Here is a 72,089-nt window from a genome sequence, read left to right as displayed (position 1 = left end):
AGTGTGGAGATGTGAATACATGCAAAGTGTATGCTCTGAATTGCAATTCCTTCTTTATATTATTTACTCTGCCTGGTGCTTTCAAGTTCCCATTTTGTTTTTCTTCCTGGAGAAGACAGAAGCAAAATAGGAGTTGAGTGATTCTGCTCTCTGTCATTTGTTAAAGTGTATTCAACATTCCTCAACCCTCTGTGTGTTTATCTGTTTCTTCTTACTTTTCACAGTTTAAAAAAAATCCCTTTCTGTTGTTCTGACATTGTTTTCAAGTTTCAGCTCATTCTGGAATGTTGCGTGTCTGACATCATTTTACAGGTCTGAGCCACTTACTCAACCAGTTTATGGAGCACACATTCCAATGGAGGAAGATAGACAATAAACACCATAAAAAGGTGAGTTATATTATATATTATAAGGCAAGCGCAGTGGAAAAAATAGAGGATCACAGAGATTTGGAGTTCCGAGTTAGGGGCTGAGTTGCAGGTTTAAACAGGTGGTCAAGGTCTCCTGGATGGCCCAGCAGTGGGCTAATCCTTTGTGACCGATATTAATTACGTGTCTCTTTCTCCTTTTTATGCATAGGCACTTATGTTCTGAATCAATTGTAGAAAACAAGAGGCTGTCACGTTTATTACCCCTTCAATTTTCCACTAACAACCCTCTCTCTTTCCCATCTTCTTTCAGTTAGGGACTAAGATCCACAGACTAAACCTGTGTCCAGTTCTTAATTTCAGCTGTCAAATAATCTTCTCTTAGCACACTGTAGGCACTTAGCAAATAGTTATTAAATGAATAGAAAAATGAATAAAGGCCACTAGCTATTATTGACTCTCACTAGCTAATAATAAAAGATAAATAATAATTGATATTAAAGCTTCTGGGAATATAATCCCTTGATTGGGATTCTTTGGAGAAATACAATGCAAGACAGAAAGTAGACAAAGAGGCTGGGCTCAGTGGCTCATGCCTGTAATCCCGGCACTTTGGGAGGCCGAGGCAGGAGGATCACGAGGTCAGGAGTTTGAGACTAGCCTGGCCAACATAGTGGAACTCCGTCTCTACTAAAAATACGAAAAATTAGCTTGGTGTGGTGGTGGGCGCCTGTAATCCCAACTGCTTGGGAGGCTGAGGCAGGAGAATCACTTGAAGCCAGGAGGCAGAGGTTGCAGTGAGTTGAGATTGTGCCACTGCACTCCAGCCTGGGAGACAGTGCGAGACTCCATCTCAAAAAAAAAAAAAGAAAGTAGACAAAGAAACAGTAGGTGAGGGGTTTACGGTTTGGGGCTGAACCCCACCCTTCATGCAGTGCTTTGAGGAATGCCTTGAGATAGGTGGGCATCGAAGTTCACTGCCTGAAGGTGCCCCTGAACTTGGGAACTGTACACTCAGACAAGGATTCTGTGAGACTAGGGAATGGAAAAATCACCCGTGAGGTATTTTCCATGTAGCTTTTAATTTTTCAAGCGAGCTTTGCTGTCAGTCACCACAAAACAAACAGCAAGCAGTTTTTCCCAGGGTCCCACATCTTGGGCGGGCTGGACGCAAAAGGCCCTTGCCAAAAATTCCTGAACTGACTATGCTGTTAGTAGGGAAACAAAACAGCAATTCACAAATCATGGGGTTCTGACGTACTGTGTAAAAAAACTATCTGGAACACACTTTTTTCCTTGGCTTGAAATAGGCAAATGGTGGGAATCTAATGCATTCTGTATTCTGTGGACACAGATAAGGAGAAAAAGTAACTTAGAAGATAAGTGACCATATCATTTTTTGATAGTGAAAGGGTCTCTACGATTAATCAGAATGGGAAACAGGCATAAGCCAAGACTTTCTCAGGCAAATTAGAATATATGGTGATCCTATGTAGAAGAAAATACTGTAGGCAAAAGTGTACAGAGAAGTGTAGGTAAAATTTAGTATTTTTTTTCCCTACAGCCCATTTTATATGCCTTTGACACTGCCATCTCCAATCATAGAATCACCACATCGCAGAGTTGTAAAGCTCAAAGTGGGCTTAGAGATCATCTGTGCCCATCTACTCAAAAGAAAATCCAGGCACTCAGTAGTGTAGGCAAGCAACTGAAAGCTGGTTAGAAATGCAGAACCTCAGCTGGGTGCAGTGACTCACGCCTGTAATCCCAGCACTTTGGGAGGCAGAGGCAGGCAGATCACCTGAGGTTGGGAGTTCGAGACCAGCCTGACCAACATGGAGAAACCCCATCTCTACTAATAATACAAAAATTAGCCGGGCGAGTTGACACATGCCTGTAATCCCAGCTACTCGGGAGGCTGAGGTACGATAATTGCTTAAATCTGGGAGGCAGAGGTTGCGGTGAGCCGAGATTGCGCCATTGCACTCTAGCCTGGGCAATAAGAGCGAAACTCCATCTCAAAAAAAAAAAAAAAAAAAAAAGAAATGCAGAACCTCAGGCCTCAACCCATACCTGTTGAAATAGAGTCTGTTTTGACAAGATCCCAGGCGATCCATATGCCTATCTATGTTTGAGAAGCACTGATTTAAGCCATTTAACAAATTAAGAAACTGGCATTCCAGGAGATTAAAAATCTTGGTCAAGGTCTACTAGTTATATCCAGGGCAGAATCTCATCTATTCCATCAGGATAGTTTTATTTCCAATATGCAATGGTTCTCCCCTGCCTACCCTATCTATAAAAGCCTGAGGCTAGCAGAGAATAGACCTGAATTCTAGGCCTGCTTTCACCTCAAATTCAGGAGAGTCACTGCCTCCAGTTTCCTTAGAGGTAAAAAGAGGAAATTTGACTATGTTGGCTACTAAGTATCCTCCCTTCAAATTCTAAAGTTCTATAGCTCTATGAGTTGTGGAGCATCTAGGAAGCCTGCAGCTAGACGAGAGGCATCATGGAAAATGTAGTGGAGGACAAGTGTCTTGATTAATGCCTTTCATGAGGAAGAGGAAGGGCATTCCAGAAGGTGAAATGGCAGATGCAATCATTTGTTCAGAGAAGGGAGTATTTGGGTACAAAGGAGGGAGGTGGTATGGGTTATTTGCAAATTAGAAGACAAAATTTAAAAAGGCATATTTAAGCGCATTCTTCGTAAATTTAGACAGTGCATTAAAAAATAGCCTCTAAGTTAACAACATTTTTCCTCAGTTGGAGATAACATTTGTATTCACAGCTTCTAAAATGTTTCCTCCCCAACTTTGTGCACCTGTGGCTAATGGGCAGTGTGATGGTTGATTTTATGTGTCAAGTTGGCTAGACTAGGATGCCCAGTTGTTTGGTCAAACACTAGTCTAGATGTTGTTATAAGGGTAGTTTTTAGATGTGACTAACATTTATAATCAGTGCACCTTAAGTAAATCAGATTACCCTCCATAATGTGGGTGGACCTTGGTTGAAGGTCTTAATAGCAAAGACCAAGGTTTCCCAAGGAAGGAAGAATTTTGCCTCAAGTTTCCTGAAGAAGAAGGAATTTTGCATTACAATCTTTCCTAAATTTTCAGCCTGCTGGCCTGCCCTGTGGATTTGGGACTCAAGGCTGCAACATTAACTCTTAGCCGAGTTTCTAGCCTGCCAGCCTTCCCTACAAATTTCAAACCTGCCAGCCCCCACAATTGTGGGAGCCAGTTCTATAAAATATTCCTTCCCCTTCCTACCCACCCCACTCTCTCTCCTATCCTATTGGTTCCGTTTCTCTAGAGAACCCTGACTAATACAGGCAGCATCACAGATTTATCTCAACTCTTGTTTAATCAGAAGTTAATTGGCAGACAGACTTTGGGGCAACTATTGACAAGTATATGTAGGAAGTAGAAAACGTCTTTATTCCCAAGTTCTGCCTCAAAAGGACAGGTTCATTTCTGGATCACCAGTCTATCTTCAATGCCCACGACTGTGCGTGGTGCATATGAGGTGCTCAATAAATGTTTTCAAATGAATTCACAGTAATGCTTATCTGTGTAGAAAGTTTGGCTTAGGCAATACAATCGATTGACTAACACTTTGACAAATATTAGTCAAACTGTGAACAATGACCCTGAAAACAAACTATGAACAATGACCCTGAAAAAATCATTTCCTATGGCCAGAGTCAAAGAGAAAGTCTATTGTATTCATTTGGCCATACTGGAATTTTGAGGGCTTGGAAGAGGAAAATGGAATATCCAAGTCTCTCAATGTCAATATACCATAATGGTTGAGAACACAGACTTTGTGGCCACAATGTTTGGGTTCTAATTCTATCTCTACCATTTGGTATGTATGTGATCTTTAAAAAGTTACTTAAATTTTTTTTTTTTAAATCTCAGTTTCTCCATTCAAATTGGCATGATAACATTCCTGCCTTTAAGGGTTTATGTGGTGGTTGAGTGAGTTAATACAAATAAAAAACTCAAAACAGTGCCTGGTATTCAGTAAACACAAGAAAAGTATTAGCTGTTATTACTATTTTCCTCTCCCATTCAATAATGAACACTCATTGTCTACAACTGTATTAAGCACTGGATATTTTAAAAAACAAGGCAAGTCCAGGCACGGTGGCTCGTGCCTGTAATCCCAGTGCTTTTAGAGGCCAAGACAGGAAGATTGTTTGAGCCCCAGGAGTTAGAGGCTGCTATGATCACACCACTGCACTCCAGCCTGGGCAGCAGAGTAAGACTCTATCTCTAAAAAAGAAAATTAAATTAAACTTAAAAGGAAAGATAAGATGGCAGCCTCCAGACAAAATAATTAAATGCTATGTGATTAATATGCAAAAAAATATATGTACAGTACTTGGGAACATAGAAGGCAGACAGGTAATTATCTAAACCAAGTAGATCATGAGGGCTTTAGGAAGAAGGTTGGAGGAATATGCTCAAAAGTCATAGTGTCAGCAAATTTGTCACAGTGGTTGTGAGTTCTGTAAGAAGGAGCATGTGGAATGAGAGAAGATGAGGGCCACCAAGGACCATGGTGCTGAAAGAGCACATGGAGGAGGACACACCTGAAGCAGAACTCATCAGAAAGCTAGTAAGGAGACCCAGAAGAGACTCACTGCAGAAGCCCAGGAAGGAGAGTGATATGGTCTGTCCCTGTGTCCCCACCCAAATCTCATCTCAAATAGTAATCCCCACATGTTGAGGCAGGGACCTGGTGGGAGGTGATTAGATCATGAGGGCGGTTTCCCCCATGCTGTTCTCATGAGAATGAGTGAATTCTCATGAGGTCTGATGGTTTAAAAGTGTGTGGTAGTTCCCTTCTCACTCTCTCTTTCTCTCTCCTGCCACCCTATAAGACATGCCTTGCTTCCCCTTCACCTTCCACCATGATTCTGTTTCCTGAGGCCTCCCCAGCCATGCGGAACTGTGAGTCAATTAAACCTCTTTTCTTCATAAATTACCCAGCCTCAGGTAGTTCTTTATAGTCGTGTGAAAATGGACTAACACAGAGAGCATTTCAAGAATGAAGGAATGCAAGTCCACTTTCTGTCTCTATGGATTTGCATTTCATATAAATGGATCATAAAATATGTGGCTTTCTGTGTCCAGCTTCTTTTGCTTAGCATAGGTTCATTCATGTTGCGGTATGTATCAGTGCAGATAATCCTTGATTTATGACAGGGTTATGTCCCAAGGAAACCATCATAAATTGAAAATATTATTGAGTCAAAAATGCTTTAAAACACCTAGCCTACTGAACATCATAGCTTAGCCTAGCCTACCTTAAATGTGCTCAGAACACTTACATTGGTCTACAGTTGGGCAAAACCATCTAACGCAAAGCCTGTTTTTATAATAAAGTGTGGAATATCTCATGTAAGTCAAGCCACTGAATACTGTACTGACAGTGAAAAGCAGAGTAGTTGTATGGGTACTTGAAGTATGGTTCCCACTGAATGCATATCATTTTTGCACCTCCGTAGAGTCAAAAAATCTTAAGTCAAATCATCATGAGTCAGGGACCGTTCGTACTTCATTTCTTTTTATTGGCAAACAATACTGCATCGTATAGACATACCACATTTTACTTATCCATTCATCAGTTGATGGTTATTAGTGTTGTTTCTGCTGTTCGGCTCTTATGAATAATGCTGTCATGAATATTCATATATGAGTTTTTGTGTGAACATATGTTTTTAATTCTCTTACAATTAGAGATTAGCTAAATAATGTAATAAAACACTATGGAACCATCAAAAAGAATAATAGAGAGTTGTATATGCTCATATGGTCAGAATGTTAAGTGAAAATGTGAGGTACATTAAAATGTGTATTGAACAAGCTCCATTTATAATTGAAAACAAACAAATAAGTGGATAAATATGGAAAAAAGAATGAAGGAACGACTGGGAGGAAAGTGGTTGTTCCATTTTTTCTCCCCAAATGCAAGCTCTAATTTGCAGATACCCGTAGAACATTCAAAAGGGGACCTACTAGTGTGCTTGTATTATAACAAAAAGAAAACAACAGCCAAAAAACCACACAAAACCCACCAATTACGTCCCTTAAAGGTAATCTTATTTCACCTCTGGTGAGTTTTTCATGAATGTACAATTAAGGTAATTGCCAGTAACTAGGTGAGTTTAGTCAAATTAGGAAGTATTTGCTGTTCTAGAACTTGTGTAGGCACAATTAAAAAATAAAAAAGGAAAAATCATTAATGTTCTTGAAAAGCTTCCAGTGCTTTCAGTCCTACGGTGCGACTCAAAAAATTACCATAAATCTTAGTTTTGTCCCTGTGAAGCCATCTATTCATTCCCTGGGGGATCTCTCTTCTTGCCATGTCTTCCTTTCGTTTTCTGGAAATCCTTCCCAGACAAACCCCTCTCTAGTCTGTTACATTGGAGCCTTGCCTCTCAGTGTTTGTACCTGTGGGGTCATGTCCGCTGGAATCTGGATTGGCCAACCAGTTTAAGCCCCAGAAGTGTTACTGTGCCAGTTCTGTCCCTAAATCTTAAAAAGGCCTGTCAGCTTCTGCTTTTGTGCATCTGGGAACCCTAAACCATTATGTAAAAAGTCTGGCTGTCCTGTTGGAAAGACACGTGGAGAGGCCCCATAATGAGGGGGAGGCCCTGAGATCCCAGATATGCAAGCATCCCTCCTAACCCAGTGGCTAAATGTAGCCACACCAATGGCCTCTGACAAGAGCAGCAGGGCTGCTACCCAGGTGAACCCAGTCCAGCTACAGAATCCTGAACAACAACAACAACAACAACAAACAGTTATTGTGTCTTAAGCCACAAAGTTTGCAATAGTTTGATATGTAGCAATAGATAACCCAAACAAATAACTGGCTCCTTTGCCTAAGAGAGAGAAGTTAATAAAGTTTGAATGAAAACACCCTTACCCCAAAGGGTTAAGAACTAACTTCTTCATTTTCAACCTAGTACTTTCATAAGCAACTCTTTCAAGTCCCACTTAGAGGGAGTGAGGTGGTTAAAAGCCAAGTGAACTTGAGTAGTGAACTTCAATGGAATTTGTTGTTTTTCAGCCCACATATTTTAATCAAAGAAGTGTCTCCTTCCCATTAAAGCTCCAAATCTTTCATTTTCCTCTCTGTCTGCTGTTTGTATGTGCATGTTTGCTGAGAAGTACACTCAAACACATGTTTATTCCCTTGAACATTTCTTTACCTACCTTTCCAGCTTTACTATTCCTCAGAAATCCCTTCCCCTCAGTGTCTTCTCTCATTTTCCTTTTGCTCTCTCTGTCCAGTGGGTTATCACAGTTCCTGGCTCTCTTGAACACTGGTTCGCAAAGTGGGGCCACTGGACCAGCAGCATCCACATCACCTGGGAATTTATTAGTAATGCAGATTTCAGACTCTACTTCAGACCTACTGAAGCAGAAACTCAGAATGGGGCTTGCAATCTGTTTTAACAATCCCTGCAGGTGACTGCAGATGCACACTGAAGTTTGAACACCACTGCCTTAGAACAGGGGTCAGCAAACCCTTTCTTTAGAGGGCCACGTAGTAACTATTTTAGGCTGTGTGAGCTACATGGCCTCTGTTGCAACTCTTCAACTCTGTTGTATGAGAACAGCCACAGAGAGCTGTGTTCTAATAAAAATGTTACTTATGAGCATTAATATTTGAATTTCATATAATTTTCATGTGTTACAAAATATTGTCATTCTTTTGCTTTTTTCTCCCTAACCATTAAAAAAATGTGAAAACTAATCTTAGCTCACCAGCTGCATAAAAGCTGGCAGTGGGTTGTATGTGAACCACAGGCCTCAGTTTGCAGACCCCTGCTCTAGAACATCTCTGGTTTGCTCTTACTGAGGACACATTTTGCTGAAGAATCCATCTTTAATTCAGCAGCCTTTTCTTTCTGAGGCCCCCACATGATCTCCTACACTCCTCAGGCCATTGGTTTCCCTTAAAGCTTTATCTTGAGGAAATGGCTCAGCTGGGACATTGGATCTGACCTAAGGAGGCCTGTATGTGTCCCTTCAGCCAGGGCCTACCTTCCCCAGCAGGACAACTGACTACGGCTCAGATCAACCTTGATGGGAGGAGATTCTGGCTACTCTACTCCCAAGACCAGTAGTGTAGTCCATGCTGAGCCAGACTGCTGGTGCTGACCCCAAATAAATCAAAAGTGTGGAGTTGAGGTGGCCCCTCCGGAGTCATCCCAGGGAGGGATGATATCGGACTAGATTACATCCCCAAAGCCACTGCCACCTGGAGTCATTCTCCCAGGGCTGGTGCTCCCAGGAGTCTGGATGAGGTGTCATTTGTTTAGTGCCATTCCAAATCAGACCTTCTGGGTGGTCCAAGGGAACAAGGATTATGTGTCTTGGCACAGTTGGGAGAGATTGCACAGGGAGCGGTGGGCGGGAATGCAGCAAGCGTTAGTCTTATAATTTTAAAAGAAGAAAACAACATGAGTCCTGCCACTCTCTGAGATGCTGACATCATTTCTCCCTCTTCCCTTCTCCTCCCAGGGGAACATGCAGACACCTTAATGGCGGCTGGTGTTTATTTTCCCAGGCTGTATACAGTCAAAAACCCTTAAAGCCATTAAGCTGCTCTCTCTGCCGCTGCTCTGAGAATTGCTGTGCTTCCAGGCTCCGGAGGTAAATGGCAAGCAGATGGATTTTTTTTTTGTACTATTAAAAGAAGCAAAACATTTTGGGGCTTCTTGTTTCTGGCAGAGCTGAAGATTTTGTTATTGTTGTCGTTAAATAAGTAAAGGAGAAAGGTGTTGAACTGGCGAACTTCTTTTCCTGCTTCAGAATCAGAACATATCCCTCTCCTGAAAAAGATCAAGAGCACAGTACATCTATCACTGTACTTCAGCTTCCCCATATGGATCTTAGCAATAGCTCTTCAGTGTGGTCCAGGGGTAGAGCTCAGCCTGAGCAAAGAGGTGGCTTCCTAACCAGCAACTGCATCACACTGTGCAGGAAAAAAAAAAAAGATAGAATGATTAGGACAATACTTATCATCAGCAATTACCAGGAACCAGGCATTTGACATAAAAGATAATGAAATAGAGGCACAGAGAGATCAGGTAACTTGCTCAAGGTCACCCAGTTAAGTGGCCAACACTGATTGCAGTTCCAGATGTACTTGGCTCCCTGTTTCCTCAGCCACTTTATCCTGCCTCCCAGCATTAACTAGTAGGGCCCTTTTACTGATAATAGCCCTTCAGGTACTACATACCATATGCTGTTCTAAGCACCTTACATAATTAACTAATTTAATTCTCATTGTTACATGAAAAACACCATTATTTTCCAAATTTACAAAAGAAGCAATTGAAGTACCAAGAGGAAAGAACTCCTCATAGCTAGCAAGTGACTCAGTCAGAATCTGAGCCCAAGCCCGCTTGCTACAGGGCCCTTGCTCTCAACCACCGCTCTATAGGCTCTGGAATCAGATGATAGGGCTGGAGTCCCAGCTCTGCCACTTATGAACTGTGCCACCTTTGACAAGTTGTATAATGTCATGGAGCCCTCAGCTTTCTTATTTGTGACATAGGCCTAAAATTGTTGATAGTGAGAAGTACATAAATTTTCCCCTAAAAGCTTACTGGCCAGGCAAGTAGCAAATGTGTAGTAAATGGAGGCTACTATTATGGGTCTGGAGTCCATCCAGGCTAAAGGGTGGGAATGTGGGTGGAGGGGTAGACGTGGATTTTCAAGACTTTTAAATCTTTTTAAAAATTTTTATATTTTAGAGACAGGGTTTCATCCTGTCACCCAGGCTGGAGTGCTCACAGCAGCCTCGAACTCCTGGGCTAACGTGATCCTCCAACCTTGGCCTCCTAAAGTGCTGGGATTTTAGGCTTGAGCCCCTGGGTCTGGCCCTAAATCATGTTTAGTAATTTACTTTCCTTACAGAAAATATGCATATGTTATACAAAATGCAGAAAATGCAGATAAGGATGAAGACAGCAGAGAGTCTCATAACTCCAGAAGTAAGAGATGAACACTATTAACTTTTTGATGCCTATTCTTCTGGTCTTTTTCCTATGCATATGTATACCAATATTTTTATAAAGTTGAGATTATATTGTACATTCTGTTGTATGACCTTGTCTTTTTACTTATCTATTATGAACATATTTCTATGTCATTAAATATTCTTCTACAATATCATTTAAAAATAATATATGTTCTTTTTTGTATATATATATCTGTATAGTTACACTATAATTTAAAAAATCAACTCACTATTATTGGATATTCAGGTTGTTTTCAATATTCCCTATTAGATAAGTAAATCATTGATAATTCTTGCAGTAAGTATAAGAACACAGACGTAGGCATCATTTGAGATTTTAGTCTCACATTTGAGATCTGTATTTGGGTCCCTTTCTGGCCATATATTTACTGTGTAACCTGGAACAAATTACCCTTTCTGAGTTTCGGTTTTCTTATTAGTAAGTGAGTACCAATAATATAGTAACTACTTCATGAAATTATTGCGAGAGTTAAATTGAGAGACTTAGCAAACACCCTCAATGTGTAAATGCTGGGTCAAAGGACATGTATTATTTTCAAGACAATAGGTAATAGAGCAATAGGATAAAATTGCTCTATTACCTTCCAGAAGGGTTGAGCTATTTATATCCTTGACAAGAGTGTAAGACAGTACCCATTTTCTTGGCAACTTGACAACATTAAGTATTAACATTTTTAAAACTTTGCCAACTTGATTGGCAAAAAAATACAGTGTCATTTTAATTTGCATTTCTAATCATGTGAATTTTTAATAAATGTTTACTTATGTGGGTCACATGGTCCTGCTGACCATGGAAAGAGAAGACTGATAAGTGAACAAAAATACCCAGAATGAAGGATGGCAGAGTTATAAAATATGCAGCTGATGGGGGAGACAGGGCTTGGAAGAATGACACTTTATAAGCATATAAACTGTCCCTCTAGAGACCTGAACTCAAAATTATAGGCAGTATTGTATATTGGGTTGTCTGGGAATTTGAGGCAGCCAAGATTCAATGCTTGGAAAGGAAGTTTAAGTTGGAGGACAAACAAGGGAAATGAGCCTCTTCTTTACAGGATGGTCTGCCACACGCCTCCGAACACTTTCAAGCCTGGCCCCACTCCCTACGTGGTGGGAGATCAGTTCCAACAGCCCACGTCTGAGGTGCTGTGCCCCCTACTCTCATGGTCATGGAAGGAATAGAGCAGCAGGGCAAGACTGCCATCAACCTGATGATGCAATTCCTCTGGCAGCTGACAACAACAAAGGGCAAAACAACCTCTGCCAATGAAGGAGCATAAAAACCCTGGGTGTTAGTCGTTGGCACTTCTTCATGGCTTTATTCCATGTCAGAGGAAAATAAGTTAGCAAGATGTGGAAACGGGGCTAAAATTAGCCTTCAAGATTCTATTTTACAAGACCTCTAGAGTGTCGCCCCCACACACCCACACACAAACAGTAATGAAATATATTTTCAATTTTGCCAAGCTCATCTGTTGATTGATTCCTTGCCTGAGGTCTTCTGAAATGCACTTGTTACTCTAACCTGGAAGCAGGACTGCATTTATTCATTCAGTCATGCTCGACACTCTGAATGCAGTGGTATAGAAAATATGCTCTTGTCCTGAAGATGCTCTTAGTGACCTGGGGAAACCCTCAGCCACTTGCAAGTTTTTCCAACTTAGTGCTTTAGAAAACTTACAAATACAACTCTCTCTGTATATATATATATTTTTTTTAATTATCACTGCTAGCAGGTATCAAGGAGCATTCAGTGACTCCTCCCCACTTGAAGAACCAAAGCTGATGAAAAGAAGGCCTGGTAAGGTACAGACCCTGGGTAGAAAAAGGCACTTTTCTGTTCTGAGAGGCACATACCAGCCTGGGACCTTCCTCTGCCTTGTGCTGTCTTCACTGAGTGTTTCCAGTGAACAACTCTTAGATGCCCAGGAGCTGCTCTGCTGGGTGCCACACCACTCCTCAGAACTTCCAAACAGCTCTCTCTGCTCCCACTAGGGGACATGCCCAGATATTCTCACTGCTAGGCTCTTTTTTGGGCTCCCAGGTAGCACTTCCTAAGCACCCACCTCTTGGCAGAAGAAGCCAATACATTCCCTTTAGATCTGGAGCCCATGAGAAGGAGATATTCACACTATAAAAGGAGAATCTTTAGAGGGTAACCCCAGGCATGTAATTATTATCACAAGATGTTTGAAAGCTCTGGCAGAGATTTTGACTTGCAATCGTCTGGAATCATTGCTTGGTAGACTGGGCAATTCTCCTGCAACTTTTAGGACTAATGAGCTTGGAAACAAGAGGGACACTGCCCTTGCTTTGGCATATGGGATGGTAAACAGCAGCAGGATGGACATGCTGATGGTCTAGCTTCTACAGGGCATGTAGCTATTAACTGATAGAATCAACAGCCTAACCTTGCACAACAGCCTAACCTTGCAAGGGAGAGCCCCCACCACCCGGCCTTGCTTATCTCTGCTGACCCAAGGAAGCATCTTGGGTCCCCTGTTTCCTCAAGATTTCCTCTGACTGTCCAGCCTCTCAGATCACTGATCTTGCCTGTCCTAGTTTTCTATCTTGGTACCTTCTTGTGCACCTCCAAATAACCAATCTGTCCCCATGTCTCTCTGATTTCAAATCCTAACTATCTCTCAAGTCTATTCACTTCTGATTATGTTCAGCATCATCACCCTCTTTGTAGCCAGCATCATCACTCCCCACGACTCTTGACATTTTGGTCTTCACATTTTCAGTCTTGTTCCTCTTCCATTTATTCTCCCCAGCAAGTCTGGGAGACCTTAAAATACTTCAATGGGCTTCCTATTGCTCTTAAAAAAGTCCCAAATTTCTAACATAGCCTTATGGTCCAGGTCCTTGCACATACTTTCAGCTTTTTTCTGCCTCTGTTCACTGGGCTTCCGTTAAGTTGGTGCAAAAGCAATTGCAGTTTTTGCATTGAAAGTAATGACAAAAACCACAATTGCTTTTGCGTCAACCTAATAACACCTTAGCCATAGCCATCTTTTAGTTTCTCAGACCACACTTGCTCCCTTCTCTCTCAGGCCACTCATGTTTCCCTGAGTCTAAACCACTTTCCCCATCCCCCATTTAATTCCCTGAATTGTTCAGATCTCTGCCCACAAGATGTTCATCCTCATTTCCTTGACCAGATCAGATCCCATGCATATTCTTAGCTCTCTATGTAACATGTCCATCATGGCCCTTTTCACAATTCATAAATTCATATTTACATTATCATTTAATTGATGTCTGCAGCCAGTTGGGCTCTAAAATACACAAGGGAAGAGACCAGAGTTTGCTTCTCACTATTCAGTTTCTGGCACATGTTTGTTATATAGTAGATAATCCATAAAGTACTTATTAAAAGAATGAATAAAGAAATGATTTAACAAGACCAGTTAGCTTTCTCAAGAAAACTTAAGATTTTTTTTCCCCAGAAATAAAACACAATCTATGTATGATTCTTCCTGATTTTGTCATATTGGATACTTCAGGTAACAAGATGAAAGAGGCCAGTTATCTCTGGGGTTCCATGGATTGGGAAAACAACCTGAGTTTTTACCCTTTAATGTCAATTTCATAGGTTACTGTGCTGATTTAAGGTGCATAGAGTAGGGTAACATAGTGAATGTGTTTTATTATTGACCTTTTTTTCCCCAACACCTCCTAACCTTGACCTTACTCATGAGTCCTTGTCGAAAGTTTACTCAAGGATTCCTTCAGCATCACAGGCTCATGGTCTCCTTCTTGCTGCCTCCAATCATTGGTCATTAGAAAGGTGTTTCTTGAGTGTACACACGTGTAAGAATGAACACATGTATGTGCAAAAACTGTGTATTATACTTTCATTTCCAGCGTGGAATATGACCCTCTTCACCATCCATCTACCCTAATCTTAGATTTCTAGGTCCAGCCAAAATTCTGTAAGAGTAATCGTTCCCTTTGTTGAGTAATTACAATGTGCTAAACACTGCTGAGTGCATTACATAAGTTATTTCCTTTCATACTTAGGAGTGGTGGGATGGGTATTATATTTTCTATTTGAAAAAAAAATGGGTAAGAGCATCAAAGCTCAGAGACACTGATGAACTCATTGAGGGTCATCTGGCTGGCTCTGAAAGCCACACACATACTCACTATGCCATGCTGCCTCCATTTAATCCACAAAGCATTTCTTGGTCATTTTCATTCTTATCGACTTCCTCTTCCTTTGAATTGTTATATCTCCTTCTGGCTGCAACACTCTGGATTTCATTATGCTCTGTGCAAATTTAGGGAGTCCCATGTAGATTCCCTCTGTCTCCCCAGCTGTCCTTGTGCTGCAGGAGGGTAAGGGCTGCCATATCTGCCCTTCCTCACATGGAGCCAAAGTTGGACTAAAGAACATGGGGTCTGCATAGGCCTATTTTGTAGTTGCTTACACCTACACTGTGGCATGAAGTAGTGGGAAGGAGGGGGCAGGAGTTCACCAGGAGAGCCATCTCCATGGGAGGGGTGGTGCAGGGAACGTCCTGCAACAAGTAGGCTGCCCAGTGAGTCAGCCACGCCTTTGGAAGTGTTGTGGTAGTTTTGTTTACATTTGCACATGTCCCAAACAGCTAAGTAATCATAGAAGAAGTATTGCTTCCATGGAAAGGGCAAGGACAGACCTCTGTGAAAACAAACTATATACATCTTGTCAATGGAATGGCATTCTGCAAAATAGAAAAGCATGTGCTATGTGGTGGTGAGTGTTAGAACAACAAACCGTAGCCTAGTGACGCCTCCTGAGCAGCTTGTTTTTGCTTAATTACAAGTTGCTATAGCTCTTTCCCTTACTCAATTGTGAGCCTCTCTCCTAATTGTGTCTCACAGATGCATAGTGAGGAGGTTATTCAGCTTGTATTTACATCATTACCCATCTACCATCAGAGTGTATTGCTAACTGGTTCTCCTTACAAATGCTTGTTGTGTTTGTTTTGTGTTTTTAATTTTATGTTCCACTGCTTGTCTACTTTTTCATTGTTTTTAATCCAAACTTCTACTTCAGCCTCTGCTCATGAAGTCTCCCTCTCCCGAGTCCTTTGGGCTGCAATAATCAGGTAGGTTACTTTCTCTTCCAGGCATTTAAATGAGACTCACTCCTTTGAGTCCATTTTTAGAAAAGTAGGCCAAAGTCATAAAGAACATCCTTCCTGAGTGGTGACTTTCAGGCTCATCATTAATCACCTCCTTGTGAACAACTGGGAAAGTGAATCCCATGTGACTCCAGGCAGGTATCAGGCAAAATCCTCTGCTGAGTCCTGCGAGAATATAAGTAATTTTATGGAATGTGAGCAAAATAAGTTTTCCATTTTTCTAAAGTGAGATTTCTTTTTTCCTTTTAAAATCTCAATAACTTTTGATTTTATCTTCTCAATCAATCACAGGAAATGATTCTGAGGGGTTTATATAGTCAATAGAGTAAGAGTGCTCTAGTGAGTAGGGGGCATAAAGAGGTGTCCCTAGTCCAGTGGGAAGTGTTCACAGTCTTTTCTCAGAAATAAGACCTACCTGATGAGTTGGATTTATTAAACCAGCAGTCAACGGCACAGGGGAAGGCAGTGAGCCGTGTGGACTCTTCAGTTCTAAACTGCTCTTACTTAGTTGTGACCTAGCTCCATATGATGAATTTATTATCGGTTCCAGCCCATAATAAAGAGATATTCACACTACAAAAGGAGAATCTTTAGAGGGTAACCCCGGAGTTGACATGTAATTATTATTGCAGGATGTTTGAAGGTTCTGGCGGAGATTTTGACTTGCAATCATCTGAAATCATTGCTTGGTAGACTGGGCAATTATCCTGCATCTTTTAGGAATAATGAGCTTGGAAACAAGATGGACACTGCCCTTGCTTTGGCATATGGGATTTCAAACAGCAGCAGGATGGACATGCTGAGGGTGCAGCTTCTACAGGGCACGTAGCTATTAACTGATGAGCTCAACAGCCTAACCTTGCACATTGCCATCAGGAACCAGGCCTCTCATACTGAGCCACCAACAGGAGCAGCCCCCAAAGCAGCCAACACAGTTACTGAGCACAGGAGCCTGCAGGAGTTCTCACTGTGGAGATGCCTCCCTTCACAACCTGGCCTTTCCCATCCCAATCTTTTAGGCAGAAAATAGCATCTCCCAGTCCTGTATGAACAACCATGGAGCTGCTGAATGCAAGGACGGGGCACTGTAGACAAAGTCTGCCTATTTTATTGTACTTGAGAAGTCACCCCTGGAAGAAATCTTTAACTTAATTATGACCTAGGCCAAAAACTAAAAATAAGGGGAAAGAAAGGAGCTATGCCAATATGTTTTCAGCATCTAATTTGAAAATATTGCCTTACTTTCCAGCTGTGTACAGCTTAGAGCATTCATTCATTCATTCATTTGCCATGAATCAGAGCCTGTGCTAGGCTTTAGAGATAGAGATACTCACAGGCTGAAGAGGTGGGTGGGAGTAGGCTCATGCTTGATTCTACTTCCTCTTTAGGATTTTTTTTTTTTTTTTTTTTTTTTTTTTGTCGGAATCTTGTTCTCTCGCCCAGGCTAGAGCGCAATGGCGCGATCTCGGCTCACTGCAATCTCTGCCTCCCAGGTTCAAGTGATTCTCCTGCCTCAGCCTTCCGAGTAGCTGGGACTACAGGTGCCTGCCATCGCGCCCAGCGAATTTTTTGGATTTTTAGTAGCGACAAGGTTTCATCATGTTGGCCAGGATGATCTCGATCTCCTGACCTCGTGATCCGCCCGCCTCGGCCTCCCAAAGTGTTGGGATTACAGGAATGAGCCACAGCACCCGGCCCAGGAATTTCTTTAAATAACATCACTGCAGTTCCAGTTCCAGTTTCAGTTACTTTCATTTCTGGAGGTAACTGGCTAACTGAACGAGGAAATGTTATTGTTACCCTACAGACTCAAGCTGAGTGGAGACACACACTGAACAGATGACATGCCAGCCAAACTTGCCCCAAAAGTTGGGGAGGGAAATGGTGCTCAACTGAAGGCAGCTGCTCTTGGGAGAGTCTTGACAGAGACCTCTGCAGCGATAGTGCCTGGCATCAGTGATTGACGGGGAGCCATCTGATCAACTTTTGTTTCTGAAGGAAAACCCTGAGGAAACTCACTACCATCCTCAGTGGCTGGTGGATGGATAAAGAGGTGGAAAGCAAGTTGGTAAGACTGCGGATGGTCTTTCTTTTTCTCTTTCTTTTCCTTGTTTCCTCTCTCTTTTTTTCTCTTTCTTTCTTTCTTTTCTTTCTTTCTCTGTCTCTCGCTCTGTCTTTCTTTCTTTTCTTTTCTTTTTTTTGACAGAGTCTCACTCTGTTGCCCAGGCTGGAGTGCAGTGCTGCAATTCAGGCTGACTGCAACCTCTGCCTCCCGGGTTTAAGCGATTCTCCTGCCTCAGCCTCCTGAGTAGCTGGGACTATAGGCGCCCACCACCATGCCCAGCTCATGTTTGTATTTTTAGTAGAAATGAGACTTCGTCATGTTGGCCAGGCTGGTCTCAAACTCCTGACCTCAAGTGATCCCCCCGCCTCGGCCTCCCAAAGTGCTGGGATTACAGGTGTGAGTCACCGTGCCCAGCCAGATGGTCTTTCTAACCAAACAACAGGGTAGCTGCAGGTCTCAGACCTTCTGTTTCTGCTTAACTGGTTGTAAAGAATATTCATATTGGTGGAACGAGAGGAATGAGAAGGGTGGCTGTTTGCTTTCTGTGTGTGTAACAGAGATGTAGATGGTGGCTGTGTTACATGAGAGAGGCCCAGAGGGCAGGAGAGAAGGAAGTGTCCATGCTCACTATTGCAATTTAGTGTCTTAAGATTCGTATTTTGTTAATTATTTTGCTTGGTGAAAGTGACTTAACATGTTTGAGCCATAAGAAGAGACAACCAGAAATGTGATAAAGCCAAGAAAACTATAGCAAATGATACTCTTGTGACAAGTCCTCCCCATAATGCCACACTGTTTTCCTCAAATCCCCTCAAAGCACATGGCAAAAGACAAAACTCCTGTCAACAATTTCAGCTGCAAGTGAGAATGAGAGGTTGGGAAAATTTATACAATAGTATGGTTCTCTCAGTTGTATTCTTTGGTTAAAATATTGTCTTAAACTTCAACAGGCCACACTGTTTGTTTCAGTGTGGTTGAGAAAGATGAAAAATCAAAGCCATTTCCTTTTACAAAAGCTTTCTGGAGGGCTGCTGAGGGTTACTTACCTTTGGGGGTGGCCCTTTGAAGGGAGACTGAGGAAGTGTAATGGAAGGAACCATGTGAGCATTGGCCTGTCTGAGAAGTTATCCATGCTTTCCCTACAACCCCTCACCTGCAAGACGCCTCTAAGAGCTATAAAATCTTTCCCTCCCTTCTCTCCAACAGTCACAGACAGAGATTGGCACTTCCTACAAGGCAGGCTTTCCATCATGTAGTTTGTAGATTGTGTAAGTGGTTCTGAGATGTGAAATGCTCTAAATCTCATTTCCCCATCATTTTCCAAAAGTATTTTTCTAGGTGAGATTTCTATCTCATAGATGGCATTGATATCTCAATGCAAGGACAGGAGCAACTCATGCTGCCTGCTTTGACCACCCTCCCCCACACTTCATCACCATCCCTGCCTAACCCCTGGAGCAACTGTCCCTAAAGGGCCATGGTGGTGGGGCCCCTGGCCTCAGAGCCTCCCCGCGTCCCCAGGCAGCTGTGGCAGAGCCCTGAACATCACTCCTTCGGTGATCCTTGGTCTCTCCTTCTCACCTGTATGGGAAAAGAGACTTGGGCTGAGAAATGCATTCAGATTTTTTCTGGCCTGTGGACTGTTTTCTTTCTATGGTCTGAGTGTGTAGAGTGAGCAGAAACTATGAAGAGCCATGAGCAGTTCCGGGGGAGCAGCTGCGAGCATCATGGAAGGCCTCTGCCCTGTCGGAGAAGCCGGGATCCTCTTCAGCTTGGACACTACATCAGTGACACTGGCATCTCCCCCATGCCAGGTAAAGTGGGGTGGGACCACAGGGAAGGCCGCCCTCTCCCATGCCACATCCAGGAATGTGTGTTTGGTCCCTGCTGTATACAAAGGGAGATTAGGACTAGGGGATTTGAATCTTTCAATGTTCAAGAACTTTGGAGATTATTTAATCCAGTGGTTTGCAAATGTCTTTTAGCTGTCCTTTAGCTGCAAATGTCCTTTTGCTCAGGGAAAACTATTTCAGAAGCACATTTTTGCAAGCAAAGGCAGATGTGTCTGGTTGAAGCAGCAGTAGGCTTTGGAGATAGAGATACTCACAGGCTAAAGAGGTGGGTGGGAGTAGCCTCATGAATGATTCTGCTTCCTCTTTAGGATTTTCTTTAAAATAACATCACTGCAGCTTTCAGTTAAGCCCTGGACGCTGTTCACTTAGGCCTGAGCCCAGACCCTCCAGAGCCACACAGTCCAATATGGTAGCCACTCTTGTTTTATATTTTATTTAATTTTAATTAATTTAAAGTAAGATAGCTCTATGTGAGTTAAAAATCTTTTAAATTCAGTTTCTCACACACATTATACACAATTCTAGGACCCAATAGCCATAAGTGATGAGTGGTTACCCATCAGGCAGCGTGGATATCGAACATTTCCATCATTGCAGAAAGCTCTGTTGGACAGAAGTTCTGTTGAACAGCCTCACTTTAGAGTCTAGAATTTCCTTAAGGGGACCCTGGATTCTCTTGGGCTCTGGGAAACACAGTTAGAAAAGCACTGGTAGAATCTAACACCTGAACGAGAAGAGAAGTCCACAGAAGCAGCGTGGTTTGCCAGCCACGTGGCAGGTTATTGAAGAACTAGAGCTACACCTCAGCTCTCCCACTCCACCCTACTGCACTTCTGCCTGACCCCAACCCCTAACCTAACTGTTCTCTGTTGCCTCTCCAGAATTGCCGTCCACGCTAAGCCTTTTGCCCACATCTCTACTGTTTAGAGACGGAACTGAGGTCTCAGACATCTCTGAGGTTTGAGAAGGGACATTAAATTTTATACATGTGCAATCAGCTTCAGGCACTTAATAGAGACATTTAAACTCACATCAGGCCCAAGCAGATGTAGAGGGAAATACTGTCAATTAGTGAGTGGCTAATTAATCTTTCTTTGCCACATATACTCTGGCAGGGTCTAGAAAGTGCTGTTTTGCTCAGAGCTGCAGGAGCACTTGCTATGGAAACAGTGCATGATTATAATATTGATTTCTCAACTTTGTGCAGAAGCCGGCAGTGGAGGGCAGATCTTGCCAGGAGTCACCCCACAGTTAGAAAGGAAAGGGATGAGAAAGTAGAAAAATAGCTTAATTAGTGAACCAGGGCATTTTGGGTTTTCTGCTTTGCATAGAATATGCATATTTTATCCTCATAGCATCTCCCAATTTAGGTATTTAAAAGTGATTTCCTAATCACATCTTGTTATTTTTCAATCTATGTATTATCATGTTTTTTTGCAATACACAGGTGTCCAGATTAATCAGGAGACCATTGTAGATGAGGCATCGCTCTAGGACCTGGTACCTGCTTGTGCTTTGTCCAGAACTGAGCTCAGAACTTGCCCAGTTCTACCACATGTCTGAAAACTTCTTCCTTCCTGTCCACATCATTCCGTAGTTGTCTCTGAGATATGTCTATTTACAAGAAGATACTCTGAAAAGGGCCAAGTCAGAAATGACATCTTGATGTATCCAGCCAGCCAGCAGTCTCAGTAGCCACTAAAAAATTAGGTCAGTAGTTAAAAATACTTTTACAAAGAAAAGCCCAGGCTTGGATAGTTTTATAAGAATTACACCAAACATTCAAGGAATAGTTAATAGTTCATTCAAATCTTATACAAATTCTTTCAGATAATAAAAAAAGAAAAAGAAAAACTCCTTAGCAAATATGTGAGATAAATATAAACACAATATGAAATTCACATAGAGATAATTCGAGACAGGAAAAATGATTTACTCATGAACATAAATGCAAAAATCCTTTAAAAATATTGGCAAACTGAATCCAAGAATATGTGAAAAATATAACACACCATGATAAATTTGCATCATCCTATAAATGCAAAATATATTTTGTATTAAAAAATCTAGTTTAGTTCATGAAATTAACAAATTAAATAATTATTTCAATACTATTAGATAAACTTTAAACATATGTGGTCTCCTAGCTCTCCAAAGACCTCATACTAAAATAATAGTTCTTCTTAATAGAAGGAGCAAGGAATTATTGTTCCCAAATGTTTTTACACACCTCCCCGCTATGAGAGAAGTGTACTTCCTGGTTGGCTGACATCCAGCCTGGGCCATGTGACTTGCTCTGCCAGGAGTAGCAGGAAAGCAGAAATGATGTCTATTAAGTCTTGAAAGAGGCTTTAAGAGCTAATACACTCTTCTCCCACATCCCCTCCTCAAGGGTCTCACTCCTAAATAAATGTTACTTTTTCAACTTCCATCCCAGAATAAAAAAGCATGTGGAGCAGAAATGGAACAGAGTAGAGGCCAGCTCAGTTTCCATGTTATAAAACCAAATAGACATCTTTGTTGCAGTAAGCCCCCATGATCTGGATGTTGTTTGCTATCACAATATAACTTACTCTGTGATGATTGCTATTTTAAAAAGAGTACCTACCAAAAATTTGTAGCGCAAACCATACTTACTAATAAAAAATTAACCTTACTCCCTTTAAAATAAAAAACAACAGTGATGCCTTTGATTCAACATTGTGCAGTAAGATAAGGAAAAATAAAATGTAGGAATTATAAAAGGAAATACTAAGCTTTGGTTATTTGCAGGTAATATGATTGTTTATATAGAAACTCCTCAAGAATATGGACATAATTTAACAAAACAGAGCACCTAAAATACCAACAAAATCATAATACATCCAGGAATAAATCTAACAAAATTTGTGCAAGACTTCTTTGAAATTATATATGTTATTAAAATACATTAAAGTAAACGTAAATAAATGCATATATTATTTATCTATTTATTTATTTATTATTATTATTTTTTTTTGAGATGAGGTCTCACTATGTTGCCCAGGTTGGTCTCGAACTCCTGGGCTCAAGTGATCTGTTCACCTTGGCCTCCCAAAATGCTGGGATTACAAGCATGAGCCACCACACCTGGCCTTATATTTATTTTGTATACATATAATATTTGTGATAGAAGGACACAATATATTAAAAGTTTGGTCATTCTCTTCAAATTGCTCTATAAATAAAATGCAATTCCTTTCAAATTCAATCCAGAGCTGTTTGCAGAACTTGATAAGCAGATTCTAAAATTTTTATGGAAAAATGAAGCACAAGAATAGCTGAAACACCCCTGTAGAGGATGAACAGGATGAGGCGAGCTGTTTTGCCAGTTTTCATTGCCCTGTGTATATAATAAAGCTTTGATTAATTAAGAGAGCATAATATGGCACAGGAACATAGGATAGACCAGTGGATCAGCACAGAGCGTGTAGAAACAAGCCCACACATAAAATGAAATCTAGTATATAACTGGAATGTCACTGCGGATCAGTAAGAATGGGTTGCTCAATAAATGATGCTATGATCATTTGTTTTCTATATGGACAACAACAACACAAAAAAGAATACACAAAAATAAATAAAAGGGAAAAAGATTTAGATATGGAAACCACAAACTTAAGACTTTGGGGAAAAATATAGAATATTTCTATGATCTTGGAGCAGGAAAAAAATGATGAAAACAAGACCCGAAAAGCACAAATATAAATGAAAAGATAAGAAAGTTAACTGAGTTAAAATTAATAACACTTCTTAATCAAAAGATTCCTAAATGCAAAGATAAGCAAAAAGGAAAAGTCTGCCTCCCCCAAAAGCAGTGGTAAAACATAGGAATAAACACTTCACAGAAGAGTCAGCCCAAATAGCTATTAAATAAATGAAAAATGTTCAACCTTTTAAATAATGAAGATGTTGCAAGATAAAACCACAATAAGTTAAAGTTTTATACTAAAATGTTGGTAAGGATGGAGATCACTGCAAAACAAACTGTATATATATATATATATATATATATATATATATATATATATATATATATATATATGCTATGTAGCTTTCTACAACCACTCTGTATAACAATTTGGTCATAGTAAAGTAAAAATATGCATATCCTATGACCAGGAAATCTCACACACACACACACACAAAATGCACATGCTTATGTGTACACACAATCCCTAAAAATACCCTTGAACAGGGGCACCCAGAGATATGTACAAGTATATTCATAGAACCATTATGTGTGCTTAGCTACTATTACAACCATTAACACGGTTGAAGCCCGCAAACAAAAAATTAATGAAAAAGCAAGATGCAGGATACACATACTATGGTTTATATAAAGATCAAAAAATAACAAAAGTATACTGCATATGGTTGAGAATAGCCAGGGCTGACTATATAATTTTTAGGCTCAGGGCAAAATGAAAATGTGGGATCCCTTTGTTCCAAAAGCAGGGGAAAAGCTTTTATCTTTCTTTCATGGTCTATCTCTGTAGGATAATGGCCATAGTATCTTGATAATTCATAGAAAAAAAAACTATATTAACTCTAAACATTTGAAAAAGCACTCAACTTACAAAATACACAAAGAAACCATTTTTAACCCATTGGATTGACAAATAGAAAAAATTGATAACACACTCTCTTACCAAGACACTCTCAAATAGTGCTAATGGAGAAATGAAAGGACACAGCCATTTTCAATAATAATTTGTCAATATCTTTCAAAATTTCACATCAAATACTCTTTGATTCTATGGGAACTTCTCCTATATGTTTGAAATTATACATGTAAAAGGATGTTAATTGCAGCATTTTATAATTCCAAAAGATTGGAAATACCCTAACTAGCCTAAAGCAAGAGAGAGGTCATATCTGGGTCTTTGGAAGGATAATGGAATGATATGTTATGCAACCATTAAAATATTGAGGTAGGTCTGTCTGTGCTAATAAATGATCACCAACATATATTGTTGAGTGAAAAAATAAAAAGAATTCTTTGCAAAAGAATATGACTAATATGGTATCATATTTGTTGGAGAGTAAAGAGTGAGGGGAGAGACAGACAGAGAATATATATTTGTTCATATATGTGTACTATGGTTTGATGTTTGTGACTCTCCAAATTCATGCTGGAAGTCCCCAGTGCAACACTATTAAGAGGTGGGTCCTTTAGGAGATGACTTATTAAAGATTAGTGTGCCTATGAAAGTGATTGAGGGAGAGAGTTCACCCTTTTTGCCCTTCTACCATATGGGGACACAGAAGGGAGACACCCTCTTGGAAGGAGAGAGCAAGCCTTTACCGGACACTATAGCTGCCGACACTTTGGTGTTGGACTTCCCAGACTCTGGAATGGTGAGAAATAAATTTCTGTGGTTTATAAATTACCCAGTCTAAGGTATTCTGTCATAGCAACCAGAGTAGACTAAGACAACATACATCTTCTGGAATGATAGAGTAGGTAACAGTAATTGCTCTTTAGGAAGGAAACTAGGACTTTAAAAAACACTTTGCGCACTTAACATTTTAATTTGTGTGCACGCACTACTTTTTAAAAAATAATATTTTAAAAAGTGGAAGCTTACATTATGAGTTTACATTATTGCCAGTTTATTATCAATGAAAAGCTACAATATTATTTCAACTACAGATAATTATTAAGAAATAAAAGGACCCCAGTGTGCCTGCTGAACAAAGAGAGAAGGACATTTTGGAGACCATAAAACATTCTACATTGGCTTTTGATGTGTCTGAAGTGAAACATACATACTTCCCAGAGAAAGGTAGTAAAACAACCTGTAAACTTAAAGAGAAAGAAAAAAAAGCCCACAAAGCTCTTCTTTTTACATACGTTGTTTTCCTGGTAAAATATGCTAGTGATCTAATCACCTAGTATATTTTGAGTACCCACCATGTACTACACGCTGTGTTAGAGTGTGAGAAAGGGTGTCTATAAAGGAGAGTAGGGCATAGTCCCTACCCTCCGATCTAATTAGGAAGACAGGCCACACAAGAAGCACTATTGTTCTATCTCTAAAAGGTTCCATTTAGGCACGTGATCTATGACCACCTCTAACTTTATTTTAAAATTCTAATTAGCAAATAATACAAGACGATATAGTTTTAAGAGTGTTGGAGTATGGGTCTTAGTGCTGCAGAAATTTCACAACAGGGAGAGTGTGGAGACTGGAATAATGGAAAATAACCTATTCTGGTAGGGACAGCTGATATGGACAGATGGATGGGATTTGGCTTATCTGGAGGACTATCTTGCTATTGCAGTTTTTCTCCATCTTCACACTGTAAGATGTCTTTCCTCCTCTGTTTACAGCATGGCTCCTGTTACAGCCTTCCGTTGTTCAGCTCAAACAACATCGGTCTTGACAGTGGAGAGTAAATGTGAAAGTTGGAAAGTAGCAACAGGCATAAATAAATATGCAGGCTTATCGTCATTTTATATTTATTTTGGAACCCTTAGTAAAGAAGGCTTGCATGGGCCTCTTTTCGTTCAGTAAGTTGAAAAGTAAAAACAGTCAGGTAGACAGACCTGACTTAATGTTGATCATCCCCATCGCTTATGAGCTGTGTAAACTTGGGCAAGTCATTGGGCTACAGCTTACTAACCAAAAAGTAGGGAAAATAACCACTGTGTAGTGTTATTATGAAGATTACATGAGACAAAGGTAAAGAATATATATTAGATACCTAATAAATCAAAGCCATTCACTTTTATTATTGTTCCAAATCCAAGTTGCTTCTTTCTTCCCCAGGTCATTAGGTCCGGGTCTTAGATTCCCCTATCAGGATCTCCTCATCCATAGATCAGCACACGGCCCTAGGCCTGCCTAACATCTCTTAAGGTTAATCCTTTCATTTTCAACTTACATTAATAATAATACTAATAATTACAACTACTCTTTATTGATTACCTCCTATCAGCCAGGCACTATGTGCTAATCAGCCTGCATAAATTAATACAATAAAACCCTTCTGCTATGAGTTTCTTAAAACATTTAACTCACCATTTATGCTTTCTTTATCATAGACAGCAAAACTGAAAAGTAATTTGTTCTAAATCACCTTATAATAAAAAAAAATCCAAAATTATTTTATATGTCTAGCTGGGCATTGTACAAAAGAAATTGGCAAAATATAATTCCTGTCACTAAAATTTACTACTTGAGGAAGGCAAATCAATATCTTATACACTGAGGATAGACCTATAATTATGATCTGCAACAGCCAGAATCAATCTTGCAGAGATGTCAAAAAAGAAAAGAAAAAGACAGAATATGTAAAATTTCCATTAACAGAAATCTAACTAATTATACAGTAAAATAAAACTCCCTTTCTCATCTTCTCTTCATTTTCTAGTCTCTATTCTTAGAACGAAACACACACACACACACACACACACACACACACACACACACACACGCAAAACAAAAAAACAAAGGATAACAAAACTTCTCGTCAGGGATGTAGACGATGTTGTTGATGCTGTTTGAATTCTGGGGATGTGCTGATGGGTGGCTGTCTTAGGGGGATAGTGACTGACAGAAAGTTGCCAACAGACAGAGGCAAAGAATACACATTCCTTTCCTTTAAAGGATTCAAGCAAGAACTTTGCCGCAATAAGAGTGGAGCACAGGGCGGGAGGTCCGGCAGCAAGCTGATGTTTGAAGACGTGGTCTCCTTAGCCCCACATTTCCCATACCAGGGAATGAACGGCAGAGGATACCACCACATGAGGCTGACCATTTGCTCAGTGTCCTTCCAGACTGTATCTGGGTCCTCCTGGGTTCGGGGGGGAAGCAGGCTTTGGGGAGGTGTCTTTTTACCTGTGCGGCACTTCTTTACAGTTTCAAGAGAGGGAAGTAGAAATTTTTGCTATGAGTCCACTGCTTCTGGTGGACTTAATAGTTTGCTACACAGAGCAAACTATTATTCGACTGTATGAGAATAAGAATGCATTTTGCCCTAGGGATAATTATATGCTTCTTTCATCTGCTTAAGAGCTAGTATGAGTCAGTCCTGCTCATTGCTGGGTAGAGGATACAAACTGTATTGAAGTAGTCAATCCAGGAGTCTCTGAGGTCTGGCCACCCCAAATAGGATCACACTTCCATTCTGCTTGAAGTCCAGTTCTCACTGCTAAACTTAGCAACATTCAAGACTGAAAGATACAGTTGAACAGGTTATGCACTGCACAATTCTAGGGGACCTGCTGTTTTATTATGGCCCTGGATTCTTCTCAGACTCCTATTCTTCTGCCTACCCTGTGATTGCTTAATTCCATCTCAACAGGTTAGGATATGTGTTAGTCCGTTCTCACGCTGCTGGTAAAGACATACTCAAGACTGGGTAATTTATAAATAAAAAGAGGTTTAATGGACTTACAGTTTCACATCGTTGGGGAGGCCTCACAATCATGGCGGAAGGCAAAAGGCATGTCTTATGTGGCAGGAGGTAAGAGAGAGAATGAGAACCAAGCAAAAAGGGTTTCTCCTTATAAAACCATCATGTCTCGTTAGACTTATTCACTACCATGAGAACAGTATGGGGGAAATCACCCCCATGATTCAATTATCTCCCACTGGGTCCCTCCCACAACACACAGGAATTATGGGAGCTACAATTCAAGATGAGATTTGGGTGGGGACACAACCAAACCATATCAGGATAATAATCAAAAGCACTGTAAGATCTCAGTGATCAAACGTGAGTAAGACCTATTCCCTATTTTCTACTTTATTCAGGTAGAAAATAGATAAACACAATAAATACCATGTTCTAGGATCTTAAAACAAGATGTGAAAGAAAAAGTATCTCTGCTTTACAAAAAAAAATTGATTCCACAAATTCAATTTATTTGGGGTTTTGCATTTTACAATTTTAATATCCTATTGTAATCACTGCAAAGGAAAATAGACTCTGTCTCTTGCCTGTCTCCTCACTTCATCATCCTTTCCACACTGGAAAATTTTTTTATGAGGTTTTCTTTCAGCAAGAGTTGGCTCAATTTTAAGTATGTGAATCAAGAACCTGTTAGCCTAAAGTGAATTGTGGTTTGGGAGGTTAATTTGTAATTCATGTCTCTCTCCTGATAATGCAGGAAGGTATGAATAAAGATTATACAGGGCACACACAGTATTAATACATTTTAAGCAAAAATGCAGATTGCATTGAATTAAGAGGGATTCAGCTATGCCTCTCTCAGGCTGGGATTATTACCCTTTCCTCAGATTGCTATTAGATTAGCTAGTCTAATGTCCCTGATTCCAAAATACAAGTGGTAATTAATCTCATACCCATTTATTTGAAAACCTACAGCAAAAGCAGAGGTTAAAGCCTTACGCATTTCATGAAAGACTAATATTGAATTAGAATTACATTATTTACTACAACACTCTGGTGTGAGCAGCAAAATTTCCATGTGGGGCTACAGTTCTTTTTTCTCAGATTTCTCAAGTTCAGATAACACAATCTATTTTATCTCAGTGTCTCTCACCAACTCTTTCCCCATTGAGAGTATATTAAACAGACTTCTCATCCAGGGAAGGAAAAGGTTCAAGGACTGAACACCTTGAGTGGGAGGAAATAACAATTGAACCAATTAGCCCTTTTATAACCTCCCTCTAGTTTGAAGACAGGTTTTGTTCTGACTTCTTTATACTGAGAAATTTTTTATACATGGTAATCATTATTCTATAATTACATTAAATGCCAGCTTCTGTGATCTCTCTTGAACCCCATAAAGCTGTAAAGCAATCCACCTAGGCCATGATGAACTTTCTAAATTAGACACAATATACTGATTTAATGTGAATATAGCTAAAGCTCAGTGGGGGTGGCTGATCATATTTGGTTATAAATGTTAACAAATGAGCAAAGAAGGCTTTAGTAACTGCTCTTTCTCTTTTTCATACACACACACACACACACACACACACCCCTTTCACTAGCTAAATTGCTCTCAAGTATAATTTTCAAAATGATGAAAATCATGACTCATATCAATTGAACACAAGTCAAAAATTTTGTTTATCTCTTTATTTAAAGGGTAAACCAATAAGATGTTAATGGAGAGTTTGAAGAATTCAAAGACCGAGCAATCAGAGATATTTAAATGTATTTGCTAATAAACGCAAAGCTGGTTAATAAGCTCAAAGGTAATAAAATGTAATGTTTGGCATAATCTTTCCACAGGCCAGAAATCATGTATATCCTTACCAGACAAAATCCATTTACATTGCTAAGAATAAGAATTATATACACTTCTCTCATTTTCTACAACTTAATTCCACCTCGACAGAGCTCAAAAATAGCCCAGTCAAAAGAAACCAACCAAAGGGTGCAACCTCTATAGATTCCAATGTCCAGCATTCCCAGAGTGAAGACAGTAAACCAAAACTAAAATCCTAAGCCCTCCCCAACTGATCAAATGGACACCCTCTTGGTCAAGAGGACCCCGGAGAAACCTGAGAAATGGAATTCCTGATCATGATGGGAAGGGAGGTTAGACACGCCCTGTTATGCCCTCTTCCTTTTGGAGTTTAGGAAGAACTGACCAGCATTAACATTAAAATAGAGATTATAAGACTGGCAAAACAGACTCTTTGTGGCAATAAGATACCAAATTCCAACCTGACTATGGTAGAGCACCACATGACAGATAGTAGGCCCTGAAGGAAATCAAAATATTTTACCCCATATATATTTCTTTGACATATGTTGAAATGGCCCTGTAAAGCCATCTTTTGTGGGGGAAATTTGCATCTGTAGAGAATCTTCATTAATATAGTCAAGGCTTTCCCAGACCTGGGAGAGATTTGCTAAGAGTCTGGCACCTTTTACCACTGAAAAGTAAGTATTTACCATTTATTCTTTCTGAAGGCTGTTACCTGGATGCTTCATCTACATAACAAGAATCTTGGCTTCCACAATCCCTCCTCATCTTAACTCAAGCATTTCTTTGTATTGACTTCAAGTCTTCAAACAAAGCTTAACTCTTTCAACCAATTACCAATCAGAAAATCTTTGAATCTGCCTATGATCTGGGAGCTCCACCTGCTTCAAAATATCCCACTTCTTTAGGCTGAACCAATGTATACCTTTCATGTATTGGTTTATGATGTTACCTACAATTCCTGTCCCCTAAAATGTATAAAACCAGCCTGTAACCTGACTACCTCAGGCACACTTTCTCAGTACCTCTTGAGACTATTCCCCAGGCCATAGTCACTCACATTGGCTCAGAATAAACCTCTTTAAATATTTTACAGAATTTTTTTATTTTGCTTTTTCCCCCTTGTCAACAACACTTAGCTATCTCTTTTGCCCATTTCTAAGAAGGATCATTTTTCTGGCAGTCAGCTAAAGCCAACTAGTCATATTGTGATTTCAGAGGAAGAGAAAAAGTAGTTGGAGGAAAAATCAGGTGGATCAAATCCACACGTGCCTGGGCTAAGTAAAGCAAAGACTGAAATTCAGGAACATTCAGAATCCTACAAATTTAGAGCTAGATAGGGCTTTAGAGATCACCTAAGACTTTCAGTTTACAGAAAATAAGTCTTAGACTGCCTTCTTGGCAATCGAAAGAGGATGTTAAACCACTGCTCAGGGTCCTTAGGCTTCTGGAGTCTGCCTCAGGAAACTTATTGCCTCCTTGGTATAAAGAATTTCCTTTTTCCTTCCTCATTCACACTCTGTGCTACCTATGAAATGTTTCATCTTTTATTGAGGAATAATCAGAATCACAATGCACAGAAAATGTATCATTTATTAGGTTAATATATCTCTTTTTAACCATGAATGCACACTCTAAAATTTTTCTTAGAGAGGAGTAGGATATTTAAAATGGTTTTTAAAGTAAACATTTTTGTATTTCAAATAAATGACATGGAATAGTATGGAAAAAATAGCTTTATAGGTGGGTAATAGGATTCAAACATCAAACTATGTCTTTGACCAGAGAGAGGAATAACCTCTACACCTTGGTGCCCCCACTCCCAAGTTCAGGTCCTAGATCTTTGGAACAATTTTGTTGGGTTGGCAATCCAGCATTTGTCTATATCCTAAACAGAGAAACTAGTCCCCAAAACTGTCATATAATTGAAAAGAACAAAATGCTCAGGAAAAATAAAACATCTCATTTTCATTTCTGTTTTATCTTTTATTTCCAAAAGGAGTGCTCTTTAAAATTTATCTTTTCCCACATATTTTTATGTATAACTCACTCAGATCTGGGGATCTGGGGTAGTGTCTATATTACCAACTCCTGCACATTCAATAATGATTAAACACAGAATCGTGTAGCTCTGTGTCATTATATGTATGTTATGTAATTGGTAGATTAAAGATATTTATTAATTAAAATTATATTGATGCCAGTAGGAACAAGCAGCTTCTCAAAATTTATAGCTCATAAAAAGTCAAATTCTGATTACTATAATTATTTCTTTCAAAATGTAAAGTACACGAATTATTCACATAAATGAGTGAAAAACAGAAAAAAGCAGCGGAAAATGAACCTTATTTTTCATCTTGACATTGTCTTCAAGTCTTAGGCTAAATTGCTATTATTTCATTTTGTGAAATTGAGCTCACGTCTGTCAATACTTTAGAGGTGTGAATAGAATGAACAAAGCTGAGTGGTCACCCCAAATTCAATTTGGAAACTTCATGAGGAGAAATATTTATGTAAATATAGAGTTCTGAAGGAGCTGATGTTTGTTTCTTGGGTATTTTGAGCGTTTCTTTCTGAACACCTCTCATTATGTCTACATCCGTTGCTCCCACCACCCTCATCCACAATAATTATTACGAAGAACAAAGAACTGAAGCCTGCCTTCCTGTCACAGCATTCACCATCTTAATACCTTGCTTTTAGAGAGGGATTTTCATTTGCACAGCACTTTCCATAAGGTTCTGTCCTTGGAGCTTCACAGCTAGCCTCCCTGGGAGATAAGGTAGGTATTGCCAACTCCCTACAGGGGAGCTGAGCTGTTCAGGGACTGCACAAGGCCACATTTCCAGGAAATAATAGAGCTGGAAGTTCAGCCCATGTCTTCTCATTTCAAATCTTACATCCTTATCAGAAATTGTCATTGAAAATGATTAAATTGTGAATAAATATTTGTGACTGTTAGCATTCTCTAGCCTTGGTTTTTATGATAAGTTCCAGGGATCAATACTTGCTAGCTATAGGCTCACCACAGAAAACAGTGCAGTTGTTTTACCCCTAAAATGCAGTAAAGCATGCACACAAAAAATGGAATAATTCTTAATGGAGAAGATATTCCACCCCACTAGGGATAGATAACCCATTCATTGCCACAGAAATGCAGTTTGTTCCAAATTTAGTTAGTAAATTCAAATAATTTCTTTCAACTGCTAAGGAAAACTCAACTAAGCAAGACCATAAAGCCATGTTTTTTGCCTGAGAAGAAAAGAGCCCGATTAAAAGAAAACGAAAATATAAAGGGGAACACAAAATGTGAACTTACATTGTTCAAATATTGGCACTATCAGAGGTTAGATTCATAAGAGAGGAAACCTTAGCGTACTAGGAAAGCAACACAACGTTTCTTCTTCTCCATTACATCTGAGGTAATAAGAAACGCTGATCCTGAGACATCAGACCGACAATCACCCACAAATTGCTCTTGACTACCCAGCAGGGACAAAATAATATTAATTTTATAATACAGCAAGTAAATGTCTTCCTTAGGAAACAAAGTAAGGTTCTAGGGACAACCCTCTTCTGTTGCTTTTACTTCTAAAGGTAGCAATCCTGTTCATCTGAAAGGTACATGGACAAACAATCTAATTACCTTCTGGGTACTCCAACTCCAGAAGTAGCCACTTGTGACTCAAACCCAGAATTAAAATAAGTTTTCTGGCTTTTACAGCTGCTGTTTCCAGAGTATGTCTTTTGCCCTTATGTGAAACATCAAAGCACATTGCTTGCCATACAGTGCTTTGAATGAAAATACCATTAAATGATTATGTTTCAATGTCAGAATTATGACTTTATATTTTAATTTTCATTTTTTTCTCAGTTCTTTGCTTCATCTTGAGGATATTGTGTTTGTTAGGCTCTTTCAGATGCAAAAAATAGAAACGGGTGCGGGTTCCTTTAGTTAAGGGAATACGAAGAAAAGTATGAAAAACAGGATGCTCTCTCCAAAGCACAGAGTTAGGGGTCACAGAGAATTGCGGCACTGTTCATAGCATGCGGCCTACGACACCAGCTCTGATAGTTTGTCAATAGCTTAAGGGCATAAACAGATTTTTTTTTTTCTGGGCCAAGCTTATGTTTCAGTTCCTGCGCTGCTTTTTATCCAACTGCTTCTTTTTGCTACTTTTATATCAACTTTCTTCTTCTCTTCCCCTTCTACTCTTCATGCTTCCTACTCTTCATACTTTCTGCTTTCTCAGGGCTCTGGTGCTTCACAGCCTCTGCACACTGTCTTCATGTTTTGTCTCTCCAAGCCTGAGTCACTCTGCACCCTGCTGACTTCATAGGTGTTTCATTCAAACTCCCCTGAAAAGACCCTGTCCAAGCCTGCTAGCTCTTATGCATATGGCAAGTTGTTGTGCAAAGCTGTTGTGCCAGGCACCCGGAGGGTCCCCCTCAGCCAGCTCACAGATGGTAGAGACCTAGCCCTGGTCTAGTCTGCTGAGGCAAAAGGAGCAAGGACATAGAATAAAACATGGTGACCCATATTAAAGGAGACACTCAGAAGAGAGGCTAGGGTGGGTACATTACTTGGACATCTCAGAAGAGACTGGTGAGATCTACAGGTAAGAATGTCCTCTCGAATATTCTTCTATCCCAAATTGTATTACTTCAAGATTTTGATGAAGATAGAGATGAGGCCAAGGCAATCTTATGTGATAATTCTGAATGTGATTTTTCACCTAAATATGAACTAACCCCTAAAAGAGGAAAAAGTCTCAGAAGGTTGACTCCCTGCAATAAGAAAAAGTTGGCATTCCAGGGAAAAGGCAAATAGTTATTACTTTTGTAATGTGCTGCATGATGAAGCAAGTATTCAGTTCAACCAGCAATTAATCAGGTTGCCAACAATCTGCAGTACCCCTTTAAGATGGCATGATATAGCCACAGACTAGGGCCATTGTGTACACACTAAGGCCAAGCTATAAATTCATCTCAGACACATGTTTTCAAGCATTCCTTCATACCTATACTCACATTCACTAAGGTTACCAGTTTCAATAAAAAATGGATCTATTAATAAAAATTGATCAGAAATATACCTATATGAAATGGGACATATACCAATCACTATAATCAAATATCACTTTATATGTTACATTAAGTTGTAAAGCTTTTTTTTTTTTTTGAGACAGTCTCACTCTGTCACCCAGGCTGGAGTGTAGTAGCGCAATCTCAGCCCACTGCAAACTCTGCCTCCCTGGTTCAAGCGATGCTCTTGCCTCAGCCTCCTGAGTAGGTGGGACTACAGGCCCGTGCCACCACACCCAGCTAATATAGTAGAGATGGAGTTTGCCCATGTTGGCCAGGCTGGTCTCAAACTCCTGACCTCAAGCAATCCGCCTGCTTCAGACTCCCAAAGTGCTGAGATTATGGATGTGAGCCACCTGGCCCAGCCAAGCTGTATAGCTTTTTACATTTTAAAAATTTTCCCCAAACTCATCTTTGACTTCTAAATTAGGAAAATGTATATATATTTTTAAAAGTGAAGGTCACATCTTACTGAATGTATACTTTAGCCTGTTGTGTTCCTTGATCCATAGATTACTCATGACTCTAACTTTGTTTTCCCTACGCAGTCCTTTAACATTGAAGTTGAAAAAAAAAATTGACCTGGTTTCTAAAAATGTATAGTAGCAATTTCTTTGCTGGGGGGAAAAAAAGAACAAAAACATTTCTACCTAACAATAGGTATTGTTCTCTTATGGGAAGTAAAACGTCATGTCCAAAGCATCAATTCCCTTATTTAAAAATGGAGAAAATTCTTCATTCCTGATGACAACATTTAAATTAAATTATTTCATCAAAATCAGGTGATTTCTCAAAGCACTCAGAGCACAATATCTGACTTTGCAAAAGGAAATCACCTCACTATATATTTGTAGGCTCTTGGGTCAATATAATGAAAAGTAATTGTATTGAATACCAGAATTCTAAAATAATTGTTTAAAAATAGAAATACGACTTATATCCCCCCAAATTTATTACCATTTCCCTCAGGAATTTAGAATCCATTTATATTTTTCAAGTCTTAATAACCAAAAATAATTTTTTAAAGATCACTAGAAGATACTGGGAAGATGAAAGTTAGATAAAATACTGCTTATATCATGAGTTTATAAAAAGATGTTCGATACTATTCAGCACTTCTGCACTGCCAGGCTGGTAGACAATGCTACTTGGAAATCAGACCTATAGTTATCAATTGCAACGGGTTAAATGGTGGCTCCTCCAAAAGATATGCACATTATCTAAAACTTCAAGCTTGTAAATGGTACCTTATTTGGAAACAGTGGTCTTTGCAGACATAATTAAGTTAATCATCTCCAGATGAGATCTTTCTACATTATCCAAGTGGGCCTTAAAGCCAATGAGACGTGTCCTTATAAGAGAAGAAGGAAGATACAGAGAGAAGAGAAGGCCGTGTGAAGACAAAGTCAGAGATGAGGGTGATGCTGCCACAAGCCAAGAAATGCTGACAGTCACCAGAAGCCGGAAGAGGCAAGGAAGGATTGTCCCCTAGAGTCTCTGGAGACTGTGGCCCTGCTAGTGACTTGATTTTGGACTTCTAGCCTCCAGAACTGTGAGAGAATACATGTCTGTTGCTTTAAGCCACTCAGTTTGTGGTCATTTGATGTAGCAGCCACAGGAAGCTAATACACCAACCCTTCTGCACAGACTGGAGGCCTGTTTTGAGGCACTAGAAACCCTAGAATGTAGTACCCAGGGAGCAAATTAAAGATGAGTACATTGCACAGGACTACCGTATGTGAAAATACCCATGCACAGCTCATATCACAACAGCAAAATAGAAAATCTATATTATCAGAAACAGTCCTTGCCTACATCAGAACCTTATATAGAGGACACATCATACAAATCAAACTCTTAGAGACAAACAAGAAGCAGTTTAGATTAGAAGTTTCTGAAACCACATTCCCACGAAGAATAAATCCAAAACTTTTCAGCACAGCAGACTTCCAAATCATTCATTCTACAATTCAAGGAACTTTTTATGAATGGTTATTTTGTCCAGGTAGGGTGCTGGGTGCTGGAAATACAAAGTGAATGATATATAATGTAGGCACCCCAAGAGTGTATCATCTACTGGCATAGACAGACAAGTAAATTACAATGTAATGCAATTACAATACAATGTGGTAAGTAGATATTAAATTTGTTATAGAAGCACATGGCAGGACATCTAAACCAGACCTGGTTGTGGAAGGCATTTTAGAGGAAGTGACATTTGAGTACAGTTTTTTTTTAAAGCAGAATTATGACTTGAGGATAGGTAATGATATTCCAACACGAGTAGGAATATCCTCAGATGGGATGTGCCGACCAACCTTAAAATGGCCATGTATGTTCCCATCATGGTAAGTCCCCAAAAAGGGTTCTGACATCAGAGATAGTATCAATGTGATTCTCTGCATTGTTTAGACAGTAGAATAAAGTATACTTTAGAGACTGCTCCTGCTCTAACACTTTTTCACTTCCGGGATCCCAGAGTTCCTATAAAAGAGCTAGTGCTGTTTAGTTTTAGTGACTCAATTCCATTGTACTTATTGACCACCTATCAAGTGAAGTTTTGACCATGCTTAGCTGTTGGTAGTTTATTTGCTATTACTATTACTATTATTTACTAGAATTACTTAGGTAAATAAGACCCAGTCCATCCTTGTAGAAAGCTTAGAATATTGTAAGCATGAAGGTGAAAATATTGCTTTAGACTCATAAACCAAGCATGAAATGCTACAGATCGTCACAGAAGGAAAAGATTATATCTAACAGAAAAGAATCAAAGACAGCAGGATGAAGTAGATGGCCTTTGTAAAGGACCTTGAATAATGGCTAGGATGATGAAAGATGTTGGAAGTAATGTCTTTTTATGGCACTATGTTTTATATTTAGTTTCACGTTTGCTAATTCTTTATTAAGATCCAACTTGCCTTTTATAAACTTTTTTGTAGAATTAATCTTACACACTCCTCAGCTTTAGTCATTTGGTATAATGACATTTGGCCTGTGAATAGGCAATCATTCATTGGCTGCGAAGTGAGACAGAAAGCAAAAACTTCTGCCAGAAAGAAATCTTCTCTCTATGATCCAAGGAGTCTATCACCAGTTCTTAAAGTTCCAGCATCAAAGACATTGCTTTGATTTATATCAGCATAGTATGTCCCCTTTTCCATTTCTAATAGTTACACTTTTTATTTGTTATGTCTCTGATTTTTCTTGATCAGTCTTATCAGAAATTTGGCTATTATATTAATCTTTCCAGAGAACTGTTTTTGTTTTGCTGATCTTCTCCATTTGTTTTCTGTTTTAAATCATTTGTGCTGTTATTTGAAAATAATTTTTATTGTATTTCCTTTGGTTTTATTCTTTTATAACGTGACTTCTTGATATGAGCACCTAGCTCATTTAGTTTCTGCTTTTCCTTTTCTGCTACCAGCATTGTCTGTACGTATTCCTTTAAACATTACTTTTTCTTCCTCCTGGAAGATTTTGCTATCATTTAGATATAAGTATTTTCAAATTTCATTTCCTAATACACATGGTTATTTAAAAGCGTTTGTCAAGAACAGTGAAGGGTCTGAGATTTCATCCTACTTACAAGCTTATGAGCTAGTCTGCTAGAATGCTAGATGCTGGCAAAAGCCATGAGACGCCTGGGTCAGAGACAAAGGAGGGCTTATTATTCACAGCAGTAATTGTATCCAGAATATCTGCAATTGAGCCAGTTCCCTGAACCCCAATTCTCTTAGGCCAATACAAAAAGGGCCAGGTGATGCCTCCATATGCAGTGGGTTACATTACAGCCGTGGAACCCTGAGCTTAGAAAACCCAAATATTTTGTATTGGGCTGCTGAATCTTTGCCTCAAAGAAAGGCATTTTCCTTATTTTATTGTGCCATAATATAAACAACTTGGCCTTTGCTCTGGAGGGAGACGCTATATTTTCCAAGGCTGTTTTTCACTATGCAAATATCCATGAAAAGATATTCCAGAAGAAAGGCAGTCAGTGCCTATGCTCTCAAGACACAAAGAAACAAAAGAGACCCATAGAGAATTGTCTCCCAATATCAAGTTTTAGAATTTCCAAATTATAAAGTTTTAAGTTTTTGTCATTGCTCTTGATTTTTAAAATCTAATTAAAAATCATCATGATCATGATTGTAATTCTTTGAAATTTGATGAGAATTGCTTTATGACCTAGTATATGGATAATATTTAGAATTTTTCCGCATATATTCGGAAAGAATGTTTACGATCAATTTATGGACTTCAAATTCCAATCTGTGATGTATTAGGTCAAATATTTTTTTAAAATATCTTTACTAATTTTTTGTCTGCTTAATTCCTGGTTTATATCCAAGCATTGTGTGTCTTATTTAGGTGTTTGTCTGGTGATGGGCTACATATGGGTTTTTGAAATTACAAGCAGATAATCTCTGTTGTGTAACTGGTGAGGTTAGTATGCTTCTGATTGTTTGACCAATTTCTACCGTTTTATCCTGTGCTATGTGCTCTGAATTGTCTGTGCTCCTCCACTTTCTTTACTTTTTCTTCCTTTGTTCCCTCTTTGGATTGATTAGGGTTTTGTTACGCTTCTTTACACTGGTCACAAGTTACGCAATATAGGTCTATTTTCTTAATGGAATAATTTTAAATTTTAATGTGTATATTTTACTTTTTAAGAGTTTCAAGTTAAGCAATTTGTCTACCCTCTTCTAGGACAATACATGGAATTGGGACACTTTAAATCAAATCATCTTTTTCCACATCTTGCATGTTATTTTTCTGTGGTGTTTTTGTTCTACCTTGCAATTTTGTACTTTTTGTACCTTTGTACAACAAACTGGACTGTATTATTTATTTTTATATAGTCAGCATTTCTTGACTTACCTACATGTTTACCTCTTTATTTTCTCAATATTTCCTCTTACATCTGCCTTTGGGGGTGGGGGGAGTGGTTTTCTTTTCCTTGAAATATGTCTTTTAGATGTCCATTTAGCAAAAGTCTACGGGAAGTAACTTGTACTTTTTTGTTTAAAAATATCTTTATTTTGCCCTCATGTCTGAATGAAAATTTAATATGGTAAGTATTTGGTTGACAATCATTTAATTTATCTATGAAGATTTTGTGAAGCCTGCATAGAGGGTGGGTCTCTCCAGAAAGGGTTAAAGTGGTCACAAGGTCCTATCAACCCAGCACCCCTTGAACTAGGTATCTTGGCTTGGGATCTTGTAGGTAATACGAATTTGAATCCCAGATCTATCTGAGGGAAAGCCTTTATTACTAATGTCCAATGAAGCCTTCCCCACCACCCCCCCGCATCTAGAGCCTAGGTGGATCATTTTCTAGTACGTGCCTTCATCAAGATTATAACCCTTTCAGGTTCCCAGCTGGATGTGGAGTGTCACTCCCAGCTACTCACATTGCATGGGCCTAGGTCTTGTCTCCTGTCCTTCATGTCGCTCTTAAGTATCTTGACAGCAAGGTCCACTAATGCCCACAGTGCTCTTACAGTTTTGCTTTTGTTTACCCCTCTGCTTGCACAGTTTATTTTTCAACTTGTCCATGAGGAATTTCCCTTCCATTTTTGTGAGCTTAGATCTATATTTAAAAGGATATTTCTATTAAGGAAAATCATGTGACTAGCCAATGGAGTAAGAAAGTCAGTGATGCGTGAAGCTTGCAAGTCCTGCTCTTAAAGAAAAGGAGAATTCCGAGTTCCCTCTGCTAACTCTTTTCCATCCTTCCCACTAGCTGGAATGCCGATAGGGTAGGGAGCCATTTTGATGAGACCAACAGACCAATAATGAGAACACTCTAGGGATATCACAGCAACAAGGCAGAAGGAGCCTGGGCTCCTGACAGCTTCACAGAGCAGAGCTGCAGCTCCAGTTTTGGCTTTTGGACTAGAAATAAATTTCTGATTGTTTAACCACTGTTACTGAAAGTCACTGTCATACTAGTTAATACTATATAATAATATAGCAGGTTTTTAATATGGAAAAGTTAAGAAAGAACATAAGTATAACCAGAGATGATTATGGTGTAGTGAGGAGGTGTCCAGAAAGAAGATTTTAGGGATCTTCAAGCTGTCCTCTGGCTGTTCCACAGTTTTTTTTCAAGGGCTAGCCTTGCTGTTTGCAGAAATGTTTGTCTAACAGAATGCACTAGTGTGAATTTGTGATCCTTTATATATTTGCATTTGCAGAGTTTATACTCATAGGCTCTCTATTTTTCCTTAGCAAATATCCACATTTAATTAGCTTCCCCAGAGGGAATTATGTAGTCATAATTACTGCCTCATATTCTGAAGAGGAAGGTGTGGGTGCCTGAAAGGCATGACATTAAAATGTTTTCTCCAGAAGGTGTACTTTTTTCATCTAAAGTAAAACTCTTTCCAAAAGATACGTTTGCTATTAAGTATCAGCACTTCTTTAAATAATATAAATTAAAGACTGGTAGAAAGAAATATAAACAATTACGCGTGCCCATTCCGAGAACCATCCTAGTTTACTCTTATGCAGCACTGGCTAATCTAGCTTTTGTATCTTCACAGAATTAAGGAAATGGAGATGAGTTGTAATAAATACAGTGACTCATGACATTCATTTATCAATAAATTGGTTTTTATTCAGCAATAACAAGTTACTAAATGAGCTAGGTTCTGAGGAGAGAGCAAAACTTTTTAAGACACAATCTCTGTTTTGAGATATTTATAGTATTTCTATACTATACACAATCTCTGTTTTGAGAAATACTATACACAATCTCTGTTTTGAGATATTTTAGTTACAATATGTAACTAAAACATGATCTTAAATAAATACAACATAGATAAAAAATGACAAATGTCAGAAAGGAATGGATGAGTGCTCTGTGAGTTCACTGCTCAGCGTTGCCCTATCCCTCTGATTATAACAGCACTTGCTTCTTGGTATAATTTTTAGCCAGATCTAAGGTCTTCAGGGTCCTTAGATCTTAGATCTTCAGGATACTTAGCGCTTGGTTCAGCTCTCTTGAATGTCTTCCCTTTTCCTAACACTGAAAAGAAAAAGCCTTTCTTTTATTTCAAAAACAACAACACAAAGTTGGAACAGCTTAAACCATCACTTGTGGTGGCTTTCGAAATGAATAAGCCATGAATACTGCTTCTGAGTTATCATAACCACTAGGAGCTACAAACAAACAAAAACCTGAATCAATAGTTAACGTCACAGTGAAATAACGTCTCGTTTCTTCTTTCTAGAGGGAACTGCACAAGACACTTCATTCTCTTTAATCTGCTCTACCCCGTCATATACCATTGTTTATGATGCTAACAATTATGATGGTGCAATAGCACACTCAGTGACTCATCAGCTCCCGCCTTCCAGAGGCACTCAGCTCTCACATACGCGGTGAGTAATGGCTCATAGAGACGTTGCTTAATATCTGTAATCAGTTTTAGTCTGATGCAATTCTCAAAATGCATCCTTCTTTTCCAATAAATGATAAATTATAAGGCTATTGTCTGGCAAAGAGAGTCATTTTTCCCAGCCAAAGATTTATTTCCCAACCAAGCTGCTTTTGAATCCTTGAATGTCACTTTTAGCTGTTTCCAATCCTCTAAACAAGTATCTGCCAATCACCTGGACGTGTGAGAGGCAACGCTAGGGTATATAGTTATTTAGTGTGAAATGTTGCCATCAGAATTGAAGAGACGGTCTGTCTAAATCTGAAGGGGTGGCAAGAAGGAATTGAGGAGGCTATGGAAGGGGGGAAAAAAGGAATGAGTAGGAAAAATGTCATACAGGCACAATGAGGCAGAAAATTTCATATGACTTCATCAATCTGGGCTAACCAACAAAAAATTATGGTTTTTTAAAATGAGGCTAAAGTCTTTGAATTATCCTTGGAAAAGAATTTCCTAAGTAAAGAAAAACTGTAAATGAGATTGCAAAGAGGCTCTTTAATCTGCACCTAAAAATTCTTTACATCTTCTAGTGGTGTCTGTTTGCAAAAGCAAAGATATTTCTTGCTTTCTTGTCCGCCAAAGCAGCCCTCTCCAGCAAGTCTCACTTGACAATTTTCCATTAACCACCATTTTTTGTCACTGCACGATATAATAGAATAGAATTTAAAGATTGCATAATTCGGGTTTCTCACTACAGAATTATTTTGGATTAGCTATCTGTTAGCTCATTTAGGATGAATATGTTAATAATTATTATTTTGTAGCTCTACAATATTACTTTGGTCAGCACCTTGCCGATGAAGAGTAACAATATAGGTAGTAAAAGGACCTCAGAATATTTACAGAATTAGGCAGGGTGTTTTTGGTCACAGATGGATGCCTGGACTTCAGTGTCACTTCCATTGCTCAAGGTTCCATGAGCCCAACACAGTCATAGGTTTGATGGGGCACTGGAAATTATCACCTCACTTGATGTTCAGTTTTATCATCTTTTCATTTTCTTACTACCTTCTAGCCACTATTTTATAATGATTTTCAAAGCTTTGTCTTTCTCTACCTCTTCCATTTAGTCATTTCCCACAAGATCCATTTCCCTTCCTGTTCTACATTTTCTTCCCGGTGATAGCACCACTTCCATCGTTGCAGAGGGCCAGACTTTTTAATCACTCTGCTGATGGCTGTTAAGTCTATACTTCCTGACTTAACCTGGCTTCTGAGCCTCAGCTATATTTCCAACTGGAAGTTTCTACCTGCATGTGTCCCACAGGCACCCAAAACTTGGTGTAATTGAACTAAACACATCGGCTCCTTCTGCCCTTAAACTCGTTCCTCCTTTGTTCCTTGAGTGACACCATCAGACGCAGTTGCTTCAGCTAAAGACTCCCCCCATTTCTTACCATCTGATTGTTAAGTCAGATCAATTTTATCTTCAAAGTATCTCCAAGGTGTCTCTCCAGTGTACCATTCTCATAATTTGAACTAGAAACTCCTTACATAGCTGTCAATTCTCCTTACAACCTGATCCCAACTAATCATTCCGGTCTTATAGCTCACCCATTACTCTACCACACACCTCAATGCTATGTAATTATGTGACTATGGAACCCTTCTCATGTTTGTTAATCTCTCAATACCTCAACTTTCTCCTCTGTAAAATAGGGAGAATAATAAGCCCTACCCTAGAAATTTGTCTTGAGAATTACAGGAGACAATAGATGTAAAGTATTCAGTATAGTACCTGGCCCAACCAAAGCATTATATGTGTAATCTCCTCTTCTTTCTCCCCTTTTTGCCCTCTTCTTTCTCCTCCTTCTTCTTCCAAGTGTATAGTATGTAATCTGTCAAGAATTTATTTTACTTATTTAATTATTATTTTATTATTTATTTATTAAAATCTTTATTTTGGCATAAACTAAAATGAAAACATTATCTACATAAAACTTGACCCTTTAACCATATCACATTCTATGATCTAAGTCTCCGGTTTTCCCCAAACAGCAGTAACTATACTACAAAATTTATAATTATAACTACTTTTAGGGAAATAGTGGTGAACAAACCAGCCAACAGATGTGTAAGCAGAAAAACCTTCCTCCCTATCCTCCCCACTACCACTCTAGAAGATTTCCAAACAGCCCAGTAGAGTTGCCACTTTGTCACATAGAACCAGAAAAGGCCAGCAGGGTCAGGATACCAATACCTCATGGACATTAAAATATCACTGGAAATGGAACAGAATAGAAAAGATTTTGTATTTAACAAGATTCCTTTCAGGGAGAGTTAATGGTAGTAGTGGTAGCAGAGGCAAAGGTAGGGGTAAAGTGTGGGGTCCCCAAAGCACATGCTTGAGTAACAATAAATGCTTGCCATGTCATCTTCTAAGATTTGTAGGTAGATGGGCTTTGTAGGGTAAGACTTTGGGTTTTCTGAATGGCAAATGTGATTTCGTGGCTGAAGCTGAATTGTTGCAGACTAATGCTTTTCAAACTTCTGTACACATCAGCATCTCCCAGAGGGTTTGTTAACACATAGTGCTGGGCCTCCCTCCAGAGTTTCTGATCCAGCAGCTCTGGGATGAGGCCCAGGAATCTGAATTTCTAGGGGCTTCTCAGATGAGGATGAAGTTGTCGATGTGGAGAACATACTTTGAAAACCATTGAGAAGATGCCGATCCTGCCAATGCCAGCAGTCCTACTCTGCTGCTTCTCCACCCTAAACATCGTATTTTTTAAAGAGAATCAGTTTGATGAATGACATGTTATTAGCATTCTTGATATTCCTAACTACTAATTCTTTCAGAGTACCTGCATGTCTGGATCCAGCCGTGACTACCAACTAATAAATAATAAAGCCACTAGTTTCCTCTCTTCCTCTCTCCTACATTCCCTACATGGCATTGATCCTAAAATGGCTACCTTCACATCACCCAGGGAAAAAAAGGAATTTAGGCACAAACATAAGAAAACATTTGATAAAAATATTACTTTTGTAATTTAGTAACCTAGTGAGATAGAAAAACATATTTTATCTGTTTCAAAAGTTGAATTTCATCAGCGTATGGCATATGCTTCATTATACTGGTTAGTGATGTCTGTTACAAACAAGGTTCCCAAATGCCATGCCAGCTTGCATAGTTCTGAGAAAGAGGTCCAAATATATTCCATTGCATTTCCCAATTAAAATTGTTCATTTTGGAGTGAAGTTGTAAGAATGATTGTCCAGGCAGCCCACTCTTTTATTTATAGTCCTTTCAAATTAAATCTGAAGGCATTTCACTGATGATTTGATTCTGATTTTTTTTTTATGTTTCTCACATTCAATAAATGTCAAATTGCTGGACAGCCCCGACTCTATCTTACTTAACTTTAATTCTCCAGATTCTAGCATATGCCTGGCACATAGTAGGTGCTTAATTCATTTTTTGTCAATTAAAGGGAGTATGGGTGATACTTTTACAATTGAATTATGACCATCCTGAGGGGACTTTTCCCATATGATCCACTGCTTTATAGTCTGCCATATAACCAATCAGACCCCAAACCTTCAACAAAAAGCAGAACTATAGACAAAGCCACCCATCGGGGCATGAGTGGTGTTGGGATTACATTAGTCAATTGGATTGAGCCTTGTTCTCACAAGGGAAGGAGATTTCACAGTTCTCTTAATTACCCATGTTTTATTGCTAATATTCACAGCCCTTTTTTCAAAAGACCTGAATCCAATCCATTTAGAATGGACATTTCTCTTAGAAAAGATCCAAATAATATTATTTGTAGATAATCTTTTTTAAAAGATGTTGAAGTATATTTAAGGCACAGACATAATCTATATACTTGATAAACCACCTACAGTAAATGTTACTGGGTATTCCTTTTGATGTTAAAAATATCGGGCCAGGTGCAGTGGCTCATGCCAGTAATCCCAGCACATTGGGAAGGGCTGAGATGAGCATATCACCTGAAGTCAGGAGTTCGAGACCAGCCTGGCCAACACAGTGAAACCCTATCTCTACTAAAAACACAAAAATTAGCTGGGCGTGGTGGCGGGCTCCTGTAATCCCAGCACTTGGGAGGCTGAGGCAGGAGAATCGCTTGAACCCAGGAGGCGAAGTTTGCAGTGAGCCAAGATCACACCATTGTACTTCAACCTGGGTGACAAAAGCGAAACTATGTATACATTTTTAAAAATGTGATTAATATAACTCTCCTGTTGAGGAAAGTCTGGTATAATAAAGGGCCTGACTCCATTTTTGGTGTCTGCTGCTGACAGCTCCGAGCTCCACTGCCCTCCCCTCCTCTCTGTCACTCTGTGGAAGCTGATGAGAGGGCCCCTGCGCTTCCTTTTTGGCACTGGCAGGAATGTCAAACCTGCAAGCTCTCATCCCTGTGTGTGGGAACCCTCACCTCAGCTCTTTCGCTAACACCATGAACCCCAGGCCAGGCTCCTTTCTTTGCTCTCTTAAGCTATTTTTGGAGCTGCTTGGGAGCCTGCCCTGCTGTCCCCAGAAAGCCTCATTATGTGAGTAAAAACCTTTTCCTACCCTCTTAGTGCATGTGTGACAACATCAGTCTCAACATCTGAACCAGATTTTGGGTGGAGGAACCATTAATCTCTGCAAAGTTACCAGAAAAACTGGTATCTGGAATATATAAAGAACTTTTGTCATTCAATAATAAGAAAAAAATCTAATAAAAACTAGGCAAAAGATTTAAATAATCACCTCACAAAATAAGACACATAGATTGTACATAATCACATAAAAAGATGATCAATATAATTCATCAATAAGAAAATGCAAATGAAAACCATAATAAGATATAACTACACACCTAGTAGATAGCTAAAAAAATTTTTTGAAATAGGGTCTCACTCTGTCACCCAGGCTGGAGTGCAGTGGTGTGATCATAGCTCACTGCAACCTCGAATTCCTGAGCTCAAAGGATCCTCCCTCCTCAGCCTCTTGAGTAGCTGGGACTACAAGTGTGTACCATCACAACCAGCTAATTTTATTATCAGTTATTATTATTATTATTATTGAGATGGAGTCTCACTCTGTCGCCAGGCTGGAGTGCAGTGGCGCAATCTCGGCTCACTGCAACCTCCAACTCCTGGGTTCAAGCCATTCTCCTGCCTCAGCCTCCCTAGTAGCTGGGACTACAGGCACGCACCACCACGCCCAGCTAATTTTTGTATTTTTAGTAGAGACAGGGTTTTACCATGTTGGCCAGGATGATCTCTTGACTTCATGATCCTCCCACCTCGGCCTCCTAAAGTGCTGGGATTATAGGCGTGAGCCACTGTACCCGGCCTCAGTTATTATTATTTTATAGAGACAAGGACTTGTTCTGTTCCCCAGGCTGGACTCAAACACCAGGCCTCAAGCAATCCTCACTGCCTTGGCCTCCCAAAATGCTGGGATTACAGGCATAAGCCACCACACCCGGTCCTAATTTTTTTTTCTTTAATGACAATACTAAGTACTAGTGAGGATGCAAAGTAACTGGGACACTTACACGTTGCTGGTGGGAATGGATAATAGTACACCCACTTTGAAAAACAGTTTGGCAGTTTCTTACAAAGTTAAACATGTGCATGACATACAATGCAGAAATTCCACTTCAAGGTAAGAGGAATGAAAACGTATGTATACAGAAAAATCTATATGAAAAAACTGACTAACCAAATGTCCATCAATTGCTGAATGAACAACTTTGGTATACACATTAAATAAAATTCTCTTCAGTAATAAAAAGATCAACTACTGATACATGCAACAACACGGGGAATTTTAAATGTATTATGGTAAATGAAAGAAGCCAGACTTAAAAGTCTACCTAGCATATGGTTTCATTTGTATGACATTCTGGAAAAGGTGATACTACAGAGAGAAGAAACAGATCAATGGTTGCCAGGGCCTGAAAGTGGGAGGAAAAGTTTGACTTCAAAGAGACAACAGAGAATTTTGGAAGGTGATGGATATGTTATATCATTACTGGAATGGTGGTGGTAACATAACATTTGCATCTGTCAAAACTCATAAAACTGAGCACAATAGGTACTGTATTTAAATTATACCTTGTAAACCTGGCTTTAAATAAGTTGTGATTCTTATTAGTCAGTGACTTCAACACCATTTTAGCCAACTTGTATGAAATATATAGCACCACTATTTCCAAATGTATTGCAATGCTTCTCTCAAATGGAGAAATGCAGGAACCAAATAAAAATCATACAGTTTTGTGCAGTGAAGACACAAAAGACAAAAACATTTCCCCCCTCCTTGTCTGCCACCTCGTCTTCAACCTATTTCCCTTTGCTGTTTCTTGGTAGTTACAGTGAAGATTAAATCCTACCTTTTTAGACTGCTCATTGAAGATTAAGTAAATTCAAGGGTTGGCATGAAAACATTCTAAATGGTTTGAGTTCTTTCAACATTTTGCCTAATAGCATTTTTGCTCATATATCTTATCAATTAAGGGGTAATTTTAGATAAGTGAACATCATTAGAAGGGTGCATACTAAGTGTGGATATTGAAGCACTCATATGGCCTCATCAAGAATAATTTGATTAAATAACTTGGACAGATTCTGTTTCTTTATAATTCTATGAGGAACAAAAATGGGAGAGTATCAGCTCCCTAGGGGAATAAATGAAATAGATAATGCTGTGGTCAAATGAGCAAAGAGAAGCACTTTACTAAAGATGGGGCTTTCTGTCTTCATTAGAAAAATTGAAGATGTTCTAAAGAACTCCATTAAGGATAATGGTGTCTCTTAGAAAAACTGTGTGCTTCATGGCTTAGGTACTTGATTAAAAGGCTAATTCACCCTCTTTTTATCTAATTGATCTTGTTTTCTTCTCCTTCATCCTGCCCTTGAGATATCCCAAAGTAGATTACACGTAACCACTAACAAACAGCTTCTTTCCCTTACTCATCCAGGCACGCCAAACTGTGTACTGCTATCACAGGTCCTCTCAATACCTGAAGATGATTGACTGGATTCTGGGAGTGACTACACTTCCTTTGGGAAGACAGCTCCTAGTTTTCGTGCATGGGAATCCCTTCTGAAAACGTAATTGCCTGTCATGGAGAAAAGAAAAAAGTCTCTGTCATACTCACTCCCCTTCTTTTCGAGGAAAAGGTCCTTTACTATTGTGGGCAAAAAGGGACTCACCCCTTGATCCATATCCATATTCCCACTGAGCCCTGTAGGGAAGATTCATCTCAAGAGAGGGGTGGAGGATATCCATGAGCAAACATGGCAGCCGCTTGGCAGTTTCAAAGAGGCCTTGAAAATAAATCTATTTCTATTTCTCCCTTCATGATGTGTGATGTAAGAATGCTTTCCAACCACTCTCTGTTGCCACACTGATGGTTGATGACATTTATGTACATAGCACCGTCATTCATTCATTTCAGACATATCCATTGTGTCAGATGCTCTTTTAGGCACCAGCAATACAACAGAGAACAAACAGACAATAATTAGTCCCTTGGGAATTTACATTTCAGTAACGCAGATAGGTAATAAAAAGATAAGTAAGACACATATATACATTTAAATTATAAGTAAGTATTTATTATTATTGCTGAAAACAGCAGTACATTGGAAAACAAGAGAAAATCATATAAAATAATATAAAAATAGGAAAAATGATTCAAAATAAGATTATAAATATTAAAGACCAAGCAGTTTCATCATTGTCTAAGTGACTGATATGGTTTGGCTGTGTCCCCACCCAAATCTCAACTTGAATTGCATCTCCCAGAATTCCCACATGTTGTGGGACAGACCCAGGGGGAGGTAATTGGATCATGGGGGCCGTTCTTTCTCATGCTATTTTTGTGATAGCGAATAAGTCTCATGAGATCTGATGGGTTTATCAGGGGTTTCCGCTTTTGCTTCTCCCTCATTTTCTCTTGCTGCCACCATGTAAGAAGTGCCTTTCACATCCCGCCATTATTCTGAGGCCTCCCCAGTCCTGTGGAACTGTAAGTCCAATTAAACCTCTTTTTCTCCCCAGTTTCAGGTATGTTTTTATCAGCAGCATGAAAATGGACAAATACAGTGACATATCCAAAAATAATAATAGAATAAAGTGTACATGGATTTAGTACATTATTACAAAATGTTCTTAAAATAGTCCTGAATATTTGAAAAGTTAGTGCATTTCAAGGATAAAGAATATATCCCATGGAAAATTTCTGTGGAAAACTCAAAGTATTTACAAAATTTTAGAAAATAATGTTCTCTTAAACTTGTTCATAATTATATTTAATGTCCAGAGTGCACAAAACTTTGTAACAAACCCAAGAAATTTTGTCCATAGCTAAGTTGTCCTTTGGGTCAGGAATACAAGTACTATCACCCAGACATTCTCAAACATGAGAGAAGGCATGCTCCATGAGCCTCACTTGAAAAATACTCAAGACTTGAGGACAGTATCTTTTCAACCACAAGTGAATCAGAATCGAAAAAAAAAATCAGAAATGAAGAAGCTATGGTAAAAGACCTGACAGTCAACATATAATCTATTTATTAAATTCTATAAAATGGATGGAATTATGAGGACAAAACATAATATATACGTAAAAACTGGAGAGTTAAGAGAAGGGGAGGCAGGATAAGAATAAGGGGTTTAATTTTCTCATATTAATAGTGTGAAGTCAATTGATATGGCCTAACATTTGAAGGGGTGGCCTGCCCCTCCACACCTGTGAGTATTTCTAGTTGGGTGGGACGAGACACTGAGAAAGGAAATAAGACACAGAGACAAAGTATAGAGAAACAACAGTGGGCCCAGGGTACCGGCGCTCAGCAAACCAAGGACCTGCACCAGCACTGGTCTCTGAGTTCCCTCAGTTTTTATTGATTATTATCTTCATTATTTCAGCAAAAAGGAATGTAGTAGGAGGGCAGGGTGATAATAAGGAGAAGGTCAGCAACAAATATGTGAGCAAAAGAATCTACGTCATAATTAAGTTCAAGGGAAGGTACTATGACTGGACGTACATGTAAGCCAAATTTATGTTTCTCTCCGCCCAAACATCTCAGTGGAGTAAAGAATAACAAGGCAGCATTGCTGCAAACATGTCTCGCCTCCCACCATAGGGCAGTTTTTCTCTGATCTCAGAATTGAACAAATGTACAATTGGGTTTTATACCGAGACATTCAGTTCCCAGGGGCAGGCAGGAGACAGTGGCCTTCCTCTATCTCAACTGCAAGAGGCTTTCCTCTTTTACTAATCTACCTCAGCACAGACCCTTTACGGGTGTCGGGCTGGGGGACAGTCAGGTCTTTCTCATCCCACGAGGCCATATTTCAGACTATCACATGGGGAGAAACCTTGGACAGTACCCCACTTTCAAGGGCAGAGGTCCCTGCAGCTTTCCGCAGTGCATTGTGCCCCTGGGTTATTGAGACTAGAGAATGGCGATGACTTTTACCAAGTATACTGCTTGTAAACATTTTGTTAACAAGGCATATCCTGCACAGCCCTAGATCCCTTAAACCTTGATTTCATACAACACATGTTTTTGTGAGCTCCAGGTTGGGTCAAAGTGGCTGGGGCAAAGCTACAAATTAACAACATCTCAGCAAAGCAATTATTTAAAGTACAGGTCTTTTTCAAAATGGAGTCTCCTATGTCTTCCCTTTCTACATAGACACAGTAACAGTCTGATCTCTCTTTCTTTTCCCTACAACATTGAAACACATAACCAAATACACATTCACATCATGATTCGAAACTCATGTTATTTTTCATTATCTTCCTTTAAACTTGGAGAAATATTTTAGAAACTCATAGCACTCATGGTGAAGAAATGTTTTCTTCTACTATGTGATAGGATCTTATTTTAGAAAATTATACCTAATTATCTTGATCTCTGTATAAATGCATAGAAAAATAACACAGATAATGTTCACCAGATGTAGGAAATGATTATTTCTGGGTGGCAGGATTTGGAATAATTTTTTACTTTCCTCCTTTAATTTTTCTATATTGCTTGACTAGTCATAATGAGTACATATAATTTTTTATGTGAAAACAATTAATTTACAAAAGACATGCCTATAATCCTTTATTCAAAACCCTTGGGACGAGATATATTTCAAAGTTAGAATTTTTCAAATTTTAGAAAAATAATAGGGTGCTTATGGAACATCCTTTGAGAGTCTGGGCCAGCATCCCCAAATCAAGCATGTTAATATCACTACGGCAAAAATAAGAATATTCATACAAAAAATATGACTATAATTAGCTTTTCTAGTGTCAGTTCAGGTCAGGTGTTATCAAACTGATAAATGATAATGATTTTTAGGCAAATCAACAAAAATTTTTTTACTTTCAGGGCTCTTTGATTATATATAATAGTTTTGTGGATAAGGAAATATGGATCATTATGCACCAGTTACCCATTTTTCAGGGTTTTGCTTTCTTTGGCTTTGGTTTCTTATAGTTAATCATAGTCTGAAAATACAGTACAATAAAATATTTTGAAAGAGATTACATTTACATAACTTTTATTATAGTATATTGCTGTAATTGCTTTATATTATTACAGTCTGTAATAATACAGTCTGTCATGATAATCATTACAAGACTGTAATAATATAAAGTCATGGACCACATTTATCATGGCGGTCCCATAAGATTATAATGGAGCTGAAAAACTTCTACCACCTAGTGATGCTTTGATGATCCATACCCTGTGTAAGTCTAGGCTAATGTGTGTGTTAGTGCCTTAGTTTTTAACAAAAAAGTTTAAAATAAAAAAAATTAAAAACAAAACAGTTTATAGGATAAGGATATGAAGAAATAAATTATTTTTGTACAGCCATAAAATGTGTTTGTGTTTTAAGCATTTATTACAAGGGTCAAAATGTTAAAAAAAATTTAAAGTTTGTAAAGTGAAAGTTAGAGTAAGGTAAAGGTTAATTTATTATTGAAGAAATCTAAAAAATAAGTTGAGTGTAGCCGAAGTGTACAGTATTTATAGAGTCTACAGTCATGTACAGTAATGTCCTAGGCCTTTACATTCACTCACCATTCACTCACTGACTCACCCAGAGCAACTTCCAGTCCTGCAAGTTCCATTCATGGTAAGTGCCCTATACAAGTGTACCATTTTTAATCTTTTATATGCTATTTTTGCTGTACCTTTTCTACGTTGAGTTACACAAATACTTACCATTATGTTACAATTGTCTACAGTATTCGGTGCAGTAACATGCTGTACAGGTTCGTAGCCTATGAGTAATAGGCTACACATATAGCCTAGATGTGTAGCAGGCTATACCATTGAGATCTGTGTAAGCAAACTCTACAATGTTCGCAAAATGATGAAGTCACCTAATGACAGGTTTCTCTGAACATATCCCCATCATTAACAATGCATCACTGTATTAGTTACTATTGTTAATCTCTTACTGTGCCTAATTTATAAATTTATGAATTAAACTTTACCATAGAAAAAATCAGTATATAGAGAGTTTGGTACTATTCACTGTTTCAGGCATCCACTGGGGTCTTGGAATGTATCCTCCCTCAGATAAGGGGAGACTTATTTAATTTGAATGTCCGCTTAATGTAAGCAACTTAGCATCCTCCAATCATCCTAATGTGTTTGTGTTTTTAATCTAGATATTGTGGGTAGCTCCTCCAATTCTTTATTCTCCACCTATTTTGCAAGCCACACAGTCATCTCCTTTCTGCTATATACACCTTTCCTCACCCCCATCTTTACCCCCTCACTTTCTGGGTTTCATCAGCATAGGAAGGCAGGGTGGCAGAGTGGGAAACATTCTAAACAAGAGAATTAATTTTAGCTTATTTTATTTTAGCTCTGCCATCTAACAGCTATGTGACTTTTGACAAGCCAGTGTCCTTGATAAGACTCTCCACACAGCACCAGACCTTTGTAGCACATATTACGTCTAATTATACTTAGATATAAATAACATTTTATATCTAATTATTCAAGAGGTCAGTTGTAAAGGAAAAGAAGGGAGGGATTTGTTAAATAAATGAGTGAGTGGCCGGGGCGCTGGGCTCAGGAGCTATTTGTCTACGAGTCTCAGGTCCACTTCAGCATTAACATACAGGCTTTGTTAGTGTCATAATCAAAACAAAATCTCTCTGCTTTCAAAAATATCTGTCAGGTCTTTTTATCTGCCAAGCTCTTTGATGTCAGAATATCCTAGGTTACCCTAACAATACACTTCATTTCTTCATCTTAGATAACTGGACACAAGTGTCAAACTAAATCAGGATTTAACTTGATGTTTTATGAGATCCAGTTGGATTCTAAACTCAGTTCTCCAGATCTATAAATGTACATATCATCTAATAAAGAAAAATAAGTGTCCCAGAAGTTTTCAGTCCTCCATTTCCATGAATTATTCAAATAAGTTTAGAAATAATGAAAACATGAACTCTACCTGCTAAAATTCCTATATAGTAAGCATGTAAGCATATTCATCAGACTTAGATTTGGGTAAAATAGCCTCATTCTAAAGAGCTTTTAGCTATGAAAGCAACGAAGCTGTGCTAAAAGATCATTTAAAGTCATAAAAAACAGTTGAATTGCTGAAGCTCCGTCAGCAGAAGCTCTGGAAAGACTGTATGGAGGAAATTTCCAACTTAAGACTTTTGCCTATTAATAAGCTGCAATGGGAAGTCAGGCACTTGGGTAGCTGACTCACATGGAAAAACTTTTCAAACCACACATCCCTTTGGTGGGTTACTTTTAACAAAGGGAAATTCTGCCATGGATGTCTGGTTGCATCTGACAACTGGGGTTGCCTATGGAAGAGACGTAAGATTCAACATGGCACCATCGTTCTCATGCATCAAAGGAAAATAAAATAGAAAGAAACCAATGGCTTGTTTTCTCTGATTGGTGTCCAAATTACTGAGAGAAGTTCTATCTTTAAATTTTCTTAAGTACTGTGAGTACTGGATTAGTACCAAGAGGGTCTGTGTTTCTGGGCTTGTGCTCAAACCAGTAACCTCCTATTTCTTAGGCCACAAAACATAATGACTTCTGTGATGTTGGAGGCTCTGAAAGCACAGGTCTGGGGGACTGGACTTGGCCATGCTGCCAGACCATGCATTGAGTTCAACAATCCTCATCTTTTCAGAATCTTAGTTGGGATCAACTCAAGCTTATGCGCTCAGAAATAAGTGCATACACACACACTAACACACACACACAGAGTCTCAGCAGATGGGATATTTTCTTTTTCAACAAACCAATTCATATTTCTTACAAACATGATGCCACATCAGCATTTCTTTCAGCCTGCAGAGTAGTTAACCGGATGCTGCCAGCATGAAAGCTGACTGTTTATTACGTAACTACTGGAAGAATCAATTTCTTCTGTAAAATTAAATTCTTGTCCGTGAATACATCTCAGGAATGTTGTGATGTTTAGGTGAGTGTTTTTATGACAGTGCATTTTACCTTAAAATCCTACACCAGCATTCCCAATGTGTCCCAAAGGAGATAAGTCTCCAAAAAGGTTAATAGGTATTTTGCAAAAATAAAATAAATGAATTCAATTGCCAGCTCAAATTAAGCTGGGGAAAGCTTAGGTTAAGCCAAGTGCCTTTACTGGAGAGCATACCAGAGCCTGTAAGTCCCTAATGTGCAATAAGGATTTCCAAGGGAATGGTATGCAATGCAGTACTGCCCAATGTGCCTTACCTTGGAATTATTTTTCAATAAGCATCTCAGGAGATATTTTCTGGGACACACTGAACCTTAAAAGGCGAGTCACGTTAGAGCGGGTATAAGACGAACTGACCAGCCTGGCCGGAACCTTAATGGAATTAACCTGAAAGCATAGCAACATCCATGTTTCTGCACAAAGGGGAATCTATTTTCAGTTTGGAGCATCAGTCATAAAAATATTTTTCATGCTGGAAAGTAGGTAAGAGCCTCATCACTTCTTCACAGTTTAGACAGACACATAGGGACAGAAGGCTGATTACACAGTGCTGCTCAGGGTAGACAGCAAGGCTGTGACATTCCTAGGCTGACTGATAAGCGACTAGTGGGAGCCATTTGCAGAGCATGTTGGAAGATGCAAAACTCCCTTACAGATAACATTGAAAAAAAATCTTATTTGAGAATTCTATTGAAAAATTTATTATGTGACTACATCAGCCTTGAAAAACGTGTAACACATTAGCCAGAAAAGGGTTACTAGAACATGGATGACTGAAGAAGAGAAATCCAGCAAAACCAAAGAGAAAGTCTCTTAAATGTGCATAGATTCCAACCAGCAGGGATGGAAAATCGGAAATTATGAGAACACTGTCATATTGTTTCATTTTATAAATTATTCTTAAATTAATCATATGCTAGAATACATAAAATATACATTTTATGGAGTAGATTCATGATTATCTTTCATATTGTGTTCATAAAGCTTCAATTCTTCCAGATGTTATTGTAGACAAATATCTGGACAAGAAGAATTCCATATTCATGCATAGAGATCCCAGATCGGCAGCCTCGCTTTCAGGATTTAGTTCTAACAGTGGTGTCTCCCTACAGATGATGTTACTATTATTATTTACTTTTGTAAGCCTAAGAGCAAGTCCAGGCTTATTAACCTGGGAACATTAAATAAGCATTAATGTTAATGCAACTAATAGGCTAATTAGTTGCTAAGGGTGAAGTTAACATAATAATGTCCACTCCCAGGTTAACATTTGAATCAGAAAAGTTGATATTCCTAATTCCAATTATTATTATCCAGAATATTCTAGAGCTATGTTATGAACTTAGTATAGAAAATAATAATAATAGTAACAGCTACCATTATTGAGTGCCTACAGTATACAATATGTCCAAGTGGTAGAGCCAGCATCTGAACCCAGGTTTGTTCACCAAAAACCTCTCCACTCACCACACTGACTCAGGAGGTACTACTCCAAGAAAGTTTTGAACAAAGTTAATAGTGAAATTATGCAACCATTGGCCAAAACTTACAACCTTCACCTCAAATGATCCCAATGCCTCAGGATTGTGGTTTGTCAATGACTGGCTTATAGAAGAGGGTATAGTTGGAACCCTAGGATTTTAGAGTACCTAAGTGTTGGGTTTTCTCAATATTAGCAAATGGGTAGACTGATAGCAAAGACTAGGATTATTGAGAACGCACCTAGAGAAAAACTATGTGGTTTTTAGATGGAGAATGCAAGTCTGACTAATTCTTTGGTTTTTCTGAAGGAATAAATAAGGAAGGGGATTGTGTTAACTGCTGAATGTAAACTATTTATTCTAAAAAGAAAGGTTGAGAATCTTTCACCCCCCATGCAATTAAAAAAGAGTCATCGGCCAGGTGCAGTGGCTCACGCCTGTAATCTCAACACTTTGGGAGGCCAAGGTGGGTGGATCACCTGAGGTCGGGAGTTCAAGCCCAGCCTGGCTAACATGGTGAAACCCCTTCTGTATTAAAAATACAAAAAATTAACTGGGCACGGTGGTGCACACCTGTAATCCCAGCTACTTGGGAGGCTGAGTGGGAGAATTGCTTGAACCTGGGAGGCAGAGACTGAGCAGGAGAATCGCTTGAACCTGGGAGGTGGAGCTTGCGGTGAGCCGAGATCATGCCATTGCACTCCTGGCAATGGCCTGGACAACAAGAGCGAAATTCTGTCAAAACAACAACAACCAAAAACAACAACAACAACAACAACAAAAAAAAAAACCATCATCACTGATTTGAAAGAAAAAAAAAGTTTTCTCTGGAGAAGGATTGATTTGGAGAAGAAGCTAAGAGTACAAAAAGTTGGGTGTAATAATGTAAGAATAGAGCTTGCCAAGACACAGGAAGTAGTATCCATTTTATTTAACATATCTATAACTTATCCAAATGAAGGAGTAGCAAGATATTACCATCACTACAAACAATATTAGACCTTACTGAGAGCTAAATATTGCATCAACAAAGATGAACTGGAATGAAATGTTGTGAAGATTTCATAAAACCATGGACATGGAAGCAAAGGTAGTATGTGAGCTGTAATCCATGCATATTAGGAAAGAGTCTAGTAGCCCTGTCCACTGCCTCCTGGGGACATTTGTTTGCCCTGTTCCAACAGCCCTGCCCCGCAAAGTGGTATACGTCACCAGAAATAGCAATAAAAGGGAAAACAGAAAAAGGAAGTCTACCTTCTCCCAACAAGATCTAAACCCAGAGAGCATAAGAATGTCTTCTAGCCAAGGGAGAGGAGGTGGAACAGGAAACAAGAAGGAAATTCCCATGCCCACTTCCCTGGTACAGGCTTCTGAGGTTAAGTCAACTACAAAAGGGAAAAAGCCTTAAAATGAAGGAGAAATTAAGACTGTGATACTAGACTACTCTAAGTACTTAATATCTGAAAGTGATTCAAAAAGGTCTGGGGTCTGCCCAAAATTTTACTGATGGTCAAAGAAGAACAATTCAGTAACACAGGTTTAAAAGGATAGGGCAGAGAAAGAACAAAGCTGTTCTCTACTTGCATTTTACTGAGTTCAACCTGTTGAATAAATGGGCAGTAACTATAAAATCCACCTGTTACACCATCTCATAGCTGTCTGTGTTTTTCCTTCATAGCTCTTACCAAGGTTTGAAATTAAATATTTATATTATTATCTAATTCATCTCTTCCCCAACCAGATGGTCAATTTTATGAGACCAGAGACCTTGTTTGTTGTCTGTTTTTTGTTAATTGCTGTGTTCCTACAATGTGCTTGACACAAGGTTGGCATTGGATAAGTATTTGTTAGGGAATTGAATGGGAATTGAAAACTCTATAAAATTCCAGTTATTGGATCTTAAGAAAAACATGACAGAGCTATAAGAGTTCAGAGATGATGTTTAATTAGATGAGGAGATTTATAAAACACTGTTTAAGGACGGAATAACAGATTAGGCTTTAGAAATGGGAAATGCAAGTGGACACAGCTATAAGAGACCAGAAAGAGACTGACATGGATAGGGTCGATGTGAACTAGTTAGCCAAATCCCCAAACACAAAAACCAGTACTTACAGTTTCAATTTATTCTTTTGGAATATATTAATCTAAGAAATGTTTCAGCTAAGAGTATATATACATTTTTTAAAAGTATAAGATACATCCATCACTAAGAAGTTGGCAGGGGAACTACAATGTTTTAGACCAAATGTTTGAGGTTCTTTGAAAAAAAATCTTACTCTCACATAAATTATCTCCTTATCATTATTAGAAAACAGTCCTGAGTTGGGTCATCTTAGGATACTGATCCTAAGCTGTGATTCCTATTTGCTTACGAATTCTAATGGGCAGTGGTAAGGTTATCAAGTGTTAAATACTTGGTTATCCCTGCATTTAGAAAAAAATGTGAATAGGCCTTTAGCCAATTAATTTGAATAAGCTCCCTAATGGGTAATGTTATCGTAGCAGTTACTATGTGCAACAAACCACAACAAAACTTAGCTTAGAACAATCCTAGTGTTTATTTTGCTCATGAATCTGCAGCCTGCCCGGGCTCAATGAAAATAGTCCATTTCTACCCCACTTGGTATGGGTCAGGGCAGTGAAAAGGCAGTGGGGGCAACCAGAGGCTTGTTCACTCACATGGCTGGTGATTGATGCTGGCTGTTGGCAGGGAACCTCAGTTCCTCTACATGTGGGCCTCTTCATGTAGCTCCTCCACATGAACTAGTTTAGGCTTCTTCACAGCCAAGTGGCTGGGTTTCAAGAACAAGCAACTGAGAGAAAGAGAAAGAGAGAAAGAGGGACAGAGAGAAGAAGCAATGCAAAGGCTGTATCACTGTTATGACCTAGACTCAGAAGTCAAATAGCATTCCTTCAGGCATATTGGTCTGTTGGTTGGAAAAGTCACGGGGCTCTGACCAAATGTGACAAAAAGAGACAGTCCCAGGACCTTGGAGGGAGGAAAAGTGCATATGCATATTGGTGCAGCTATCTTTGGGAAACACAATCTGTTACAGCTTTACTAGAAGAAGAGCCTGTTCTTAAGATTTCCTATTTATCTATGGAGAGAACTAAAAACCAAGTAGAATGGTAAATAGCAATGGATAGAGCTGAAATGTATTGTCCAATATGGCACAAGCCTTGCGCTTGAGTCAATCATTTCAAATATTTACTTATTATTTAGAAATTGGTAAATAACTTTTTGATAGGTAAATTTTGCAAGTGAATTTTTCACTAAGAATTCTAATTTGAGACAATATAAAAAGCCAGCGAGAGTTTTTTTTAAGTAAATAAAGGCAGAATTTTAGGAAGCTCAAATTATCTCATTAGCATCAGTTAGTAAATCAAACCAGTATAGCTTTCCTAAGTCTTCGTATTACACTCTGTGAGTTTTCAGTGCAAAGTAATAGGCCAACATTTACTTTTAATGTTTAACAAAGAAAAATAAAAAGTATAAGTTACCTTATGCTTAAAACAAAATTAAAAATTATGTTGAGAAAATTCTCTGTCAAAATTAGACTACCCTAACATTTTGAAATGGGGGAAATAGAATAATAATGTTATGAATAATTAGCATAATATAATGAATAATGATTTAGAATGAAATGGAAAAGATAATAGAAACTCCAATGCTCCAACATATTTCTCTCTTCTGTATTTATATCCTTATGCTACTTATGCCAAGTTATTACTTGTAGTCATTCTCTCTCTCTCTCTAAACACACACACACACACACACACACACACATATAATTTGAATTTTTAAATCTTGGTTTCACACTAAATGTGTGTTCACCCCAGGCTCCTAACACACTGAATGCTGTGGATATTTGATGCATACTGAAAAAATTGAATGACAATAAAGTGAGGTATATTTTGTACATTGTTTACGGCATGTAAACCTTAAGAACTTTGAATAGTTGGTTGGTTTGAAAGAATCTCTTTTTGGACAGAGAAAAGAGCTTTGACATTGTGTATTTTTTCTCATCTTGCAACTATAAGAAAGAATATGTATCAGGTGGGTGATGCTTGAGGAGGGGAAAGAGTACTCACTTCGCTTTATTGCTCACAGATTACTTCAAATTATCCTCACAGGCATCTGCCTCAATTAACATCCAATCTATTACTCTTCTACTTTTATTCGCAAGGAGGAACGTCTTTATAGCATGGTTGGTTTTGCTTCTCTCCCAGTAAACAAAACATCTTGCTAAATTACTTTTCACAAAAGCCACTTTTAGATAGATATTACGTTTTAAGATAAAAGCCTGAGGAACACAATGCTGAGTTTTTTGAAAAGGAAAAACGGTACACAAGGCCCTGAATGTTTCCACACAATACCCAGAGTACCCAAGAGTTAATCATGGGAGGTCCAGTTTTCAATTCATTTAAACTGGCTTGAATACCACCTATGACCTAAGCAACATTAATAAACCACTTTGCAGCTCTGAAACTCAGTTTACTTATATATAAAATGGGAATAATGCTCCCTGTCTTGCAGGACTGTCACAGGAATTAAGTGACATAGCATGCAAGAGTGACCAGTACTAAATAAATAATCTATGCATACTCTTTTATCACTTTTCCCCAACTTGATTGCTACATTTTTCTGTTTTTATTTTATTTTTTAACATTTCTGTTTTGTTTTTAATGTGATAGGTGAAGAGTTTGAAATTACATACACAGACACACACACAAATCTTTCTCCTTTTTAAAGGAGCTTTCCTTTGTCCTTCTTTCCTCTTTTCCTTCTTTCTTTTTTCATCCCTTTCTTTTCCACAGATGTTTTCAGTATTTGCTATGTGCCAGCCACCAATTATCCAGTGATGAGCAAAGCAGCAGGTCCCTTTCTTTACGCTGCTTAGCATCTATTAGGAGGAAAGAGCATTTGAATAAATAAATAATTAGACTCATCTATCATCACAGCTGAGAAAGAACGGTGTTCAAAGTTCTAGAAGTGATCTTCATAGACAGGATGGTCAAGAAAGGCCTTTGTGAGGAGGTGGTAAATAGAGAAGTAAAGAAGAGTGTGCCGCTTAATCTCCATTTAGAGATTGCACTCTATTCTCTGCCTTTCTCGACCTTCCTCATGCTGGGGGTGGGGCCAGGACCCTGAAGATGGCGTTCCCTATGCTCCCTTGACCTCAGGCTTGCTGGTGGGTTCTGATGAAGTGAGACAGTGGCTAAAGATTGAGGGGCAGGAGGATAGAGATCAGGGTGTCCCATGATTTGATGTTACATCTGTGGCTGTAGCTGTATCCCTCCACAATGACAGCCCCCATCAGAAGAGCCCTTCCCCGGGGTTCCAGATCATAATGGGCTCAGACAGTGCCACTTCCTTCCTGTCTTTACTTCTTCAGCCCACAGGCTGACCATGGCTTCGGGGTGTCTCACCCTTTGAGATACGAGTTGGCAAGACTGGTTTCACAAGATACAGGTCACATAGACGCTGTTGATAAAACAGGGTGCAGTAAAGAGGCCAGCCAAAACCCGCCAAAACCAAGATGGTGATGATAGCAATCTCTGGTCGCCCTCACTGCTCATTTTACACTAACTATAAAACATTTGCATGCTCAAAGGCACTCCCACCAGCACCATGACAGTTTACAAATGCCACGGCAACACTAGTAAGTTACCCTATATGTTCTGAAATGGGGAGGAACCCCCTCAATTCTGGGAATTCTCCACCATTTTCCCAGAAAACTTATAAATAATCCACCCCTTGTTTAGCATGTGATCAAGAAATCACCATAAAAATACCAACCAGCAGCCTGAGGAGCTGCTCTGCCTGTGGAGTAGCCATCCTTTTATTCCTTTACTTTCTTAATAAACTTGGCTTTTGCTTCACTCTGTCAGCTTGTTCTTGAATTCCTTCCCGCACAAAGCCAGGAACCTATGTGGCCTCCCCAGCTGAAAGTTCTTGAAGTGACCTTGATAGACACAGTGGTCAAGAAAGGCCTTTGTGAGGAGGTGACTGTTAAAACCTAAGTCAGACAATGTCATTGCCCTGCTCAAACCTCTGCAAGTTCTCCAGTTTTGGGGTTCACCCTGTGATGCCTTTATTATTTGTCCCTAACCCAGCCCTCACCTTTGAAGTCTCTTCAACTTGGCCCATCTGGTGTGAATTCTGTTTCTAGCCTAGAACCTGAGTGTTACAAAAAGGAGATCCACGTGAAGGAGTTGGAAGGAGCCGTACAAAAGAGGAAACAGCATGTGTATGAAGGTCCCAATACAGGAAAAGCCTGGAGTGTTTGTGAAGTTAGGAGGGCTGTGTGGCTGAAGTCCCACTAGTAAGGGGAAAATGGCTTGAGATGGTTATGGAGATGCAGGCAGGGTCAGGCAGTTAGAGCCTTGAGGCTACCTAAGAAGCTTGGGTTTTACTTTATGAGTGAACTCACAAGTTCTCACTCTTATAAAGAAGGCAAGTTACTTGCTAATTCAAATTGCTCTTTATTTAAGCAGGAGGACAGAAAGCCAGGAATGAATGAGAAGCTTTTGCTTCTCAAGAGGAGAATTATACATATAGATATAGATATATATAATCTTTCTGTTATCACTGTTGTTATTCTTTTCATAAAAGGCTTAATTTAGAATGCATACCTAGAATAAAATGTGGTTTGGACTATAAAATTACACTTTACTGTTTTGAAATCTTCAAGCACAGTTTTATTTCTATCATGTTGTACTTTATAAAGGTAAGGGATTATTATTACTGCTGCTCTGATAAGGTCAATGCATATCTTTTTTATCAGTGGATTAGCTCCATTTATTTCTTTATTGCTAAGCATAGTCAATTTATTTTAAGCTTACTTCAGTCTAAATCAGTGAATCTGTACATCCTTCTGTTCGTCTACTTGCCATTGAAACATTATCTATCTAAACCAAAGCAGCATGAAACCACAGAGACTAAGGAGCAAATCTCTACAGTGGGTCCACATTGTCATTTATTTCCTGCTCATTTCCAAGAGATCTTTGCATCTTCTGCTTAAAGGATGCACAAACCAGACCTCTCCCTCAACCATCTGGATGGCTGCAACAGTGCTTTTCATCACTGCAAAGTAAACTTTAATTCCAAGAAAATGTACCCTTTGCCATCTTTCTCCTTCCTCATTGTCCACTGCTTAACTTTCCTCTCAATCTCTCCTTTTTTACACTTGGCTTAAGCCATTCCTGGAGGTTACTGCCCCTGGGAGCTGATTTGGATACTTTCTTACATCAGCACTCCTAACTGATCTAGCACTGTCTTCTCTGTATGGTACCAGATTAATCTACCTACAACATCTTTTTCCTCACTTCACAATCCCCAAATTTTGCTATTCACAAACCCAAAATGCCTTTTCTTTGTTTACATCGAAAGATCCAAACCTTCCTGCCTGACTTTTAAGACTTTCCTTATCTGCCTCCAAATTTCCTTTGCATCAGGCCAACAACTTTGGAATCATCCTTTACTTCTTTTGTGCTTTCACATCCTACACCCAATCTACTAAGAAAATTTTGTAGACTCTACCCTCAAAATATATATAGAACCCAACCTCTTCTTATCACTTCCAAACTACCACTACAATCATCTCTACTGGATGACAGCTTTTTCCTACTATCCCTGCTTTTATCACTGCAGCCCATTCTCCATACTCTAAGTCAGACAATGTCATTGCCCTGCTCAAACCTCTGCAAGTTCTTTATATTTCACTCAGACTAAAGCCAAAATCTCAGGCCAGGCTTGGTGGCTATGACTGTAATCCCAGTACTTTGGGAGGCCAAAGTGGAATGACTGCTTGAGCCCAAGGAGTTCAACACCAGCATGGGCAACATAAAAACCCTGTCTCTACAAAAAATTTAAAAAATTAGCCAGGCATTGTGGTCCATGCCTGTAGTCCCAGCTACTAAGGGGCTGAGGCAGGAGGATTGCTTGAGCCCAGGAGTTTGAGGCTGCAGTGAGCTAGGATCATACCACTGTACTCCATCCTGGGTGACAGAGTGAGACCCCATCACACACACACACACAAGTGAAAATTTCTAGAATGAACTGCAAGGCTCTACATGATCTGTAGGTTGCCATCCCTTGGCCCCATGCCTTTTGATGCTGTAACCTCATCTTCTACTACTCTTTCTCTCACCCCCCTCTATACATATGTCTTCTTGAACACACTAGGCATGCTCCTGCCTTAGAGCCTTTGCACTTGCTATTCTCTCTCCCTGCAACATTTTGCCTCTGAACATGATATGGTTTGGATCTGTGTCCCCACCCAAATCTCATCTCAAATTGTAATCCTCATAATCCCCACATGTCGAGGAAGGGAGCAGATGGGAGGTGATCGGATCATGGGGGTGGTTTCTCCCATGCTGTTCTCATGATAGTGAGTTCTCACAAGATCTGATGGTTTTATAAGGCAGTTTTCCTTGCTCTTCCTCACTTTCTCTTTCCTGCCACCATGTGAAAAAGGTCTTTGCTTTCCCATCTGCCATGATAGTAAGTCTCCTGAGGCCTCCCCAGCCATGCAGAACTGTGAGTCAATTAAACCTCTTTTCTTTCTAAATTACCCAGCCTCAGGCAGTTCTTTATAGAGGTATGAAAACAAACTAATAGAAGACTCCATACAGACAACCCCTTCACCTTCAAGTCTAAGCTCAAATGCAACCTCTTCAATGAAGCTTACCAGGGCAACCTGCATCAGTCAGGATAGGCAACATTACCCTCTGATAATAACAACCTTCAAAGCTCTGTACCTTAACACAACAAAAATTTACTTCTAGCTCATGTTATACATCTACATAGGCTGCCAAGGTAGTTCTGCTTGTTCTATTCACTCAGGAACCTAGGCTAATGATGGTTCCATTTCAACATGTACTAGGCGATCACCATTCAGAGGAAAGAGGAGCTGCCTTGTCCTACCTAGGTCTTACATATGTCTGCACCCACACACATTGCTTCTACTTACATCTCACTTATTAAAGCAAGTCATATGGCCATGCTTAACTTCAAAAGATCAAATGAAAACAACCTACTACCAAGTGCCTGAAAAGAAGAGAATCAGAATGTATTAGTCATCCTGTATTAGTTATCTCTTGCCACAATAATCCCACATAGCAAATAACTGAGATATCCCAATGGCATTCAACGTTAGTGTTTATTGCTCGTGCTCCTGGGGCAGTTGGATAGGTGGCTTTGCTGCTTTTGATTGTGCTCATTCACGTGTACAGGAGACAGCTTGCATTGGCAAATCCAGGCTTGTCTCACATCGGCTCTCTGCTCTGTGTGGCTCTGAACCTCCAGTGGGCTGGGTCAGTTGTGTTCTTACAGTGATTGCAGAGGTACAAGGGAGAGCAAGCAGAAACACACTAGGACTCTTGAGGCCTGGGCTCACTGGCTGAAAATAACATACTGAAATCTTCTATTTGTCCATCCACCAACTCTGACATTGTCAAGGTTATAATATTTGCATTGTGCTTTAAAACTATTAAGTGTTCCATGTTCTTTCTATGTATTGGTTCTAAATATTGAAAGAAACAAACAGCATTTACAGTATTATGATAATATCAATATTTCCATTAGATTGCCATTAGCTGCAAGTAACAGAATATTTAACGTTAAAAAATACATGAAAGGCCATTGTTTTGGACTGAGCTTCTGTACTAGGCCCCAACAGACCTAACCAAACCAAAATGGAGTTACTCAGGCTAAATGCAACATAATTAAATTGAACTTTAAGGAAGCAGACAGATCCCCAAACAAACGAGTTTTCCCTTAAAACAGGAGATTCTAGTCTACCTGAGTCAGCATAAGGAAGTCCCCTTACCTTTAACCCTTACCAAAAAACAGTAACCTGATGTTAACCAATCCGCTTTTTAAAAAAATTCTTTTGCTCTGTTTTCTTGTTATGACCTTTAAAAATCCACTCTTCTGCTATTGCCCAGTGGGAGCTCTCATTCTATTTTGTAGAATGGAGGCAGCTCCAATTCATGAATTGCAAATAAAAGCCAATTAGATCTATAACTAAATTTGTTGTGATTTTGTCTTTTGATAGTAGCTAAAAACTCTTAAACAGTAAAGTGTTTATTGCCTCACATAATAAATAGACTATGTTAGTTATTTTGAATTTACAGAATGTTTAGCATTTGAGCTTTTTTGTAAAATAATTCTCATGGCTTTTTCCTCAGAGCTGCAACATAACTATAGGGGCTTCAGAGATCATATCCTTATAAAACAACATGCAGAGTAAGAAAGGAACAAGTCATTCCCTATGTCCTTCTTATGGAGTGAGAAAATGTTTTGCTGGAAACCCTCCTAATAGATTTTCACTTTTATCTCATTGGCCAAGATTACACCCCATGCCAGTGCCTACGCTAATCATTTGGAAGGAGAACAGAGTTTCCATGATTCGCTTAAACCAATCATCCTTCATTCCCTGGACTGAGGTGAATCCCATGTAATATATATCTAAACATAACTTGATTATTGCTGAAAAGAATGAGGGAGAGAATAATTGCTAAGTAGGCAACAGTGTCTATGTTTGCTACCCAACATCTCTACAAATACTTTGTTCCATAAAGAATTTTCGAAAATGATCAATGCCACAGAGAACACACTCAACCACTCCTTAAAGAAGAAGACCCCAAGTCTCATCAGTTGCTGTATTAAACTCCAAGTTAAGTAACTCTGGAGTTATGCAGTATTCTCTATCATAATAACTAAATATGATTTCTTGTGGTCCAGGAATCTATGTCTAAAATAGACAGGTTATTTACCTAAATATACTCAACATGTAATGGTGGAGAAGGATCTGGGAAACTTCCATTTTTAAATATCCCATTTGAGGAAGGGGAGAATAAGAAAGTATACAAAAGAACATAAGATCATGGCAGATGGGAGACGGGACTAGATTGCACCTCTGGACAGAGCAGCGTGTGGAGACTCACATTGAGAATTTTAGCTCCAGATTGATTGCAAGAACAAACCAGCAATGCTGAGAGGACGCAAAGACCCTCTGAAGGAAGTGGACTGCTCCTGCAGGACCCAGGAGACACCCCAAATACAGTGAGTGCCTCCACTGTGAAAGTGGGAAAGGGAAAGCCTCCTCTCCCGAACACACACCCCCACTGGAGAAGCTGAAGTTTGGGAAAAGTTTCCAACCTTACCTGAAGCTGAGTCAATTTGGAGAGCTGAGTGAAATACAGGGGTAGGGGAAGCAGCAGAAAGGCCCTGGGAGCTCAATGGGTCCACAAGCAGGCCATTCCTGCCTGGCACCACAGGGATCCATTGGGAGGGCGGCCAGAGGAGTGGAGGGGTAAAACTCCACAAGGAGAAGGAAATCTCTAGCTGAACTGTGTAACAATTTGAATGAAATGAGATGCCTCCTGGCCAGAACTCAAGGGAGGGTGCAGACTCCACAGGCAAGGGAAGAACCAAGCCCTTTTCTTTTGCAGCTGGTAGGCGGTTAACTTGGGACAAGTTTTCAAGCCCAGCTCACCCGCCACCTGGAAAAGAATCGGGGCAGTTGTGGGGGCACACAGTGGTAGTGAGATGGGCCCTTCAGTTTGCGTGGGAGCTGGGTGAGGCCTGTGACTGCCAGATGTAGCCCACTTGCCTGACAACCTGCATGACTCAGCAGAGGCAGCCATAATCTTCCTAGGTACACAACTCCAGTGACCTGAGAATCTAACTCCATCTCCCACAGCAGCCGCTGCAGGACCCGCTCAAGGAGGATCTGAGCTTAGACATGCCTAGCCCTGCCCCCACCTGGTGGTCCTTCCCTGCCCACCCTGATAGCAGAAGACAAAGGGCATATAATCTTGGGAGTTCTAGAGCCCTGCTCACCGCTGGTCCTTTTCCACACTACTATAGCTGATGCTTTCTGGAAAGCACCACCTCCTGGCAGGAGGCCAACCAGCACAAAAATAGATCATTAAACCACCAAAGCTAAGGACCCTCATGGAGACCATTGCACACCCCCACCACCTCCACCGGAACAGATGCTGGCATCCACAACTGAGAGACCCATAGACTGTTCACATCACAGGACTCTGTGCAGACAACCCCCATACCAGCCCATAGCTGGGTAGACTTGATGAGTTGCTAGACCCAGAAGAGAGGCAACAACCACTGCAGTTCAACTCACAGGAATCCACATCCACAGGAAAAGGGGGAGAGTACTACATCAAGGGAACACACCGTGGGACAAAAGAATCTGAACAACAGCCTTTGGCCCTAGACCCTCCCTCTGACAGAGGCTACCCAAATAAGAAGGAACCAGTAAACCAACTCTGGTAATATGAAAAAGCAAGGCTCTTTAACACCCCCCAAAAAATCACACTAGCTCACCAGCAATGGATCCAAACCAAGAAGAAATCCCTGATTGAGCTGAAAAAGAATTCAAGAGGTTAGTTATTAAGCTAATCAGGGAAGCACCAGAGAAAGGCAAACCCCAATGCAAGGAAATCCAAAACACAATACAAGTGAAGGGAGAAATATTCAAAGAAATAGATACCTTAAAGGAAAAACAATTCAAAATTCAGGAAACATTGGACACACTTATAGAAATGCAAAATGCTTTGGAAAGTCTCAGCAATAGAATTGAACAAGTAGAAGAAAGAAATTCAGAGCTCGAAGACAAGATCTTCGAATTAACCTGATCCAACAAAGACAGAAAAATCTTAAAACAAATCCTGGAAACACAACAAAACAGAACCTCTTTAAAGCATAAATCACGCAGGATCCATAAAACAAAAATACAACTTAAAAAGCAAAAACAAAAAACAAACAAACAAAAAACAAAGTACACAGGCATCAAAGAGCAAAATGAATGCAATGACACCTCACATTTCAATACTAACATTGAATGTAAATGGCCTAAATGCTCCACTTAAAAGATACAGAACCGCAGAATGGATAAGAACTCATGAACCAACTATGTGCTGCCTTTAGGAGATTTGTCTAACACATAAGGACTCACATAAACTTAAAGTAAAGAGGTGGAAAGAGGCATTTCATACAAATGGACACCAAAAACAAGCAGCGGTAGCTATTCTTATATCAGACAAAACAAACTTTAAAGCAATAGCAGTTAAAAGAGGCAAAGAGGGACATAATACAATGGTAAAAGGCCTTGTCGAACAGGAAACTATCACACTCCTAAACATACATGCACCTAACACTGGAGCTCCCAAATTTATTAAAAAATTACTAATAGACCTAAGAAATGAGATAGCAACACAATAATAATGGGGGACTTCAATGCTCCACTGACAGTACTAGACAGGTCATCAAGACAGAAAGTCAACAAAGAAACAATGGATTTAAACTATGCCTTGGAACAAATGAACTTAACAGATATATACAGAACATTTCATACAACAACTGCAGAATACACATTCTATTCAACAGCACATGGAACCTTCTCCATGATAGACCATATGATAGTAATGACCATACTACCATAAGCAATCTACAAATTCAATGCAATCCCCATCAAAATACCACCATCATTCTTCACAGAATTAGAAAAAAAACAATTCTAAATTCATATGGAACCAAAAAAGAGCCCATATAGCCAAAGCAAGACTTAGCAAAAAGAAATCTGGATGCATCACACTACCTGATTTCAAACTATACTATAAGGTCATAGTCACCAAAACAGCATGGTATAAAACTGGTATAAAAATAGGCACATAGACAAAAGGAACAGAATAGAGAACCCAGAAATAAACCCAAATACTTACAGCCAACTGATCTTCAACAAAGCAAACAAAAACATAAAGTGGGGAGAGGGCACCCTTTTCAACAAATGATGCTGGGATAATTGGCTAGCTACATGTAGGAGAATGAAACTGGATCCTTATCTCTCACCCTGTACAAAAATCAACTCAAGATCAATCAACTTAAACCTAAGATCTGAAACTATAAAAATTCTAGAAGATAACATTGGAAAAACCCTTCTAGACATCGGCTAAGGCAAGGATTTCATTACCAAGAACCCAAAAGCAAATGCAATAAAAAACAAAGATAAATAGCTGGGACCTAATTAAACTAAAAGAGCTTTCGTATGGCAAAAGGAACAGTCGGCAGAATAAACAGACAACCCACAGAATGAGAGAAAATCTTCAGAATCTATACATCTGACAAAGGACTAATATTCAGAATCTACAATGAACTCAAACAAAGCAGTAAGAAAAAAAGTCTCATCAAAAAGTGGGCTAAGGACATGAATAGACAGTTCTCAAAACAAGATCTACAAATGGCCAACAAACTTATGAAAAAATGCTCAACATCACAAATAACCAGGGAAATGCAAATCAAAACCACAATGTGATACCACCTTACTCCTGTAAGAATGGCCATAATCAAAACATCAAAAAACAGTAATGTTGGCATGGATGTGGTGAACAGGAAACACTTCTACACTGCTGGTGGGAATGTAGACTAGTACAGCCACTGTGGAAAATGGTGTGGAGATTCCTTAAAGAACTAAACGTAGAACTACCATTTGATCCAGCAATCCCACTACTGGGTATCTACTCAGAGGAAAAGAAGTCATTATGCGAAAAAGATACTTGCACATGCATGTTTATAGCAGCACAATTTGCAACTGCAAAAACGTGGAACCAACCCAAATGCCCATGAGTCAATGAGTGGATAAAGAAACTGTGGTATATATATGTGTGTGTGTGATGGAATACTCTTTGGCTATAAAAAGGAATTAATTAACAGCATTTGCAGTGACCTGGATGAAATTGGAGACTATTATTCTAAATGAAGTAACTCAGGAATGGAAAACCAAACATTGTGTGTTCTCACTGATATGTGGGAGCTAAACTATAAGGACACAAATGCATAAGAATGATGCAATGGACTTTGAGGACTTCAAGGGAAGCGTGGGAAGGGGGTGAG

The 72,089-nt window shown here is 39.2% G+C and overlaps 1 protein-coding gene across 6 annotated transcripts, besides 3 other annotated features; it reads left to right on the top strand.

Annotated features, from left to right (window-relative positions):
* Positions 1-123: part of an enhancer, noted in NCBI's record as "P300/CBP strongly-dependent group 1 enhancer chr13:43336737-43337936 (GRCh37/hg19 assembly coordinates)", that runs on past the window's edge. NCBI's record gives its function as "activates an origin of replication core promoter dependent on BRD2, BRD4, P300/CBP, MED14 and CDK7 cofactors, with strong dependence on P300/CBP, by STARR-seq in HCT116 cells {active_cell/tissue: HCT116}" and the evidence as "EXISTENCE:reporter gene assay evidence [ECO:0000049][PMID:35650434]".
* Positions 15,268-49,551, top strand: LOC124903164 (uncharacterized). 6 transcript variants are annotated; one of them, XR_007063769.1, is made up of 5 exons: positions 15,268-15,532; positions 17,376-17,636; positions 19,304-19,447; positions 42,023-42,173; positions 44,780-45,086. XR_007063769.1 is itself a non-coding variant. In XM_047430822.1 (3 exons), the coding sequence occupies exons 1-3, from the start codon at positions 19,318-19,320 to the stop codon at positions 49,214-49,216; spliced, it is 327 nt and encodes a 108-aa protein (XP_047286778.1). In that variant the 5' UTR covers positions 17,983-19,317; the 3' UTR covers positions 49,217-49,551. The 6 variants fall into 6 exon arrangements, 1 of the variants encoding a protein (XP_047286778.1); XR_007063771.1 differs by lacking the exons at positions 42,023-42,173; positions 44,780-45,086 and adding an exon at positions 30,407-30,792; XR_007063770.1 differs by lacking the exons at positions 42,023-42,173; positions 44,780-45,086 and adding an exon at positions 20,934-23,469.
* Positions 30,197-30,827: an enhancer, noted in NCBI's record as "OCT4-NANOG hESC enhancer chr13:43306033-43306663 (GRCh37/hg19 assembly coordinates)". NCBI's record gives its function as "activates a minimal SCP1, AML or CMV promoter by ChIP-STARR-seq in naive and primed H9 embryonic stem cells {active_cell/tissue: H9 hESC(naive and primed)}" and the evidence as "EXISTENCE:reporter gene assay evidence [ECO:0000049][PMID:30033119]".
* Positions 42,043-42,092: an enhancer, noted in NCBI's record as "active region_7654". NCBI's record gives its function as "activates an Ori minimal core promoter by ATAC-STARR-seq in GM12878 lymphoblastoid cells {active_cell/tissue: GM12878}" and the evidence as "EXISTENCE:reporter gene assay evidence [ECO:0000049][PMID:35858748]".
* Positions 49,552-72,089: the final 22,538 nt, after the last annotated feature.

Source organism: Homo sapiens, chromosome 13, assembly GCF_000001405.40.
Source record: "Homo sapiens chromosome 13, GRCh38.p14 Primary Assembly".
In the NCBI taxonomy this organism is placed as follows: domain Eukaryota; kingdom Metazoa; phylum Chordata; class Mammalia; order Primates; family Hominidae; genus Homo; species Homo sapiens.
The sequence above is the reverse complement of the archived record's forward strand: the minus strand, read 5'-3'. Positions and strand labels throughout refer to the sequence as shown.

Coding starts and splice junctions, on each gene's coding strand:
- LOC124903164 (XM_047430822.1), top strand. CDS start 19,318: ATGAAGAGCCATGAGCAGTTCCGGGGGAGCAGCTGCGAGCATCATGGA. Junction 19,448..42,022: donor TGGCATCTCCCCCATGCCAG/GTAAAGTGGGGT, acceptor TCTTCTTTCTAG/AGGGAACTGCACAAGACACT. Junction 42,174..49,170: donor ACTCAGCTCTCACATACGCG/GTGAGTAATGGC, acceptor TTACTCATCCAG/GCACGCCAAACTGTGTACTG.